At 40.3% G+C, this 53,417-nt stretch overlaps 1 protein-coding gene across 1 annotated transcript; it reads right to left on the minus strand.

Moving 5' to 3' along the window:
• Positions 1-5,621: 5,621 nt before the first annotated feature.
• LOC111146580 (family with sequence similarity 91 member A1) lies at positions 5,622-52,769 on the minus strand. Its single transcript, XM_022502192.1, has 24 exons — positions 52,679-52,769; positions 47,492-47,576; positions 46,299-46,450; positions 44,574-44,631; positions 43,812-43,879; positions 43,130-43,243; positions 41,518-41,608; positions 41,046-41,108; positions 36,038-36,144; positions 35,495-35,533; positions 34,876-34,988; positions 34,342-34,457; positions 33,437-33,549; positions 33,021-33,107; positions 30,417-30,549; positions 26,202-26,350; positions 24,102-24,236; positions 23,837-23,950; positions 19,853-19,925; positions 17,104-17,253; positions 15,040-15,144; positions 14,138-14,261; positions 12,754-12,823; positions 5,622-10,772 (listed from the first exon to the last, which is right to left on the minus strand). The coding sequence occupies exons 1-24, from the start codon at positions 52,748-52,750 to the stop codon at positions 10,590-10,592; spliced, it is 2,514 nt and encodes an 837-aa protein (XP_022357900.1). The 5' UTR covers positions 52,751-52,769; the 3' UTR covers positions 5,622-10,589.
• Between the last annotated feature and the right edge of the window lie 648 nt (positions 52,770-53,417).

Consider the following 53,417-nt stretch of genomic DNA (forward strand, 5'->3'; position numbering starts at 1 on the left):
TTAAACACTTTGAATCAGCAACCACCTCGTGGCACCTGCTCTCCTATATTCAGAACACGAGGGCCCAGGAGTCAAGGAGGGGAAATGGGCATGGCTCCCTTCACGACGACACTAATAAACCATTTGCACATTTCTGCTTTTCCTTCTGGAGATTTTAGGCTCCCCAGGGAGGAATGCTTCCTCTAGGGAGCACAGCAAAGCTTCCTTTGAACCTGTAGCTGAGACTGCCACCTGGCCACCTGGGAACTTCTTACGTCATTGAAAGAGCAGGTAATCAAGGCGGTCACTGAACCGGCCAGATAACTCTGGTTACTGAGGCGAAACGGAATTGCTACCACGCCACGGGCAGCGTTAGTCCAGTTTCCGCTTCTCTCCCTCAGCCGGAAGGTGCTCCTTCTTCAAATCTGAGTCCCAGCACCACAGGGGACCTCCTCCCAGAGCTCCCAGGGCAGCTCGGCAGCTCAGCTGTGCTGTCTCTTTCCTGGCCAGCTTCCAGCCTCTGGAGGTCTCCTCCTCCATGCTTCAAGGTTCTGGTCATGCTCACCTCCTTTGAGGTTTACTTCAGACCTCAGGGAGGTAGATTTCCTGCAGGTACTGACCCTGTGTGATCTCAGTTTTCCTTTTCCCCAAAAAACTGTTTCCCTATTTTACTTCTCTGTTAAAATAACTAATGGGGCTTCTATTTTCTACATAAACGCTGATAGACAAAAGAAGATCTTTGTAGCAGTGTTGCATAAATTCTTACAACCTCATTGCTAGGAACTTGAGGTTTTTGCCATTTAGTACCTTTCAAAATATTTAATTTTTGTTTATTCCTGGTGAATAGAGATGCATCTGAATTTTATTTACTTTTTTAAAGATTTTATTTATTTATTTGACACACAGAGAAAGATCACAAGTAGGCAGAGAGGCAGGCAGAGAGAGGAGGAAGCAGGCCCCCTTGCTGAGCAGAGGTTCCCGGCTCAGGACTCGATCCCAGCACCCTGAGATCATGACCTGATCCAAAGGCAGAGGCCTTACCCCACTGAGCCTAATAGTTTACCAGGTTAATTTGTTTTCTATATCAAGTTTCCTTATCTGTGGATCATGGCTATTCCTTTCATTGTTTCCAATCTTTTTTTTTTTTTTTTCACTTCACTGCTAGAACCTCCCACATATGATTTAATAAAAGTAGGAATTCTGGGTATGTTAATCTAGTTGCTGAATTCAAAGGGAGTTTTTCTAACACTTCCCCACTACATACATCTTACCAGGTTGAGAAAGCACCTTTCTTCTCTCAATTTGCTAAAAACATTGCCTTTTTTTCTTCTTGAAATCAGTACCTCACACATGGATTGTTGCACATACGCAAATTCCATGCTTGCCCCTTATTCTCAACATACCAGCCCCAGGGATCGGTAAAACGTCACACTGTATGCTTTTCCGCTCGAAACCTAGTGACTGCACACCTGAGTCCAAGTGCAGGACACCAAACCGTTGGCCCCCTCCCCTGCTACCAGGTCTGTCCAGCAACCCCCCAGCTCCCTTGACCCAGTCTCATCACATTTCTTGAAGGTCCTTGGACATGCCATGCATGCTTCTACCTGAGAGCCTTTGCCCAGATGGTTTTCTCTCCCTCAATGCTCTGCCCCGGATGTCTACATGGCTCACATTCTCATTAAGTCTTTGTTTAAATGTCTCCCTCCTCTTGAGGTCTTCTCTGACCAGTTACGGGTGAACTAGAATCCCAGGCCTTAGTGTTTCCCATCCTTCTCACCATGACTTTTCTTTTTTTCCCATAGAATTACCACCCTCTAATGTGCATGCTGTTTTGTTTACTGTCTGTCCCCACTAACTAGAATGTAAGCTCTATGACGTTCAGAATTTTTAATTCACCAATCCACCCTTACAAACTAGCACCCCATTTGCCATTTAGTAAATATAAGTGTTGGGTGTGCAAATCGAAGATTATTTACTCTAAAAAATATGAGTGGAGTGCTTTAACTCTATGTAAGACATCTGACTCACATGCCATTTAGTCCTATTTTCTTACTCTCCCATATTAAACATAGTTTTTATTTTTATCCAGAAAAAAATTTTAATCAACATTTTAATCAACATCTGTGTGCAGCATTCCCCATATTGCAGAAATTCCTTCTGGAGTAATTCTCCTTTATTTGAATTTTGAATGGTTTCTTAGGTGAGTCTAATGATAAACTTAGTAACTTATTTTTGAAAATATCTTTTTCACCTTTGTTGTTGAAAGTTTTGCTGGATTCATTATGTAGGCTAACATTTTCTCTAACTATTTTTGTGATGTGATTGAACTGTTTCTTAAATTCATTATTGATTTGCATTGGATTCCTGTACCTCTGGACTCCTTTCATCTGTTCTGGGCAATTCTCAAACATTTTCTCTTTGGAATTTACCTCACTTAATCTTTTTACTTTCTGATCCCACTGACTAAAAGGACAGTGAGGGAATACAGGCATTCTTTGGAGATAGTACAGGTCGGTTACAGACCACTGCAATGAAGTGAAAACGATCACATCAAATGAAGTTTTTTGTTTCCCAGTGCATATAAGTTATGTTTACATTATCCTGGAGATGATTTTTTTAATTTAAATTCAATTAGCCAACTTACAGCACATCAGTAGTTTCAGATGTAGTGTTCAATAATTTATCAGTTTCGTATAACACCCAATACTCATCACATCACATGCCCTCCACCAACCAATTACCCCATCCTCCCTGCCCATCTCCCTCCAGCAACTGTTTGTTTCCTATGGTGGTTTTTCTCCCTCTCTTATGACTTCCCATTCTGTTTTCCCTCCCTTCCCATAGGGTCCTCTGCCAGGTTTCTTCTATTCCACATGAGTGAACTATACAGTAATTGTCTTTCTCTGACTTGTTTCACTCTGCATAGTCCACATCAATGTAAATGGTAAGCATTCATCCCTTCTGATAGCTGAGTAATATTCCATTGTATAGAATATACCACATCTTCTTTACCCATTCATCTGTCAATGGCTATCTTGTCTCTTACCACAGTTTGGCTACTGTGGACATTGCTGCTATAAACATTGGGGTGCAGGTGACCCTTCAGATCACTTTATTTTTACCTTTGGGTAAATACCCAGTAGTGCAATTGCTGGGTTGTAGTGGAGACGATTAAGTGTGCAATAGCACTGTCTAAAAAAAACAATGTTGGGCGCCTGGGTGGCTCAGTAGGTTAAGCCTCTGCCTTCAGCTCAGGTCATGATCCCAGGGTCCTAGGATCGAGTCCCGCATCGGGCTCTCTGCTCAGCAGGGAGTCTGCTTCCCCCACCCCGCCGTCTGTCTCTCTGCCTGCCTGTGATCTCTCTGTCAAATAAAATCTTAAAAAAAAACCAAAGTATATACCTTACTTTAAAAAAGCTTTGTTGCTAAAAAATGCTAACCATCATCTGAGCTGTCAGTGAGTTGTAACCACTGATCACAGATCACCATCACAAATGTAACAGTGGAAAAGTTTGAAACACTGAATTACCAGAATATGACACAGAGACACAAAGCGGGCAAACACTGTTGGAAAAATGGTGCCAATAACCTTCTCAACCCAAAGTTGCCACAAACCTCCCATCTGTAAAAAATGTTAATTATCTGTGAAACAATAAAGTGGTGAGCAATAAAATGAGATATGCCTGTACTGCGTACAATAAATGCTCACAAACTCACACATAATTCACCATACTGAGTCTAAATAAAAATAAACCATTTAATCATCTCATTGAATACAATGAAAACAAAGACAAAATCCAACATCCATTCATGATAAAGAAAAGAAAAAAGGGGAACACCTCAGTATGTAGAAGGGAACTTCTTTAACCTAATGGTCACTTACTTAAAATTCTACAGCTAACATCACACTTAATAGCTAGAGACTGAATACTTTTCCCCTGAGATGGGGGAACAAGGCAAGGATGTCTGTTCTCATAACTCCTATTCAATATTATACTGGTAGTTTGGTCAGTGAAATAATGCAAGAAAAAGAACTAAAAGGCATGCAGATTAGAAAGAATAAAATGTCTTTATTCAGAGACCACATAATCATCTATGTTGAAAATCTCCAAGAATCAACTATAAATTTCACTAAGTGAGCTTAGCAAAACTGAAATGTACCAGTCATATTTCTATATATAAGCAATGAGTAACTTTAACTTGGAATCTTACAAAATTTCTAACAGCACAAAAAAATGAAGACTTATGAAGAAATCTAACAAAATATGTAGTTTATGTATGCTGAAACCTACAAAAGTACTCAGCCCCCTCCCCAAGTTATAAATAGGTATTTGTTAGGGTGTCAATTCTCCTGTTTATAGATTCAATAGAACTTTGATTTAAATCCCTGCAAAGCTTGTGTATAGATATTGACAAGCCAATTCTAAAATTTACGTGGAAAGGCAAAGGAACTAGAAGAGTTAAAATCAATTCATCGATTCTCAAAAAAAAAAAAAAAAAAAAAAAAAAGAACAAAGTGGGGAGGACTCCTGCTATCCAGTTTCAGCGTGGTATTCAAAGGACAGACACACTGATCAAAGGAACAGAAGAGCGGGCCCAGAAACACAACCCACACAAATGTCAACAGATTTTTTTTCAAATAACTTTATTGAAGGATAACTTACACATGATAAAATTGGCTTAAGTGTACAATCCAATTATTTTTTGGTGACATTTCCAGCACCCCAAAATGACGTATGCCCATTTGCACTCACTCCCCATCTCCACTTCAGGCAACCACCAGTCCACCTTCTGTCTACAGGTTTATCAACTGATTTTTGATAAAGGTGTAATGACAATGCAATAAGGAGAAGAGTCTTCTCATGAAATGGCATTCTATCAACCGGATGTCCACATGCATGAACATGCCTCGACATAAATCTCATCCCATATATTAAAATTAGTTCAACATGTGTCCAAGACCTACACATAAAACTATGAAACTTTCAGAGGAAAACAAAAAATCTGCATGACCTTGGGTCTGTGATGAGTTTTTTAGGTACCCGCATCAAAAGTACGGCCCATTAAAAAAAAATAAAGTAGATTTCCATCAAAATCAGAAACTTGAGGCACCTGGGTGGCTCAGTGGGTTAAAGCCTCTGCCTTTGGCTCAGGTCATGATCTCAGGGTCCTGGGATGGAGCCCCACATCAGGCTCTCTGCTCGGCAGGGAGCCTGCTTCCTCCTCTCTCTGCCTGCCTCTCTGCCTACTTGTGATCTCTGTCAAATAAATAAATAATTTAAAAAAAAAAAAGAAGAAGAAGAAGAAATCAGAAACTTTTGTTCCTTAGTAGAAATGTTAAGAGAGTGAAAAGACAAGTCAGTCTGGGAGAAAATATTTGGAAAACACGCATCTAACAAAGGAGCTGTGTTCAGAATAATTTACGGAACTCTTAAAACTCAGCAATAAAACCCAATTTTTATTTATTTACTTTCAAAATATTTTTATTTACTTATTGGACAGAGAGTGTAGATAGAGAGCGAGCACGAGTGGGGGCTGGGGTTGCAGAGGGAGGAGAAGCAGGTTCCCCACTTAGTGGAGCGGCTCACTGGGATCATGACCTGAACCAAAGGCAGAGGCTTAACAGACTGAGCCATCCGGGAGCCCCAGTAAAGCCCAACTTTTTAAAATATGGACAACAGATCTGAATAGGCACTTCAGCCAAAATATATGAATGGAAAATAAGCATATGAGAAGACTGATGCTCAACATCGTTTTTCATGAGGAAATGAACATTTCAGCCACAAAGTTACCACTATAACAGAAATTCTGCTTCACTGCTGGTGGGAAGCAAAATGGCAGTCATTTGAGAAGACAGTGTGGCAGTTTCTTACAAAGTTAAATATACACTTAGCAAATGAGTCACCAATCCCACAGCAAAACGAATTATGTTTATACTACAGACCTACACGTGACCATTAAAAGATAAACCTTGATACATCCATACAACGAAGTACTCAGCAACAGAAAGAATGAGCTGATTCATATAACACATATTTAAAATGCATTCTACATTGCAAAAAAGGCCAGATTTTAAAAAGCTACGAATTGTATAATCCCACCATTTATGACATTCCAGAAAAAGCAAAATTATAGGAATGGAAAAGAGGTAAGTGGTTGTGATGGTGGGGAGTAAGAGAGGAATTTTTAGGGTGATGGGACTATTCTATACAGTACTGTGACGGTGGGAACATACCATACATTTGTCAAAGGCCATACAGAGTGAATTTTACAGTATGAAAAACTCAACTGAGATGTAAGAGGCCCCAGATGGAAGGCACAGAGTGACAAGCCAATCTGTTTTCCAAATGTCTGACATAACCTTAATGAAGGAAGTGGGAAATAACAGGAGCTGAACTAAGTTGCCTTGGAAAATGGTGCTTGGAGTAGCTAGTATAAGACTCAGGACAAAACACTTACTTCAATACTGTACTCCAGTGGGGCCATTTTTCTCACAGGGGTAGAACTTGACTATTCCAAAACCACTTTAGAAATATTCCAAGGTTCAACAAATAAGCAAATAAATTATAAAGAAGCCAGGGTTCTCACTCTTAGAGAAAAAAGTTATAAACGAACACAGAGGCAAAACTAAAATGAATCCTGCAGTGCTGGTTCAGTGAGTATAACTGAATGTTTAATTCAACATATATACAGATATATCAAGAAATAATTATAGAGATGTGTACCATATACTGGGTAGTACGCATATAGTAACTCTTAGCACATTTCACCAAAAAACCGTAGAAGCAGTAGCAGTAAGCACACCCAACACCCAGATCTTGGTATCTAAATACCAGTCTTCGATAAAAGCAACCAGTGTTCCTTTGGAGAAACAGCTAATTCTAGGGCCTGCATCAAGATAATACTTGGCAGTGCTAGAAAGTAAAAATATGGTCTTTAAAGAAAAAAAAAAGGAAGGCACATCAAAAGAATTTAGGCATCAACCTCAAAGAGTGCTCAACAGCCCAAGTTGAAACAATTTACACAATAAATAACAGTATTAGATTTTAACCTAAGTATAAAATAAATAGCCATGATCACATTACTAATATAAACAAAGGATCAAATAAATAGGAAAGAGGAACAAATTTTAAGAAAAATTCTAAGTAATGTATATAGATACTACCCTCCTCCACTTTACTGTGGGCTAGACTTAGTAATTTACTTCCAAAGGCAAAAAGTACAGGAAGTGGGAAAATACTTTACAGTGGAAATTCCCAGCAGACACCAACTTAGCCAATGAAGGGCTATTACCAGTAATGCCTACAGACATCATGTACCCTACGATGTGAAACGGTGCAGAAGGGCACAGCACCTCTGTGTATCCTTCCTGATAAAGCATAACCTCAAATCTAATCACAAGAAAACATCAGACAAACCCATTTATTAAGGAACATTCTACATAATAACCAGCACTCTTCATAGTGTTGAGGTCATGAAAGACTGAGAAACTGTCACAGATTGGAAGAGACAAAGGAGGCATCGATGACGAAAGAAATGCAATGCAGTGTTCTAGATCGGATTCTGGAACAGCAGAAGGACATTAGCGGAAGACAGATAAATACCAAATTAAGTCCATAGTATAGTAAACAGTATTGTCTGAGTTTTCTGAGTTTTGACAGATATGCCATAGATTATACAGTGGTGACATTAGGGGAAGCTTGGGGAAGGGTGTAGAAAACATCTCTGGACTATCTTTGCAACCTTCCTATAAATCCGAAATGTCTTCTAAAGCTGAAATTAAAAGCTCATTAAAGAAAAGTAAAGAAAAGCCACAGCACTGAACGCACGGCTATATTTAATATTAAGAAAGAGACTTAGAGATTATATACACATTTTTGCAGTAATTTGATCAACACCACAGTTTATTTGTAAACATATTATATGTGTCAATAATCAAATTGACAACACTTTATACATTTTGTTGCAGAATATTAACATCATACCAGAAAACAAGCCACTGTACTCAGTTACAGAGTTGTGGTACTTTAAAATCTTTAAATACACATTGTATTTGAAACACTGAACATAAAAGAGAAACATGAATGGCAGAGAAGATTGACAACATCAAGTAAAAGAAACTGATATTCCCCCCAAAAATGAATACAAAATCATCTGATCACAGATTTAAAATGAAATAAAGGAATTGAGAAAATCAGGTATGGTTTTAAATGACACAAAGTCCCATTTCTGTAGACCCACCTGAGAGGTGAAACTGTACCACACCAAATTCTGTGTCCTTTGGGATATTTTTCTCTTGGTTTCTAGAGAATGTTTCCCGCGGTTTAAGTACGTTAAGGGGAGAAAAGAAAGGGGAGGTAGCACAAAGCCAAATGAAATTACTTTAAAATTCTTTCATAAGTCTTCTTTGGCAAATGAAGTCTACACTTAAAATCTAACGTTTTGTTGAATTGGATCAACACCTGTAGGATTAGGAGCTGCATCTTTCCACGAGTTAACACACGGATGAAACAAAGCCAAATTCATAAAGCAAAGCACAAAAGCAGCTTTCACATTTTACTAACAGCTCTAAAAAGCAGATTCTCCCTCCTTAAAAGTATGAGAGGTTTTTCAACTGAGACTCAGAACCTTTCCTCATTCATGGGAGTTGCCCACCTGTTTTGCCAGTACTTTTCCTAAAATTCATGATCACTATTAGGTTCCAATTCTTCCTCCATTATCTCTCAAAGGAAATACAGCAGCAAATCACTCCCATATTTTAAGTTTTCAACTTTCCACCCACTGGGTTCCCCGCCAACAACTACAGATTATTCGATTCTTTATTAGTGTACATGTCATTACTGTAGGCTTAGATTAACACAGGAATAAAATAACTACAGTTAATATAAACAAAGCAGATGAAAATGAGATTAAAGAGCCCTGATCAAGTGAAATACTTACAACTTTCTGTTGAAAAACTATAAAAGTTACATACATACCTAATAGCACTAGGAATGTACAATATCAATTATTGGAAAAATAAATGAGTGATTCACAGTCATAAGAAATTATTTTAATATTAGTATGTTTTTTTCCTTTTATAGACAAACATTTATAACATACACTTGATTTCTACCTCATATAAGACAAAGTAGAAAACGAAACGTTACTGCACTTACCCCAAAACACAGCACTGACTGTGTGTCACAGGTGACCTGCTCCGAGATATTCCATTCTATAGGTAGGCCATGGTATTGAATGCATGGTTATGTTAACAGTTTTAAGAAAGGCATATATTTCCAGAAGTATGTTAAGTACACAAATACCAGTTCTCTAAATAACAAAAATTATCAGCAAAAATGTTTAGGTTCTAACATTCCCGAATTTTCTAACGCTTTTAGTATTTTAGATATATATGTTGTCTGACCAGTTAGTTTGGTTACAGTTTTAAACGAGCAAACCATTATCCTATGAGAAGAGCTACACTAAACTATAACACTGCACAAACTTCCCAAGGAAAGTAACTTAGAAAATCTAGAAACTGATTCCAATTATTCTTATTACCATTTGATATCTAAAAGAACCAATGACCAAAGAAACATTTTGAAATTACTCAAATTTTTCTCAGTTCCTCCAAAACTAGTCACATAAATTTAAGATCCAGATTGCCTAAGAAAGTCTTCAAAGCAGGTTTATCACCAAAGTGTTTTTTATCAGAAGACATAGCCTTAATGCCTCTAATATGTAATTCTAACCTAAAATCACAATCCTTGGTTTCAAAACATCAAATTCGATTTCGTAACAATTCATTGGTAAAGCTACTAAACAAAGAATCAGTCTGGGTGAAAACGTGCAGCAGCCACAGTTACAAGAGTGGAAAATAAATTCTATTCTTCCATAAAGACTCTATGAAAATATAAAGCCCAGAGTGACAACGGAAGTCCACATATAAACATTGGTTTAAAAATAGAATGTTTTTCAAAGCTTCTCATGAGATGTCAATGTATAGTGATAGTCTGAGTTAAGACCTTATAAATCAAGGTTAAGTTATACATAACTATGCTGATTTACATACCTTCGACAACGTTCAACTCATACATAATTTACAGACATCCACAGAAATTCTTAATGCCCCATCGTATCACCTCTCAAAACTGGATGTTTATTGTTTTATAGTTTTGCTACTTTAAAGTACCAAGAAGCCTTTTTAGGGGAAGAGTTCCGCCTCTTCCCGTGATCCCCTAAAGAGTAGGTAACAAAATATAAAATTAAACAAGATTTATGTTTGATAAACATATAAAATTACCACTGCAGTATTCATAGTGACTGCTTATAAACGGTAACAGTCATCGTAAAGCCTATAAAGTACATATCCTCAGTTTTATAAAAGAGATGCAGATTGTCTCAAGGTAAAAAATACAGCGCAGGCTGCTAAAAAGCTCTGTGACGCGAGGAGGTGCCATAATGAGGGAAACTTCAGAAAACGCGAACCCGTTCCCCAACATCAGTTGAACATCAGTGAAGCGTGAACTGCGCTGCCGCAGCACGATGCCTTTTAAGGGCTGGCACTATAAAGCTAACGTTAAGAAAGAAAAAAGGCAGAAGTGTGAGCAACGAAGGGTGGAACCAAATTATTGCGAATGGACATTAGCAATGAGAAGCGAGGAAGGTGACCGTCCACTCCACTCTGACAAGACGCCATCTTTAAATATTAAGTTCTTTGCCGGAAGTGGAACGCCCGACTCGGCGCAGGGCTGCGAGAGCACGCTGGAAAAGCCGGCCTCGGCGGGAACGTCCAGGGTTGAAGCACCTTCCTGAGAGACAAAGAAAGGAGAAAAATCCTCTAACCAACATTTTACCAAACTACTTCATACAGCCCATAATAAATACAGACTTTGCTGACCCAAGAAATGTTTCTGGAACGCAAAACACTGCGGGAGACGCAGATCTCTACCTCACAGACCCCGAGATAACCAGCGACAGGTATCACCGCAATGCGATAATGGCTAGTACAAGTCAGACTGTGGTAAGTGCTTAGAAATAAATAGAAATAATGGGCTATGAGACTGTAAGAGAAGACAAAGGTTCAATCTTAGATAATCTCTAAAAACCCCTCACATAGCATTAAGCACCAGAACATTCCCTGCGCTCCCAGGGCTCTCAGATTCACGTATTTAGGGCAGACCTTTCCCCAGGACTCCAGGCTCACACCCTCACATCGGCTCTTGGGTGTTTCGCCATCCATTCCACACCTACCAGGTCCATAACCTTCACCCTCCAAGCTCTTCCCCTGCCCTCCCTACTCCACACACCAAGCTAGTCCAGAAACTGGAGAATCATGCCTGACTCCTCCCTTCCTTTCACTGTCGATCTTTTCCTCACCCTGAATTAACTGCCAGCTTCCAGCAATCTGCCTCCAACACTTTATTCATTCACCACAGCCCAGCACCACAGTCTAGGCCAGTGGTCTCCAAAATGGGGTATGGGACTACAAAAATTTTAGAAATCCTGTATCAACTACTGCATCCTTGCAGAATTTCTATTTTTGTGTTATGTTTTATAAATATACATAATTTACTGATATAACAGTACACATGGGTAATAAACTTTTATTATGGATACATGCAGAATTTGGGGGTATTTTTAATTCAAGAGGGTGCTCAGCTACCAAAAACTCTCACATGGTCTCTGAACAAGCTTGTCCCTTTCTAATCTGCTCTCCAAATAGTAACTAATCTTTTAAAAAAGTTGATCAGAAATAATGTCATTCCTGTTTAAAAGTCTTTAATAATTTCTCTTTGCACTCGAGCATAAAATACAAATTGCTTACTATCCTCTAGAAGGCCCTGCCTCCCCTCCTCTTCCACCTCACCTCTTGCCAATGCCCCACCTCCCCAACCACTTTCATGAGGCTTCGGCCACACCAGCCTTCTTTCATTCCCTTTCATTCCCTTGGACACAGAGTGTTTTCCTGATACAGGACCTTTGCTCCTACTAAGCTCTGCACAACATACTCTTTTCCATCCCTTAGGAAGTTTCAGCTTATGTATCATCTCTGTCCATTTAAACTAGGTCTCCCTTTGGCTTCCATCAGATCCCAAGGAATCTGGCTCCTTTCAAAGTGCTTACTGAAATCCGTAATTACTTACATATTTCAATGTTCACTCCACTATCTTCTGTCTCTCAAACATCATTATAAATTCTACTAGTGTCCTGGACAGCATTGCTTCCCCAGCACCTAGTAAAGGGTCTGGCAGCCTCAAGTAGTTATTGAAAAAAATAAATGAAACAGAACTCCAAAATACTGATTTTGTAACATTGGATCAGATATTCTGAACAGAAATATTTCTGTCCAAAAGTTTATCCACAAATCAAATCTACGGGGTACCCTTTCTTTCCCTGGGGGAGGGGAAGACAAAAGGTCTACAGCACTGGCCTGAACTACAAAACAACCGCCTCAGCCCCAACCGAGAACTACTGCAGTTAACAGAGGCAGATCATACCCAGCAACCAGCACCTAGTGTGTGGTTACGCAGTTAAGCAGCACGGGAGCCACGTAACACGTTTCTGTTGAACGATGCCCTGGCACAGAACAGAGTCCCAGCTTTAGACCTTCTCCACCCAGCCAGTAAATCATGTGCAAGAAAATGAACTTCCTAAATCTCAGCATCTTTATTTATCAATGAAAATTAATGCTTATTTCATTACTGTGGAGACCCAAGACAAACATGGAAGTATTCTGCATCCTATCCTCTAAAGCTCTATGCAAATACCATATTTTTAAAATTTTGTTACCTGGAATGAGTGAACAAAATTAAGGACCTGTAGAGAGAGTTTTCTACTGGAATGTAAGAGGTTCTGAAGGCTGAAAAACAGGGGCAAAGGTTTAAAACAAATTTAATGAGAAGAACGAATATCTCGCAAGAGTTTAATTTCGGCAACTTAAATGCATTTATGTATGTAAATATATTCCAATTAATCACATAAATTTTTTTTAAACATTTCAACGGTTCTCATCAATGAAACTGTCCTGGGGGCAATGAAAATTGCCATGGTTCTCATCAATCTAATAATATTAAAACTGGGAGTTAATAATGCCTAAAAAAACCATTTTGAAATAAAAAATCACGTATAAAACCAAAACTGAGAAGTTACCGTTAGCAAAAGCTTAAACTATTAGCAGCAAATGCAAATGTTAAATGAAATAGAACTTTTCAAGTAGGAATGACAAGTATGATACCAACTTCAAATACCCAAATTTATTTTAAAATACATCCTGATAAAAGGTCTGACAGAATAACTATATATCAACCCACCAAAATCAAGTATTTTTCAAATATGGAAACCGGTAACAATTATGGTGGCAATCTTTAAAGCTGTATCGTATTTCTACTTTTTTATTCATGTAGATGACTTTTGGAGAATTACTGAAATTTGTGTCGACTGAGTACTTTTAATCTTCTGATAAAATATTATTAAGTCAACTGAATGAATTATTATCCAACTTTGTTTTCTTAAATGAAGAAGTCAAGGAGACTTGTGGACATCCATTCTCCCAGACACCCTTGCCACGACAGTCAGATTCAAGGACATTCCTCCCTGCTCAACAGTCGTAAAACTTTTCCAACACTGCCTCTTAGCAACGGCTCCCAATGAATGGATCAGAGTCAGCATGCAAGACAAACCTCCACGTCATCTCTGATAAGTAATACATGCTCACTTTAGAAAATGCGAAACGGAAGAAAATTTAGAAATTCAGCTATAATTCCAACGAAAGAATCACTATTTACAAGACATAACTTGAGTGTGTTTGCTCAGAGGGACAGAAGTACACAAGGGAAACATTCTACAGAGACATACATATTACAAACACTAGGCACGATCTCACATAAGCATGCTAATTTATATCACACTCTAACCAAATCCGGGTAACTAAGTTAACATAATTAAAATTAACCAAAATATGTGCCCCCAGTGTTTGCACGTGTCAAAGTTTTGAGATGCTAAAGTTTAATTTTGAAAAATATAGTAAAACCCTTAAACTAGCAATCTTTATACAATCAACAAATAGACACAAGGCTATTACTATGCTCATGTTTGAAATAAAGGAAAATAAGATGTGGCAACTGACAGGCTAAGCATCACGGATGAAAAGATGACAGTGAACATAAACCCTTACCTCTCTTTTCTGCAAAGGCCATGTGTAGCAATTTTTCTACAAACTTTCCGGTTTAATTCTGAACTAAACAATGGAATTCCAAAGCACAGTTCGAGAGGAACCCAATCTGCTTCTGTTGTGGCAACTACAAGACAATTTATAGTTATTGATCATATACGTATTTACAAATTTTTAACTGACCAGGGTTTCTTAACAGACATCCAGAAATTTTCAGATTCCTCCTACCCCTGGGGTCCACCAATGGGCTTCACAGGGGAGAGGACTTAGGGTGGGTCAGTGATCTCTGCAACAGGAAAGAATCTTTACTGAGTAAGTACATGCTTCTAGGGGGAAGGCACAGAGTTTTCACCAGATGCCCAAAATGGCCTTTTACCAAAAAAAAAAAAAAAGAGAGAGAGAGAGAGACACTGTAAGACATCAACAAGATGAAAGAATTTAACACAGGAAAAATGAAACTAAAGTCGTCGTTCTCAGGTCCTATTTTTGTAACATTTTCATTGTTATTCTAAATACATAAACTTGTTTCCTAGTGAATACTTACTAAAATAAAATACTTACTAAAATAAAAGGCCCACTATGGATAATCAGAGCAGACAAATGACATCCAAATGATTTAACAGAAGAGTTAAATCTCTGAAGCTAGTCTGAAGCTAGTCTAAAACTGCAAATAATTCTTTTTTTTTTTTTTTTAAGATTTTATTTATTTGACACAGAGAGAGAGATCACAAGTAGGCAGAGAGGCAGGCGGGGAGTGAGGGGAAGCAGGCTCCCTTCTGAGCAGAGGGCCCAATGCGGGGCTCAATCCCAGGACCCAGAGATCATGACCTGAGCTGAAGGCACAGGCCTAACCCACTGAGCCACCCAGGTGCCCCTAAAACTGCAAATAATTCTTAAAGCCGTACCAGAGTTTTGTTTTGCTGACGAGTCTATAGCTGCTTCCTCAATGACCATTTCAAATGACTCTGTACTCCCATTTACATCCGAGCCAGAAGCCAAATCAGGTTCTCCTTGCAATGAAAAGACATACACAACGTTAGGATTCTCGTAGTTGGCGCAAGTCGTCCATCAGCCCTAAAGGGAGAGAAGACTTCCAGCAACAGGAATGACAATGGAGAACAACGAAGGGTTGTCAGCCTATAGCAGCTGTTCCCAAATAGGGGGCAATCCTGCCCCCCAGAAGACATCTGACAATGTCTGGAGACCGATGCAGCTGTCATGCATGGGGACAGGGACGCTACTGATATCCAGGGAGCTAAACATACTTCAACGAACGGGACAGGCCCCACAACACGGAACTGTCCAGCTCAGAACGTACGTGGCGCCGAAGTGGGGAAACCCGGGCCCCAGGAAACGAGGACTCTAAAGTCAGAACACAAGTTCAGACTTCTACCTAGATCATTACCAAAGTCGCTTCTATCCCCATGGAAACATGCAGTCAGATTATGTCACTCCTCTTCAAAATTCGGAGGCCTCCTATCTTTTAGCACATGAGATCCTCCAAGATCTCCTGACCTTACCTACTTCTCTACTCTCATTTTCTACTACTTTCCAACAAATTCTTTCTTTTGGCCCAGAAGAGCTATTCTTCTGCCTGGTTCCCTCTGCCTGAAAGGCTGCTACTGTCCAAATAAACAAACATCTTTTATGTACCCAAAGCCTCACTTTTCAAAACTGAGTTCAAACTTTACCTTCTCTAAGAAGCCTCCTCTGATAGCTCAGATGGGCCAAGATGCACCTTCTCTGTCCTACGGCAGCCCATTAAGCCATTGCCAAGCTCTATCGCAGCCTCTTAACACTACAAGGCAGGCTGGTTCACTGGCTTGTCTCCCTTCCTTAGGTCTTAGTAATTTCAATCCTTTCAGCACCTAAGTGGGTACTCCATAAATGTTTGAGCGGTGAAAGAAATAAAAATGACTGTAGCAGACATGCTTTGAAATGACTGCCTTACCCATACCCGTTTGGAAAATGCCCTGTGATATGTGGCGGCCAACTGTTAAGATTTACTCAGATCTCCGGCCAAAGGTAAAGGACCAAGGCTGGATATGTAACTCAAAGGGAGCCAAGCCAATCCACTGGACATCGAGCAATGGACCATATTTACTCAGGATTCCACGCTAAGAGGCTTAGAGAAGCAACATCTATCAACAGCAGATGTTTGAACTGAAAGGTTTTCTAGAGTCACAGACCAGAGCTGGTACCAAAGCCACATACAAGACAAAATTCTTCCAGAACAGAAACAATCAGTAAGCAGAAGGTGATGGGAAAATACATTTTTTAATTAAAAGGAAAATCAGCTGTTGTCTGATTTTCTAGCATGAAGGCTAGAGTGGAGACAGAGGAAGGAGAATGAGGCCAGGAAGGCTAACGAGCAGGACAAGGCTCCAACAGCTCATGGTCAGATGACTGAGACGCAAACCAGCGTGACCTTCACGGCGAATGTAAAACGGAGAAGGGAAGACAGGATATGAGAGACATTTTTAAAGACTGATTCACAGAATGTGGAAACTAAACGGCCATCATGGCAAAAGAAGGAAGAGACAAAGATTAAGATTACAGGCCTGGGTCACTGAGACAGTCATGCCTTTGACAGAAAGAGAAAGCTTCAATGGGAAAAACTGTTCATTCTACTTGAGAAACAGTTTTACACAGAGACTGAAGTCTTGAAGCCATCACCCCACAAAAGGACTTAAATTAAAACCTACAGAGATGACAGGGCTAACACCCCACACCCATTCTATACTCCAACCCCAGGCTAGCACCCCTTTAGCTGGGCGCGTAGTGTTTTCTCCATCCCAACAACTGGTTTGTCCAAATAATGTCACAGAATACTCCGCCATCTTAGTGAAAAAACACCAAGCATAAAATAATTCAACATCCCCACGGAAGTTTCCCTGCTTCTTAAGTATTAACACTGTGATCAACTCCACAAAATGATCTTAATTCAAAGAACCCAACTGTTGGCTGACCTCGTTCATCAGAAGCATCACTGAGTTTTCGGTGCGCAAGCTGGCTAGAAGCATTCAACATGGTAACATAGCCACAAAAATGCTGCAAGTCCACTTTGGTCCTTAATAGTTGCAAGGCTTTATGAACACCCATATTGATACGAGTAAACTCTGAGGACAAAGATTGACAGCACATTTTAAGTAAACAGTTTTATAACATGACATCAAAAATGTAACTATACTTCTATTAATCAATTCTTTTTTTTTTTAAAGATTTTATTTATTTATTTGACAGACAGAGATCCAAAGTAGGCAGAGAGGCAGGCAGAGAGACAGGGGAAGGGAAATGGGCTCCCTGCCGAGCAGAGAGCCCGATGCAGGGCTCGATCCCAGGACCCTGGGATCATGACCTGAGCCGAAGGCAGAGGCTTTAACCCACTGAGCCACCCAGGCGCCCCCTATTAATCAACTCTTAGAACTTTAATCTATCAACACTGATTCTAACAAAGAACTACCCATGAACATGAAAGGCCGGCGTACACATATTATTTACAGCCTCCAGGAGGCATTTACTGTATCAAAACAAATTACCTAAGTAAGCAAACAGGACCAGTCAGGGGCAAATTCTCAAGGCTTCTCTTTGTGGTTCTATTCTGCCTCAAATGCTTACTTGTTGGGCTTCTGCCAAGAAATGTATTAAATACACACCATGTTTTTGAAAAATTTTTAAAAGTAAAATTATTCCTACTGAAACTAAAGTGCACTTGAAACTATATCCTTAATAAATTATTCAAATATTAGTGCAATTCCTCATAACTCGGTGAACTTATAAACAAAAAGATGCTCCATACTCAAATACAAAGATTCCTTTCTTATATTATTCACACAATCCTCTCCCAAGGCAAGAGAGCTATTAATCAGTCTTTAAGATTTTACACATTTGAAGATCCTGTTGTCACTAGCCTGTATCTTCAGGTGAACAAATATTTTTCCCACAGAATTTATTAAGTGTCAAAGGATTAAGTAGCAGACTTTAATTGCAGAGAAGTACTTATTTCTGAGAAAGGGGCTGTTTTTTGGAAGAGAAAACTCTTCTCCAAATTTCACGCACATTTATTCACAACAGGCAAAAGAGAACTGAACTTCAAACGCAAGGCTTCTGCAGTCTGGCTATGTGAAGAGGAAAAAAATATTTTTAAAACCTTCCTTTTCCCTACTTTGGGGAAGTAAGGGAAAGTGGTGACTACTATCATTCTGGAAGAACATTAAGTTCTTATATAAATTAACCTAAGTTTACTTGAACCACTCACTGCTCTCTAAAAATTCAAGCATCATGGCTCTAAGAACCAGAAATATACAGAAAAAACATATGAAACCAGAAACATAACCATAACATAAGGTTACAGAACAGCAGTTTTACATGGAGTGGGAAATGTAAGTGCTTTATGAATATATGGCAGTTTAAATCAGATAATGTTTTTCTTTTGAATATATATACCTTTTTAACATTCAAAAGAGAGAGAGTTATCTCCTATAACAGAAGGAAGAATAAATTTACTTTTAACAGAAATTCTGTGAGCACCTTTCACCAAATGCACTTGTAGCTTGCATCCAATTCTAGAAAGAGATAACTTTAAACAGGGCTTTCCCCCGTTGATTCTAACTAGCTTAATTTAGCTCAACCTCTAACTCACATCCTCTCTAATAGCAAAAATAATATTTAATGGCAAACTCAAATGCCGAAAGAGGGAATCCATACAAGTACTCCGTACACTGTAAAGTACACACATGTTGATTGACACCTGGGTCTAAATTACCTTAAAAAGCCCCCGTGAGGGGGCACCTGGGTGGCTCAGTGGGTTAAGCCTCTGCCTTCAGCTCAGGTCATGATCCCAGGGTCCTGGGATCGAGCCCCGCATCGGGCTCTCTGCTCAGCAGGGAGCCTGCTTCCCTTCCTCTCTCTCTACCTGCCTCTCGGCCTACTTGTGATCTCTCTCTGTCAAATAAATAAATAAAATTAAAAAAAAAAAAAAAAAAAGCCCCCGTGAGGTAGGAGGGACAGTATGTAACATTGGGGGGAAAAAATCAACTAAGCATGAAATATTCCCAACGAAGTGTCTTCTCCCCCAGCCTCCAAATAAACAACACAAGGAAAGTGAAAGGCTAAACAGAGAGAAAGCCTATTCTTCCAGCAGGCAGGGACCCACCGATAAACTCTTCATCTCCAAGGCAGACTAGCATTCCTTCAAAGGTCCTGAGTCTTATTCTACTAGTTCTTTGTGGGAAAAGGCACATGACAGAAAACTATCTTTGCCTCTTTTTCTTTCTTCCTTTCTTCCTTTCCTTCTTTCTTTCTTCCTTTCTGCCTTTCTTTCTTTCTGCCTTCCTTCCTTCCTTTCTTTCTTCCTTTCTTTCTTTGAGATTTATTTATCTATGAGCACAGGAACATGAGTGGGCCAGGAGGGCTCGGAGAGTCAGGGGAAGCAGAAGGAGAGAGAGAATCTCAAGCAAACTCCTCGATGAGTGTGAAGCCCAACATGGGGCTTGATCTCCTGACCCTGAGATCATGACCTGAGCCAAAATCACGAGTCAGACGCTTAACCAACAACCCACCCAGGTGCCCCCATATTCGCTAACAGTCTTTAAAAGCAGCATAAGCACCTAGGACTGAAAAATTTTAAGAATTCACTTCCTGCTACGTTTTCTACCAAACTGCTGACAAAGATTAATGATAAAGAAGTTAAACAGATATAATTCAAAAGTAAGATACCTCCTTGTAGTTCTGTTTCATCAAATGGAAATGGTATGTGGACAGTTTCTCCTATCCCATGCAAACCATGTCCCTAAAGGTGAAGAAACACAGTTGAAAGGTATACAAGAAACCTGTATTTCCAAGAACAAACAGATCATCAAACCATAAATAAGACTATGCCATGTGATGGTATACCCTACATTAATATTCCATTAAAAAACTTTCAACAATTTTTTAAATTTTTCTCCACCAAGCAAAGACCATCTTGAGGGCATATTATAATTTACAAGGCCATGTGTCTCCAATGGAGTGGATGGCTAATGAAAAACAAAGAGGCCAATTTAACAGGTCCATGAGGTGAGGCAGCGGAGACTAAAATCGAGCACGCTCGCACAAGGGTTAGCTATAGTTCTGATGAAAGAATCCCACTGTCAACTGCCTGGCTGATCATGAGCTGGGAATGCGAAACTCAAAAACCTGCATTCACTGACATATATTCAAGATTGTATAATTATAAAAGCCCCTCTACAGGGGTTCAGTAAATTAATGGATGTATTTTCAAGGCAGCAGCGAGGCGGGGAGAAAAAAGCAAGCTCCCTGCGAACTGAAATGGAAAGGTCTCCACTTGCTAAGTGAAAATCGCAGGGGGATAGCACTGTGCATTGGCTCACACAGGCAAAGAAATCCTAGACAACAATAGCAAAAACTAATAAATGTATCTGATCTGGAGGAGAAATGGGGAGAAGGGAGCAGACAATATAAGAAGTACGGAAACACTTTTCTCTGTGCATCTTTTCATAGTGTTTTATTTCTGAATTATGTGAAGATTCTATTAATTCAAAAATTAAGAAAAATCTTGAGTCTAACCACCCCACTCCCATGCTATGCATAATTTAGTTTTAGCTATTGCATTCAATTAATGTTCATCTGAATTCTGTTAGTTTTAAAGGATTTTTTGCATTTAAATCCCCAAATGTTTTGATGTAAAAATAATAAACATGAAGAATCTAATGTTTACATGCATTTAGTGGTGTTATAATAGAAAATTTAAGTTGACACTGGCGATCTATACGTTTTTCCCTTTCAAAAAAATCTATACATTATTGAAGTCAAAGTACTATATGCTATAAAAGAAAAAAACATTTCAGAGAAAAATAGCACTCATTAAGATGGTTCATACAACAATGTAAACACGTTTCTTCAGACAGCTCTTTTCAACTTCATTGGTACAGTTACGATTTAAACCCTAATCAAGACTGTTGTAACAAAAGTGTGGTTTTAATCAAAATCTTGATTTTGTTATGAATTCCACCAAGGTGTATTTCTTCCATATCACTTAATAAAGAAGGCATCTTGCTGAGCAAAAACAAAACTCTGTAACCAACACTTTGAAACTCCTGTCTGCTTCTCCTACCACTGCCACCTCACACTGAACATCTCGGGAGACCTTCCTGTGTGCTACGTGTAGCACTCTACCCGTTTTGTGCAGATTATGCAACTCGGTCATCAGCTTCAACAACCTTATAAAGACAGAACCTATTATTATCTCCAGTTTGCAGGCGAAGGAATTCAAGATTATCAAACTCACCCGAGAGTCCTCATAAGTGGTAGAATCAAGATCTGCATCTAGACAGACTGACTGGAGCCCACACCTAACCCATTCCATTATGCCATTTCCCACCATGAAACCCTGCCTCGTGTTCCTCCTTCCTGGCTAACACTTCGTCCCTTATGGTTTCAACTACCTCCTCATGCTGATGCAGACACTCAAGTCAGTGTCTCCTGTTTAACTCTCACTTGGATATCAAAATATTCTCAATTACCGATTAGATAGCACCACCATCCACATGTCCCATGGGCACCTTATACTCAACATGCTCCAAACGCAGCACATCCTCTGACCCCCAGCAACTGGCTCTTCCTCCTCTGTTCTGTCAGGCAGGGATAGCACCGTTCTTCCACTTTCACAAGTCAACACCCCAGGAATCATTCTCTTCCTCTTCTCATATCCTTCTCAGACATCTGATCAATTCTATTCATCTTAATTTGTAATAATTCTTGAACCCATTTTCGCTTTCAATTCTTATTACCACTTCCCTGATCTAGGCTGCCTTCACCTCTTACCGGGACTCGTACACTAAATCCTAACCGGATTTCTTGCTTTAGGTCTCTTACCCTGCTGGGTTGGGGGTAGCATACCTGGGTGGCATCCTCTCCAAGCTGATCTTCCCAAAACACACTGACCATAAAAATCCCCTGCTCAGTACCCTTTACAGGCTGCCATCAATCTAGAGGGTATAGTGTAAGCTCTGTAGCAAAACGGTCAAGGTACACTCCAGTCCAGAGCTTGCCTGGAGTGTACATCAAAACACTCAGGAGAAACTACTCTGAGCCAGGTGCTGTTCTAAGTACTAGGGAAGCAGCAGCGGGGAAAAAGAAAAAAAAAATCTCTGCCCAGAGATTTATTCCTGCTAACCCCTGTGTCCTGGCCGGGCTCTCTTCTGTATCGTCCTTCTATACTCAGCCTGAGTCTCACAGTCTCCGATGAGTGTCCCCCAAGCCCTTCTCCTTGCCTCAAGGCTGAATTGGGTACTACTCTAATGCGTGCACCCTATTCAATATAATCCTATTCAGCACTCAGGAAAGAACCGAAATGGACTGCTTAGGCAACATTTCCCACCAGACTTAAATCCCTTGAACTCAGGGACTATGTCTTATTTGTGTATCCACATTAACTGGCACAGAATATGGCACATACGATTGTTAGTTGAATAAATTGATGAAATCTTTATTGAGAACCTACTATGAAGCAGAAAGTGTGCTGCACACTTCACACACAGTCCTATTTAATTCAATAATCCTAGGGCTATAAATTGCTTATCCCCTCATTAGCTGCTACTATTACTTTTCATTGTTACACAGTAAATACTGTCATGGCCATTCTACAGGTGGGAAACTAAGTATAAGAGAAGTATCTTCAAAACGTCACACAGCTCATTAGCACAAGAAAAGAGGCTCACCATTGTTAGGCATCAGGAAAATACAAATCAAAACCACAGTGAGATACCGCTTCATACCCTAGGAGGGTTATAATAAAACCAGTCAGATAATACCGAGTGCTGGTGGGAATGTAAAATGGTGCAGCCACTCTGGAAAACAGTCTGGAAGATCCTTAAACAGCTGCACACAGAATTACCATATGACCCAGCATTTCCACTCCTAGACACACACCAAAGAGAAATGACCACATGGCCACACAAAAACCTATAAATGACCATGTGTAGCAGTGATTACCATTATTCGTAACAGCCGAAAGGTGGAAACCCAAATGTCCATCAGCAATAGGCGGAAAAACAAAATGCTATTCACACAAGGGACTCTTCTGTGGCCATAAAAAGGAATGTAGTACTGACTCATGATGGACTGATACACGCTATGTGATGAACCTCAAAAGAATTCTGTGAAGTAAAAGAGGTCAGTGACAAAATACCACATATTACGTGACTCCATGTATGTGAAATGCCCAGAATAAGCATTCTAGAGAGATAGTAAGGTGCTGTTTAGGGCTGGGGAATAAGGAAGGGAGAACTAAGCATTCAGGAGTTCTTTCCTGAGGTGATGCAAATGTTCTAAAATGAGCATGGGGAAGGCTGTGGACACGTGTGCCTACAACTAAAAACCACAGAGTTGTACGATGTTAATCGGTGGGTTGTACGCTATGTGAATTCTAGCTCAACACAACTACTGTAAATACAGCCACATGGACAGCAAAAGACGAAGCTGGAATTCAAAGCTGGGTCTCACTCCAAAGTCCATGTCGTTTCTGCGATTCCCACACTGCCAGACGAAGGCCAGCACGAAAACCCACATCTGATCCCTTACATTTCAGCTTTACAAATCTCAAATTACTGACATCCAACTGCGGATCGGCAGAAAGCTAGACAACTTATAATCTTCCAAGTCAAAATCCAAAATTGGTTGTTTCAAATAAAGCAACGGTACCTGGATCAAAACTGCCGAATGAGTCAAGGCGTCATTCAACATTGTGAGCACATTTGACGTAGGAACTACCCCAGGATCATGGCCCCAAGATGTTATGAGTAATCGATCATAACCCTATGGGGAAAAAAAAATGAATAAAAGATGAATAAAATGGTGTTCAGAAATGGAAAAAAAAAATTCAGAAGGTCATTAAAATACTGCTTACCAAATTCTACCCTCCTCACAAATAAAGAAAAAAAAAAGAGACACACTTCGCACAACGTACCTGGAATATATCTGGCAGTTTTCGAAGTCTTGTACCTTTGGACAGCAGAAGAGATGGTGGTCCTTGCCCAGTGATGTAGTAAATGTACAGTTTAAACCAGACAGAACTGACTTCTGGGATAGCTGGTCCAATATGCTGGAATCACAAAACAGGGAAGATAAAGTTGTAATACTTGATGAAAGCAGACACATCTCACAAGGGACCAAGGATGAAGTCTTGCAAATAGGTAATGCCTCACATAGATGTTAACTGCTATTATCCCTATGAAAATAAACTTCAAATGCTCCATTCAAACAGTTTCAATCTTATCCTAGAACTGAGAAAGCACATCTTACACAATGGACTCTGGAGCAGAACACCAAGGTTTGAATCTTGGCTTTGTCCCCTAAGCTATATCATCTTAAGAAGCTCACTATAATTCTCTATACCTCACTTTGCTCTTTTTTTTTTTTTAAAAGATTTATTTTTTATTTATTTGACAGAGAGAGAGATCAGAAGTAGGCAGAGAGGCAGGCAGAGAGAGAGAGAGAGAGAGGCGGAAGCAGGCTCCCCGCCGAGCAGAAAGCCTGATGCGGGGCTCGATCCCAGGACCCTGAGATCATGACCCGAGCTGAAAGCAGAGGCTTAACCCACTGAGCCACTCAGGCGCCCCCACTTTGCTCTTCTGTAATGCAACGATAAAATATCTACTTTGTAAAGACACTGTAAGATTGTTCCAAAAGGTTTAAAACAGCACCTGCCATCTAATAAGCTCTATTTCAAAGTGCCAGTTACTGTCATTAATCACATGTATTTTTCACAAAAGGAACTAGCGAACCTTCCATCCATCTTATCATTTGTTCAGTTCATGGATTCCTACTAGGCCTAGAAGTCATGTCACAGAATGGAAGAAAGTGTGTATAAAGAGTTGCAGGGGGAGCACACAAAGAATTATTTTTTTAAAAGTTGGTAAATGCTAACCTATAACTGCTCCTACTGGATAGAGGACAAATTTGGGGGTGCGCAAGGTATGCTCACTAAGGCAGCTAGAAGAGCATATAAATATCAACCTTGTACAAGGATCCCTTCCCTTCTTCTACACCATTAACCTCGCACATCTAGGGGACCAGGCAGGATGTAGCACTAAGAACAGCAACATGATCCCCGCTCTCTGAAAACGGTACAGGCCACAATGTCCTTGCTAAGCATACAAATACACAACTGATTTATGCTTAAAAAGAGAGCAGTAATGTTCATAAGTCAATTGTGAGATACCCAGAGTTCTAGCTTTCAAGCAGTCTTTCCTTTCCGGTTTATTTAGCAATCGTAACTCCACTTCTAAGACACTTTATTTTTCCTAATTAAATTGACTTTATCCCTGCAGGCAATCCAGGCTTCCTTCATAGAGCATCCAGAACATTCCCTTTAAAATACTGCAGTCATCAACATGGCGCCTGAGTGGCTCCATTGGTTGAGCGTCTGACTCTTGGTTTTGGCTCGGGTCAGGATCTCAGGATCTGAGATTGAGCCCCGTGTTGAGCTCTATATTCAGTGCAGAGTCTGCTGGAGATTCTCTCTCTCCTCCTGCCCATTTCCCCACTCATACTCATGCTCTCTCAAATAAATAAATAAAATCTTTAAAAAACAGTCATGAGGGGTGCCTGCATGGCTCAGTGGGTTAAAGGCTCGGCCTTCGGCTCAGGTCATGATCCCAGGGTCCTGGGATTGAGCCCCGCATCAGGCTCTCTACTCAGCAGGGAGCCTGCTTCCTCCTCTTTCTCTGCCTGCTTCTCTGCCTACTTGTGATCTCTCTCTCTCTGTCAAATAAATAAAATCTTAAAAAAAAAAAACAGTAATAAAGTAAAACACTGCCTTCATCAAGAAAACGTCAATGTGTCCCAAGTCACTAGATGAAACATGAATAAAACATACCAACTCTATCTCATAAACTGAACATTTTACAACAGCATAAAATATAAAACTGCCTTCTGAGTTACTGATGTTAGCATGTGGCATCTGCAAATTGAGAAATAACATGATCAAACCGGTAAACCTCTTCTTCGAGTCACTACAGGGAAGGGTGAAAGGACAGCACTCGCCATGCTCCAACTGGCTCTTTACCTGAGGGGTACAGCTGCTCACAGGCCGGATTTCATTGGTGAGAGGAGCCATGGACACGAGCAGTGTGTAATTTTTGTTTAGAACTCGGCTGCACGTTGCAGGGTCCAAACCAAGAAGGCTCTCACAGCGTAAGAGATCCAGAGGAAAACCTGGATGATGAGCAAGCGTACAGGGAGGATGAAAGACCGACAGGGTGGAACAGCAATGTCTAAGACAAAATACCGCTAACCGTCCTGGTGGTTAAACATCTCTCCAACAGACAGAGTATCTCTATTAATAGTGCCAAATTCCCTCAGAAACCACGAAGACCCTTTAAGATTTAAAGCTAACGGTCTTTATTCCCTGATCTAGAAAGATAACCGTCTCCTGGGGTTTTGTGAGGCCACTCCCTTTTGTGTTAGAAATACGCATTTGCTCTACCTCATTTCCTATCCATCTCCAGCCGTTCCCAGGAGGTGGCATATTATGAAGACATACAGGCCACAAAAAAGCTGTGGCCTGGCATCCCCCAATTTCCAATTTCTGCAAAGAGTTTCACAGCCAAGTTCTGAATTTGGTATAGGAACGAGAGTTCTCATTAACAATACGGGCCCAAGACTGCTGGTCCATAAAGCAAGAAGTCCCTCGGCATGTAACAGATTTTCAGTGTTCCCATTCTAGAACCCTTTCAGAAAATTCCAGTCCTATTCATTCTCTTAAAAAGATAGATAAGGCTGAAAGAAACGCCAGGAGACAAAGTTAGCTCATCTCCCCCTCAAGCAAGAATGAACCAAAAAACATATGGCCTGCTGGAAGGGCCTAGAAGCACTTGGCACAACTAGTACCAGGACTTCGCTCTTGAATACCATGTTCTAATAAAAGAAACCTGGCTCCTGGGAGAAAAGGTTGATTCCAAGACTGGGACAGAAGTACAAGAGAAGACTGTTTTGCCAGAAAGTAAAGAACTGCCTCAAATGTAAGAATTCTTTTAAAAGATGGAGGCATGGCACAAGGAAACTGGAGGCAGCTTGAAAGGAATCCTACTGGCAAAACTGGAGACAACCATAGCACACAAGTAATTGAGAGAGAACAGTGACTAATTATAAGCCATTGAAAAAAACAGGAATTCATCAATCCATACTGAGAATATAAAAAAAATGCTCAGTCCCAACTGTTACCGGAAGAACTGGAGTTGGAAAAAAAATGATCAATTTACAACCATCACAGACAAGAATGGTTCAGGCAGGACCAACACTGGACTCTCCCTCCGGGAGAGGTACTGACGAGCAGCAGGTGATGTACACGGTCTCAGAGTACCTGTCCACAGACTACTGAGTCGCTGCGCGAGGGGAGAATACTTAACTATGTAGTAGAATAATCAAAAACACATTAACTGGGTGATCAAAACTAGTATCACAACGGGAGCGGACGGGAATCCCATGCCTCCAGATGTCATACCCTTAGAAGAACATGACATTACTTAGGTAATACTCTGGACTTGAGTGCATGACCTGAACCTAATCACAACAAAACATCCCACACACCCAACATGAGGAACTTTCTAGTAAAACTAACAAAAAGAGACTATATTCTTAAAAAAATAAGAATTTCGTAAAGGACAAAAAAAGGTTACAGACTTGTTCCAGAATAAAGGAGATAAAGGAGACATGACAATTTAATGTAGTATTGGATCCTGCATTTGAGGGGGAAAAATGTTATTAAGGACATTACTGGGTCAACTGATAAACTGGAATATGAATGGCAGGTACTGTAGCAATTAACCTTCTGAAGATGATGTCAGGGACTAGCCCTATTCTTAAGAAACGGCCCCCGAATAATTTTGTGGACAAAGATCACAGTACGCAACTTACTCCCAAATTCTGGGTTCGAAGTAATTATACTATTCTTAAATTCTTAAAACTTTTTTGTAAATTTGAGGTATTTTCAAATAAAATGTTGCTAATGGAGGAGAGCAAGTCATAGACATCAGGAAGAGCATCTGTTGCACACAGCCAGCAAACAAGGTGGGAGAGTGAGGGGGAGAAGATAGATCTGGCTGGAGCCAGATGGGAGGTTCATTTTAAAGGAAAAGAGAGCTAAGCAGGTGGCTTAGGAAAAGGAGAGAAGGGGCAAAGTTCTATAAAGACTAGAGAAAGGGCCCCTGGGCGGCTCAGATGGTTAAGTGTCTGCCTTCGGCTCAGGTCATGATCCCAGAGTCCTGGGCTCAAGCCCTGCATCGGGCTCTTTGCTCAGTGGGGAGTCTGCTTCTCCCTCTGCCCCTCCTCCCACTTGGCTCTTGCTCTTTCTCTTTCTCAAATAAATAAATAAAACCTTAAAAAAAATACTAAAGAAATTATGCTTGACTACATACAAGAAATCAAGAACAAATTTAATAAAACTGATAAATCAGTTATGAGTGAAAAAATGTCAGATAAAAAAATCTTAGTGAGGAAAGACTAAACAATGAAAGCTCTACCTAGTACCAAAAACAGTCCACTATCAAACCAACCTCATGAGTTACAATAATATTTAACTACTTTCATACAGATAAGGTTTAGGTTTTTCGTTCAATTTAACTTTCTGGTACATAGACCATTCATGGTGAAAAACAAAGTTTAGTCCAGACTACTAAGCAACAGATTGTTTAGGAATAAATCAACAAATAGTTTAATGTTCAAGAGAAGATAATAAACAGGATAGAGCAAAAAAAAATTTTTTTTTTGAAGAAACATGGACTTAAATCCCATGTCTTCCACCAACTAACCCATACTGGACAAATGGGCAGAAGATTTGACCAAAACAAGCTAATTTCTCTCCCCATAAAATGAGTTACATTTGACTGGTCACCAGCACTAACATTCCTGGACACTATGATGCGCAGGAAAGGATGGTATATTTCAAGATGGCTATGACAGAGTATTTCAAATACTCTAATCCATTACCTCCCTAAGTCCCTAAAAAGTCCTAGTAATTTCAGGATTTTTACATACAAAGACATCTTCAAGATTGTGCTGCTCGTTGCTTAGGTCACATGATCTACCTGGTAGCCAAAAAATGGTTACCATTAACGAATGCCTATGAATAAGTACTTTGGCCTCTTGGCACTTGGTGACTTAATATTCAGTCGCAACTATTTATGAACAATCTCAGAAAGAACCCCAGCATGAAATCAGTCCTGATTGTGCTAAAGCAGAACTCTGAGCCTGACATACTACAGCTGCAGAAGCCAGTCACCAGGATCTGAGTGTGTCCGGCTTCACTCAGCTCAACTACCCAGCATCTCTGTCCTCATCTCCATGACCACTTTTGTAAAGTGACAACTGATTCTGTTCTTAAATGCTCAAATTGAGCTGAAAAGAAAGTCAGGTGCTGGTGAAAGAAGTAGAATGTAACTGGGCATGACTCAGAAACCACTGGTTCCCGGCCAGAAAAACGGAACTTAAATTTTAAGTAAATGAAAGAAACGAGCGAAATTCAATGTTCTCATGGTGCTAAGAATTCACGGAGTTCTGAGACGCAGCTCCTGTGAATGAGCAAGGACGGGATCTGAATACTCTTCCCTGGTGCCCAAGCCGTGCCATCTTTTTAAAAACCTGCATTCCTGGGTGGCAATGCCCTCCTTAGGACCTATTATCCATTCAACCACAGTCTGGGAACCCCCCCCCCCACCTATCCCACACCCAAGAGTGCAGACCAGGGCAAGAGCCACGTCAGGGTTCATCACAGATTAGAACTGCCACTGCCTTCTTTCTTTTACTCTTTAACAAGGTTTTCTGTTCTCTTTTTTAATTTTTTAAGTAAAATACTTCAGAAGGTATTACAACAGCACTTCAACCGGAAACTCCTGCTTATTCCTTTCCTACAATGGGATCCTTCCTTCAGGAAATAGTATGCTTCCTAAATCACTACATTTTGGCTTTGTTCACCCCTCAACCCGAGGCCTGTTCTACATGCCATCCAGCCACTTAAACAAGTTAACGCTCCAACCGTTTTTGTAGGTACTAAGCACACTGAGATCCTACAAATGTCGGTGGCACAGGAGAAAGGAGAAAAGGTAAAATAAGAAAGAGCTGACAAGCAAAGGAAGTCACAAAACAAGCCTCTAGTTGCAAATTCAACATGCCGTCTACACTAAATGCATTAAGCGATGATTAAATAAGTGAGCGTGACCGGTTTAATTTCTTAGAAAGAAGTTCCATGGGGTCATGTGTTCAAAATCAAGTACATTTATCATACCATAATTCGGTTGCTCTGGCTGTGCAGTTTGCGCAACTAGGTCTTTATTATGACGCAGAAACAATATTGTGTTTCTCAGGGTGAGTGCATGATCGAAGTATCTCTGTGCTTCTCCTTCACCAGTGCTCTGAACCTAAACCGAGAAAATAAATTTTGCAGTATCACTCTCAAACCACTCATCCTAATATACAATAACCATATAGTACAGACATTAAAACACTATTAAGACTCAGTAAACCAAAAATTAGCCCAGGCAATACTGAGACAAATCTTAACCTAAATCTCGGCTGAGTTTCCATTTGAATGTATCTTTGAAGATGACAGAAATTATCCTAGCAAGTAAAACTAACAATTTGAAGCAACCAATTAATGCTAAATTATTCTATTATATATGTTTTATCTCCCACATAGGATTCAAATAGGGTGCTTAAAAAAAAAAAAAAAAAGAAAGAAAAAAAGCTAAGATCTATTTTCTGCTTTATCCAGAAAAGTATTCCAATCCATGGTCACCAATTATGCTTCTAATTCTTGTCACTATGCCCCCCCGTTCTGCATCACTGGCTGCAAGGGACAATGGAGTATGAGATTCAACATCACTGTTTCCACACTACTGAGTATACAGCTTAAATTCATTCGAAAAGGATTCACCGAGTGCCTGTGATGTGCTAGGTATGATCCGTCTAGGATGTGGGGACAGAATAGCAGACAAAACCCTGTGCTCACTGGCCTTACGTTTTAACGCATGCTCTTCTGACACTGAGTCAGGTGCTTCTTTAACATGTAAAAATACACACATCCCAGAAACAACACAGGAAATGAAAGGACAGGTCTACAAGAGGAATGACTAAATTAGATTGGCATTTAAAAATAAGATCAACCAGGGCACCTGGGTGGCTCAGTTAGGTGTTGGCCTTCGGCTCAGGTCATGGCCCCAGGGTTCTGGGATCGAGTCCTGAGTCAGGCTCCCTGCTTTGAGGGAAGCCTGCTTCTCCCTCTCCCTCTGCCCCTCCCCCTGCTCATGTTCTCTCTCTCTCTCACTCACTCAATCTCAAATAAATAAAATCTTAAAAAAAAATTAACCAACTAAGCTTAATTAGGACGAGGCTTCTTTAAAAATAGCTAAGAAACTTTTTTTTTTTTTAAGAAACTATTTTTAATGACTAAACTTCAGACTAAAAGGCCTTCCCAAGAATGGCTAGGTGGCATAAAACGAAATAGATATATAAAAAATAAAGTGATCTTCTAATTGTTACACGTGCTAAAAGACTAGTTGAGGTGAGAAAAATAAAAATCAGGAAAAGAGAACTTAAAACGTCTTGGAAAACAGGGGCACCTGGGTGGCTCAGTGGGTTCAGCCCCTGCCTTCGGCTCGGGTCATGATCTCAGGGTCCTGGGATCCAGACCCGCTCTGCTCAGCAGGGAGCCTGCTTCCCCCTCTCTCTCTGCCTGCTGCTCTGCCTACTTGTTATCTCTCTCTGTCAAATAAATAAAATCTTTTAAAAAAAAGTATCTTAGAAAATAAAAAATTTATTGGCAAAAATGATATACATACATTAGAAACGGGATTAACACGATACTAAAAGCATTGAGGGAATAATGGATGTATAAAGGTAAAAATGAAAGACCAATTAATTGCAAAGGATTATCTCAAATATAATTCTGCACTATCAAGTTAAAATCATATGGAGAAGGAAGAGTGAAAAAAATGTCATTTTTTATTAAAGAAACTAATGGAATCATCAAAAATCCTCTAAGTAAAACATTTAATATACAGAGTTCATCACTGAAGCGCAAAAGGTACCAAAATTACTAGTCAAGGAGGAGACTCAGCACACAAACTATTAGCATAAACAGAAAACAAAAAAAACAAACAAAAAAGACAAAAATAAAAAACCCAGGGAATGGAAAAACCGTGAAAGGGCAATCGAGATTTAGAGCTTAGGACAAATCGGGCTATTTTCATGTAGGGGAAGAGGTGCCTAAGAGCAGCTACGGCTGAAGTCTTCAAGATGCTAACAGGGCTAGTGAGAGTGGACATAAATATGGTACCTGTGGACGCTGCTCCAGATTTAAGACAAGGGGAACAAAAACTTTAAATAAAACTGCTGAAGAGGAGATCTTAGACAGTCATATCAAAGGAAAAAAAAAAACAAAAACAAAAACAAAGGCTATTTTAGAAAAATGTAATTTAACAACTTACATTGACTAATTATTTCTAAGATTTTATTTGACAGAGAGCTAGCGAGAGAGAGCACAAGTTGGGGGGCGGCAGGTAGGGGCAGAAAGCAAGGAGCCCGATGCGGGGCTCAATCCCAGGTCCCCAGGATTATGACCTGAACCAAAGGCAGATGCTTAACTGACTGAGCCGCCCAGGGGCTCCCCTATACCACATGTCATAAAACCAAATCATGCTAAGTGAGAGGTAAGGTCCAAAAACCACTTTGAAAATCACAAAATCCATTCATCCACTCAGTATTTTAAGTGTAAGTGACTGTTAGAGTAAAGGTGGGGAATGAGGCAGACACCAAAAATCGACACAATCGGTATCAAGCAAGGAACAGCACCAAACAACCTGAGATCCCGTAACGAGCAATCCAGACTTACCTTTTCTAGTTCTATAAGAAAGCTGTCCAGAGACTCATCTGAGAGTTTACCAACTTCGAACATGGTGACCGCATGGCTTTTCAAGTTCTGGCATAGAGAAACAAAAATAAAAAAACTAAAATGGATCTTAAAACCTTATACAAGTCTATTATGAATAAGTTCTAATTTTCTCTTTTTAAAATGAAACAGAACATCTCATATTTCTATTATGCTTTCCAATATAACCAAAGGTGAGGAGGTGCGAGGCTAACCATCACTAAAAAGTTACGACGCTCCTCCAGGGATCATAAAACAAGACGAGTGGCATTTTGTGTTTTCAGGAATAAATCCAGTACTTTAAAAAAAGATTTCAAAGCATGAACTATTTTACATCTAATCTTTAAACACTGTCACATTTAAACAAGAACTGGACTTACCGGTGAAAGATTTCCCATCATTAAAAAGGCAGTAAGAGTTGAGTCAAACAGAAAAGCAATGCGCTTTGTATATCCTGTAGATAAACTCAAACTGCTTACACTGGCTGTATCCGCTGGAACAAAAAAAAAAAAATCATGATTTAAAATCGAGTGATTTAAAATTATTATTTGCCTACCATTTGGAATGAGAAAGAACTGCAATTCAACTTGATTTAAAAACTCAAAAATATGTAACTAACTATAAGTAATTTTGTAGTCAGTCCTAAGTGGCCCAATCCTATCCATCTCCAACCAGAGAATGTTTAAAAAAAAACAAAAAAACTTTTAAGTACTCACTTTCGTGGTGTTTCCTGAAAACCAGTAATAAACCAAGACTTGATAACTGTCAGAACACTTAAGACTAGCTAGCCTGACCTCTTCAGACAAGTCACCTGGCTCGGGTAAGAACCTAGGGTAAGAACAGAGCTACGCTGTGCTCCTCTCCCCCCGCCCCAACATAAAACCACGAGCAGCCCCTCACGCACTACGCTTTCTTTGCCTCCCTTTGTGCTTAGCCCATGCTGAGACCTTCCCTCACTCACCAGCTGGCAAGCTCTTATTCGTTCTTAGCCCAGTTATCATCTCCTCCACGAAGGCTTCCCAAATCTCTAGTCAAGAAAGCTCTTTCTCTTTGCTCCCCACAAGCACCAAAACACTTCTCACACTGTTGTGGTTTTTGTGATTACAACTGCCTTCTCTCTCCCTAGACTTATTCTCAGAAGCAAGGTACCATATTCAATGCCCAGCATACCGCTGAGGACTCGAAGACTGCACATCAAATGAACGGTATCAAGAACAAAGCCTAGCTCGCTCTGTGCGTGTCGGCATAGACGCCTGGCATCTCTATACCCTGGGGGACTGCTAACCCGGATCTTCTTGACTGTTGGTGTCCATGTCAGCGGCTGATGAGACTTCCTGCGCGGGCCTCCTGCTTTCCCCACCGTCCCACGACAGCAGCATCTTCTGCGGGTCTAAGGTACTCCTGTGAATGAAGAATCCAGCCGTGTTTTACATCATGTACATCTTAGCTTATATAAAAACAGCTACTGAAGTCAGCACTCAAATTATGAATACCCACCCAGTCCCGTCTTAGGTTCAAGCCCCAAACGGAGACATAGCCCCAAAATGCTCTGCCCTCATACAGCAATGGTTCTTAACCAAGACCCACGGGCAGGCTCCAGGGAATGTGAGAACTCTTCACAGCTGTTTGTAAAATACCCTATGTACTTTGCTCTGGGGAAAGTGTTCTTGTTCTCATCAGATTCTAAACACCATTCATCACACAAAAGATTAAAAACCACTAACAGGCAGTGTTCACCTCAATAGTAAAATTTCTGTACATAGAGCAATGTTTTTTTCAAAAGGAAACTCTAATATCTCAGACTGAATAAATGAATTACTTTAATCTGTTTACAGATGGAACATTCCTCCACGATGAATGAAGCTGATCCAAATTTATTACTTGTCCCTTCTTATGGGCAAAGCCCAATCGGCAATACATTGAAACAGCATTCTGAAAGAATATAAAGAAGTTAGCATTTAAAATAGACCAGACATCAGACTATTTGTAGAGCTAAAGTACTGTCATCGACTCTGGCACAGTGATCCCCAAACACTTTTATGCCACCAGAAAAAACATTTTTCAGTAGGCCTGCTCCTCCCCTAAGTTGTTCACAGAGGTGGAAGAGAGAGTACTTCCAATTCTCTGGCCTGGCGCTCTTTAGGACGCAGCAGCAGAAGAGGGTGCTTTCAGTGACCTCGTCACGAGACACTGATCGGGCAGCTTCCTGCACACGCAGGAGCGTGAGTGCGGGCTTTCACTCCCCAGCGTGGAATACTGCTTCAGCGCCCTTACCTTGGTCTTTTCCATCTTTGCAGGTACCCCCTTTACTGTCCTCACTCCCCTGCACAGCCAATAAGAATCTCACTGTGTCTATTTCTCAGTAGCTTATCAAGACAAAAGTTTCTAATAAAAGCCATTCAGTATTTATAAATAAGAAGAGTATAAAAATTATATACCTTAACCAAGGATAAGTCTATTTCAAGGACATTTGCAAGCTAGAAAATAAAAACAAAAAATTATTTATACTCCTAGAATTATCAATATTACACAGTTGTAATAAACAAGTGAACCATAATCAGCAAAATTTTAAATTATTAATAATTAAAAGACTCAATATATTAATTCTGAAATCAGAACTTTCTTCTTTCCTTATGTCTAAGTAGCACGAATCCAGATAGTGACCATAACGATGGAAGGTTCTTTCCTCTTTAGTTTCTTTTAAAATAAGAAAATGCTTATATCAATCAATAGTCTGCAATCCTTTTACCAAGAATTATATTAAGTTATTTACCAAATTATATTATTTACTAAAGTTATTATGTATATACAGAAAGTAACTTAAGAATTGTAACTTAAGTATATTAATGGTCTATGACCTACCCATGCATATTGACTCTGAAAACATTTTAACCTTATCATTAAATAACTTTATCTACTTTACACAAATGTATTTTATAATCTTGAGGTTAAGTTCGTTCATAAGACATTGTCATACTTACCTCTGCAACATTAGTATGCTCATCTATGGAAACAAATATCTTATAGAGTAGAGTTTCAAAATAATCCCCTTGTACCCGATTCATTACAAAACCTTCAAGAGGAGGAACTAAAACAAAATAGACTTTTATCAGTGATTCAATTTTTTAAAACAAGAAAGCATATGCAAATACCCATTCAAAAAGGGAAACCTCTACCTTAGGGACTAAATTCAGTTTTTGATTTAGTTTATCTACTCCACAGCAAGTTTTCTAAAACCCCCAAAGTTAAGGCCATCTACAACCCCATCTACACAGAGGACTCTGATAGTAGAGCACAAATCCTACAAAGAGTAACCCCAGGGAACTGTCAGCATTACTGAGGCAGAGGAAGTGCTGGAGGACATGAACTGGGTAGAAAGGCAAGGGGACTGGGGCTGCTTCGGAATGGGGAAGGCTTCAATGGGTGTGTTTTAATGTCTTACAGATAGCAGGGGTGACTGGGCTAAAGCAGAAAAGCAGGAGACCAGGGGCACCTGGGTGGCTCAGGGTTAAAGCCTCTGCCTTCGGCTCAGGTCATGATCCCAGGGTCCTGGGATCGAGCCGCGCATCAGGCTCTCTGCTCAGCAGGGAGCCTGCTTCCCTTCCTCTCTCTCTGCCTGCCTCTCTGCCTACTTGTGATCTCTGTCTGTCAAATAAATAAATAAAATCTTTAAAAAAAGAAAAAAAAAGAAAAGCAGGAGACCAGGTGTGCTATACAAAGACCAGGTGAACGGAGAGTACTGACTGCCTTTCTCCCATCATTCCTGCTCCATCCTGAGAAGAAAGGAAATTTATCTGCAGGACCACCACTTTTACCAGCAATCACTAGTCTGTGTCCTCCTCAGTGGCCTCAGTGGGAAGAAAAGCAAGACCTTCTTCAGCACAGGAGGCAGCCCGGTGGCGGCTGTCTACCCAAAGGTGTACTCACGCTCATTTCTCTCCATCTCTTTGGTCCAGACACTCTAATCCAATATACTAGGGCACTCTGCCCAGCTGATAATGAAGAGGTACTATGCCTTCCTTTACCATTCCCTAAAATGCACCCTAAAAGTGCACCCTGGGAAGGAAGAGTGCCTAGGCCAACAAAGGGTCTGAGTATCCCTGTGTCCCCTGACCCTAATACCATCTAACTGCACCCAAAACCTAAGTTATTCCTAACAAAGAGAAACCAGACAAAATTTAAGTGGTCAAAATAAAGGCACTGCGAAAAAAATCACACTGTACATTACAGGCCAGATTATTCACTTTCCAGACCTGGCTCATGTCACTTTCTAATCTAGTGTTACCTATGGTTCCCATCATCCAAGTACTTTTAAGGATCACAAGTTTCTCTTTGGAAGTATTTTAGAAACCTCATATTCATATCATTCATTCTTTTCCTACACTATCAATTGTGTGAATAACAACAAACGTTAATTGAGTGCATGTTAAATGCCAGACTATAGTACACAATTTCATCTAATCCTCTTAACCTCCTACGACATTCGACGCTATACCCCTGTAGTGTAGAGAAGAAAAATCAAGACACTTAAGAGGTTAAAAATATACAATTTACATCTAGACAAAAAGAACAATGTAACTCTACATGACGAGATACTGCAGAGTCTCCCAATACATACTAAGTTAAAAAAACAGAGTACGAACTACAACACACCATCTGGGTAAAACTAAAGCCATAGAAAAAGGACATATACATACATGTCCATGTGCTGAGCACACTTTTGGGAAGATAAACAAGAAACTTAACAGTGACCCCTGAGAGAGAAACTGGGTGGCCAGACACAGGGGTCAGAGGTATATGTTTTTATATTCTTTTATAAATTTAGAATTTCGTATCTTAACTACCACCTACTCAAAAATATGTTGGTAGGGGAGGACAAGCTCACATATACAGGGACCAAGACTGATGGTTGCCAGAAGTGGGGGGAGGGATGTAAAAGGAGTAAAAAGGTACAAACTTTGAATTATAAACTAAGTAAGTCCTAGGGATGTAACTTATAGCATAGCAGCTAGTTAATAATGCCCCACTGCATATCTAAAAATGGTTAAAGAGTAGATCTTGGGGTGCCTGGGTGGCTCAGTGGGTTTAGCCTCCGCCTTCAGCTCAGGTCACGATCTCAGGGTCCTGGGATGGAGCCCCCCATCAGGCTCTCTGCTCAGCAGGGAGCCTGCTTCCCCCTCTTTCTGCCTATCTGCCTACTTACGATCTCTCTCTCTCTCTCTCTCTCTGTCAAATAAAAAAATAAAACCTTTAAAAAAAAAAAAAAAGTAGGGGCACCTGGGTGGCTCAGTGGGTTAAAGCCTCTGCCTTCGGCTCAGGTCATGATCCCAGAGTCCTGGGATCGAGTCCCGCATCAGGCTCTCTGCTCAGGGGGGAGCCTGCTCCCCCCCTCTCTCTCTGCCTGCCTCTCTGCCTACTTGTGATCTCTCTCTGTTAAATAAATAAATAAAATCTTTAAAAAAAAGAGTAGCTCTTAAAAGTTCTCATCACAAGAGAAAAATTTTCTGGTAATTCTGTGTGGTGATGGATGTTATTAACTAGACTTGTGGTGCTCAATTCCCAAAACATTCAAAATCATCAACACTACAGTTTATACCTGAAACTAACATGGCAGATGTCAATTATAACTCAATAAAAAATAACAAAATAAAAATTTTAAACACGTTAATAAAAATAAATAAATATAAAGAAAAAAATGCCTGGAAATAGCCAAGAAAAAAAGTTATTAAAAAAAAACAAAATAAAACAAAACTCACAAGGAAGGCCCAGCCATAACTAATGTTAAAGGTTACTTTAAGTCACTGTAGTGAAACAATACAGTATAAAAATAAAAATAAATAAGTGAAGAAAAAAGGATATCAGAATTAGATCCAATGCAGAGGGGAATTCAATGTATGACAAAAGTTATGTTTCCATTCAGTGGTCATGGAAAACCGTCCTAGCATTTATCCAAATGTTACTGGTTTTCCAAATAGAAGAAAACCAACTTGGGCCCTTATTTCACATCAAATACAAAAATAAGTTCCAGGGGTGCCTGGGTGCCTCAGTGAGTTAAAGCCTCTGCCTTCGGCTCAGGTAATGATCCCAGCATCCGGGGATCAAGCCCCACATCGGGCTTTCTGCGCAGCAAGAAGCCTGCTTCCCTTCCTCTCTCTCTGCCTACTTGTGATCTCTGTCAAATAAATAAATAAAATCTTAAAAAAAAAAAAAAGTTCCAGCTACAGGTTTGGATTTGTATGACAAAGGTTTTTAAGAATTTTTAGACTATTTCTATATGTATCTTAAAAGTATTCTATTCAAGCTTAACAGAAATCTAGAAAGCTGTAAATGAAAGGGGAGCTATAAACCAAGCAAGTATACGGTCTGACAATGGACTAAATACGTTTTAACAACAAACCCCTTCGTGACTATTCTCTTTATTTATCCAGTTTATTTGTTCCACCATCATACTGCTTGTTTTGTTGAAACAGAGATGAAATGCTTTCTCTGAAATCAACTTCGGTGTCTCGTGCTAAATTCGATGGCCTCCATCTTGTCAAACTGCTTTCCTTTCACAGGTTATTCCAAATTAGGGAACATCCCATGTTCCATGGCGACAAGGAGGATATATTCAGCACTTGTAAGAGCATGAGTCTGTCTGTACCACCAGAACTTGCTAGATCCTAAGAAAAGCCTGGCAGAACACATCTCTGCAACGGCGCAGCCATCCACTTGGCCCTTCTCGGACCACACCTTGCAGATGCACTTAGTGGTAATGTGAGTCAGTGTTCAAACAGTCAGTCAACAGGGACTGAAATGAACTAATCAAAAACCAATCTTTTTAGGAGATTCTCAAATGAGTCAACATTAGTTTACTGATGAGAGTAAAGACTAGAATAACGCATAATGCATTCCTATTTTCTCACAGTGACAGGAAACCACTATCAGCCCCGTCCTCCAGAAATCATTTCCTTGTCAAAACCTTTCGAACTGTAAAACTAGTATTTTATTTGTTATAGCAGCAATTCTACAAAGCAGAATTAGTATGTCATTGCTTTTTGGCTGTCCTTCCAAACTGAAAATAGAATTCATGTTTGCACATGGTTCAAAATCCACTCTTAAAGAACCACTGACGCATGCGAACACAAATAAAGGTCAGGACACACAACAGCATGATAACCTGTCCGGATTCAACATGGATAGGAGGGAGTATTCTTGTCATAAGCCCCTATCGTCGCTCAATAGTTAGTAGCAAAGTCATTCCCTGGCAATTTTTGACATTTTATATTTGATTACACAAACATTAAATATCTTAGTATGAGGAAAGATACCAACAAACCAGAACAACAGCTGAAAGATGTGCTGGAAAACATACCTTAACATATGACCTAAATACAGTGTAAGAAATCTAACCTAGAGGAGAAAAGCTCCACTGTGTTCAAGGATGTTAACCACATCACTACCATAGCAAGAAAAGTGTAAGTAACCTCAATAACCAGCAACAGGTTAATACACTGATACATCCACCAGAAAATACACAAGGGCTTTAATAGCGGTTTAACTTGGGAATGGGTGAAGGAGAAAGGGAGGAGTAGATAAAGACGAGAAAGACAATAGTGACACAAAAAAATAAGACAGGCACACAGAGTAAAACTACCAGATGACAGGACTGAACATCTATAAAACCAGTTATGCACTGAACAAAGACTAAAAGGACATCAATCTGTAAAATCATTGAGTTGATTTGGGATGTGAGAAATTTATTTCAGATTTCCATTATTTTAACATTACATGTACAACAATGTGAAGATAAAAATAAGGAATTTAAGTAAAACACACTGCAATGCGTTACCATGTAACAAAGGAGAAATGTCTTCCTCTGAGAAATTCTATTATTGCAGATCTCAGAATGGTATGTGTCTAATCTGTTAGGGTGATAGATGTGATGTACACAATGCCCAGGACCTAGTAACCATTGAAAAATAGCGGAAAACACAAGCACATACTTACCTGCTATACAACTGTCATCAGATATTGGGACATCCAGATAAATAAATCCTTTGTTATATAAGCCTACGGAAGCAAAAGTATTTGTTTTAGGTGGAACACTAAACCACAATAAATTTAAAACAAAACAAAACAGATTCCTGATTTTCTATAAAGATCCTTACAACTGAATGCTAGGTGAAGGAGAAAAAAAGTAAACAGAAGAGGAAAAGAACTGAAGTTTTCAAATCTGTTTTCTTCATATGCTCAGAACTACAGAAATATCCTTACAACTCATCTGTATAAATTTCTAGTGTATGTGAATAACTGAATGAAAGCCACACAGGGAAACAATGGACCAAAGTCACAGCTCAAACAACAACAAGACTTAGTAAATAGTACCATGTGTATCTAACTGATAAAAATTTCTATTAATTATTGATGGTTTAGAACAAGTTTTTATGTTGACAAAAGACCGCTTCTACTAACCACTTACTATGTACTACATTGTAATCAAGTGATCCAGAGAGCTGAGGGCCCGCGTCGATGATCTTATCAATAGCGCATTTCTCAGGCAATGTGCATATCTTTAAGAAGAGCAAAATATTTTCAATTAAGTTCGATCCAAAGTAATTCGGAAGTCTCCTGAAATCATGTTTAAATCGAATGATTATTACGATTATGATTATTATATATGATTATATATTATTACATTTTATGTATTATACGTGATTATGATTATTATGTATCATTAGCTAAATGTACCACATACTTTTTCTTTTATCACTCTAGAATTCAAAGGAAAAAGCTATGTACATAACCGTCAATTAAGGCGCCATAATATGCTACCAACAGAATGGAGGACAAAGTAATTATAAGTACCAATATTTGCTGTTAAGTATTAAGTGTTACCTAACAAATACCAATATTTAATCATCATCTCTGAATGGGATTTGGTTCCATTTGCTGACTCTGAACCGCTCAGATCAGAAGTTTATTCAGACTCCACATGCATTTATCAGTGACAGGAAGTTCACTATCTTATGACAGTCTGAGAGCTGTTAGGAAGTTCTCACACTGTTCCGCTCATGAGATTTAATCCATCTTCTGAAGTAAAATAAAATGCAAACTAAAAAAAAAAACCCCACACTCACTTTTACTCCTTCAACCACAGAAAGGCGTGACCTGGTCTCTAGGCCCTCTGGTCCGTGGCCCTGCCCCTTTTCCTCCAAATCATCATTTCTTCTACCAGGCACAGGCTCATCTGCAACGTGGTCTGACACTGGGAACATCACTGCCCTTGATCTAGGCCCTCCCCGCCCCGCACCAAAGCACCTCCCTCTTCCAGAGGACACTTCAGCAGAGCCACGAGAAGCACCACTCCCACAGCAAAGTGGCTGAGGTAAAATCCTGCACCTTCACCCCCATGGTGACTTGAACCATTACTTCATGCCTCTGTGCTCACTTTCCCCATACATGAAATGGCGTACAAGGAAGACGCACCCGGGGGGCTGTTAAGAGCATCTGAGACAATACAAAAGGTGCTGGGAAGAGAGCCCCACGCCTCTAGCACACAGCAAGTGCTCGGGAAGTGCCGGCCGCTATCGTGGCAGCTAGCTGCAGCATCACGTCACTTGAGATGAAGCTTCTGTCTAATCCGAGTCCCCAGATTACTGAACACGAACCAAGTCAAGTCTCCCTCATTATTGGATTTTTAAAAATGTACTGACTTGAGAGAGAGAGAACATGCATGCATGCACATTAAGCAGGGAGGGGGCAGAGGGAGAGAGGATCTCAAGCAGGCTCTGTGCATAGCGTGGAGCCTGATGTGGGGCTCGATCGCACGACCCTGAGATCACGACCTGAGCAGAAATCAAGAGCTGGACGCTTTACCGATGGAGCCACCCAGGTGCACCCCCCTCATTACTAAAGAGTGTCTTTGAAAACCACCAGTATTCTACCCTACCACAGTCATTTACAACTTTGAACTTACACTTAATTTTCTTCAGGAAAACCAAATAGTGTTACTTTTTAAAAAAATTAGAGCTATGATTAAAAGTTATAATTTAAAGAATAAAAATCCAACGTTTAATTCCCAAGGGATCTACCTTTATGTCATCTTCTGTGATATATCCGGCCTGCACCACCCACCACGCCTCTATGGCGATCTCCACTGGCTTCACTGGTAGAAGATCACGAGCCGTTTTCCTTCTGAAAAATTTCTTCAATGGTACAAACGTGAGAATTTGCAGTCAGCCTGAAATCCATACTTTCTTTTTTACTGATCATAGTATAAGACTGTTTCTCACAGTCTAATAAACAAATCTTTTTAAACCCTCCTGCTTTAAAATCTGAAGAATTTTAGATATACTGGAGAGAAATATACTATAGAGAAAGTCATTCTTCAATTATTTCAAACTGAATTACTTCAAAACACTAATCACCAAGTCTGGATCTAAATCCAGAAACTCAAAGGAAATCCAGGAGGTAAAAATGAATTTGGAGAACGTGTCCTTACTTCACCCATCATGCTGGGAGAGGAATGAGCAAGTAAAAAGACTAGCAGAGCAAAAATTAAATTTTAAAAATAAATATTTTATTCCTTAAACATTTTAATTCAATAATCGCATAAGCATAACCTAGAAAATATGGAGGAGTTGTTTTGGTATTTTATCTGAAGCATATTTTCTTGATCAAAGAAATTTCAATTCAGTATTTCTACTACTTAAAACAATCAGAATGTGTGATAACAGGGATGAAAAAAGAAAGGGAAGGAAACAACTAACTTACTTTTGACGACCGACACTGATTCATCAGATCAATGTACTGATTTCTTCCTATGCCAAGAAGCCTTAGACCTGAAATTAAGAGCCTTTATTTTAAAAACACTTAATGTATCTTAAAATATCAGTACACCCAGGTCTTTTAGGAAAAAACCCTTAGCTTTTGTTCATCTCTGATGACTGATTAACAATCAACATCAAATTAAAATAAATTCTTCAAACAAAATACAAAAGAAAACCAAACTGGGAAAGATGAACTCGAGCTGACACCTCTGGCCATGTCACATGGAAAATCTTTAAAAAGCAGAAACCCTTCCAAGACCGGGAAGTCAAAGTGTACTTCTCAGCAAAAGTTTCTCCTTACACAAGAGAACGGTGTCACATGTCAAATATATACTTCCTTAAAATAAGCATAATAAAGCAAATTATATTAGTAACAACTAGGTATCATGCTGCGAAACTATCATGTACAAATTTTAAATTTTCTTCCCTCATGTGGAACACAACACAGCCCAAGTATCAGAAAGAATTCATTTTCTAGAAATACAGACTTCTTCTCATTTTACCCTCTAACATATTTCTCCCTTAGACATTTAGACTAAACCTTATACTTGACTTGCCTCACCTGATAAAAATTCCTACCAACACTGTTGCTTGCTGTTCCCATGCTTCAGATGTCTCAGATTAAAAACACACATGACGACACACACAACAGCACGCATGCACAACGACAGACTAATCGTTACCTTCAGCGTCATTTCATACTTACAGTCAGCAGCAGTAAAATTGGGCAATGAATCATAACTCTTCTCACTGTTCATAATGTCCTTTCAAAAAGAAAACAATTAAAAATTCTAAATGCAAAATATCCTTAGATAAAAAGTGTGAGTAAATACACATTAAGAGAGCCAAACAGGATAATCAGAATTGTTGCCCGAAGCACTGAGATGAGAGTGTGCGACCTAAAGCATGCAGGCAGCCCTGTGCTACTGGCCACCTGGGCCCAACCGAGTCACCGAAGATCAGCCCTTCCGGTCTGGGTTTCCCACAGCGCTCCTGAATCCCAAACATCTGCCCTGCAACTTGCGCTCTGTGGAAGCTAACGCAGGGAACACCGCTTTCAGAGCTCCCGGTTCCTGCCTCTCCATGCCTCACACCTCATCCCAGATTCGTGCCCCGAGAGAGGGCCCCTGATGTGTCACGCTTCCATCAACACACATCTGAGATGCGCACCACCAACAGAGACTGTGACCACTCAGTCATCTTTGCTCCTACGAGACCCAACCAGCAGCACAGTTTACCTCAGCATCCAGCTTCTTCCAATGCCCATCTGTTACTCCAATAATAAACCAAGTGTCTACCGTGGGGATAGGGCCTATTTTCAACCTAGGACCTACACCCAATGGTATAAGAACAGAAAGCAGAGAGCAGCAAGTGCCTGAACACAACTGAAAGTTGGTAAAGGGGAGAAAAAACCCTCCCCCTATTATCTCTCCTGAACCTCGTGGTCAGTGCCAGCAAAACAAAGAGGCAGTCCAAATTATTCTACGTACTGATTACCTGCCACCTTCATTCTGCCGCCCTGGCTCCAGGAAAGGGGATCGACAGAAACCAGGGCTGTCAGGCCTCAAGCTTTACGCTAATATTTCCTCCCAAACAGGGGCACAGAGACATGGGAGACGCAGGACGGCCTAAGTGCTTGTGAAGAAGGGGCTCAGGGAGAAAAGCAAAGGGAGCTCTCGCAGAGGAAGCCACATCGGAACGTGACCTCACTGTTCCTGCACGTTCCCAGCTCCTTCAGTTCAAGGCCTCCCCCTGCTCTGGAGGCGGCTAGTGGGCCCAAAACAGCGGCACTCAGATAAAATTAAGTAGCCACTGAATACTAGACAAACATTGCCAATCTTTACACACAGCTCACTTAAAAACAGTATATTTAAAGTTCCTTGACAAAGGTCTAAATACTGACTTTGGAAAAAAGCTAACATCCAAAAATTAATAAAAATGGCAAGACATTAGCAGCCAGAACTACAAATACCTTTCTTTTTCTAACATGTGTATTGCATGTTGGGTTTATAATCACTTATTCTTTCTCTAGTCAGAGAATCGTTAAACGCATTAAGTTTCTCTGAACTCAATGCTCAGTTCTGTCACCCACATTTTCAACCTTAATCACGTGTTCAAAGCAGTCGGTTTTATAGAGACTCTGCTAACATAAATGAATGACTAATGCTACAACAGCACAGAGGGTCAACAATGCCCTCAAAAACACGGCACAAAAACAGGTACCTTTCCACTACGAGAGCCTGGACAACAACTCCTTGTACAGTGTGGATGACACAGTTAACTCGTAACCAACTCTCTTTTTTTTCCACTGTAAACTCAGAAACAATGCCCACTAGGGCTGAGAAGGGGACAGCCAGTCACTACTGGCATCGCTGTTGACGACACCGAGTCCCGTCCCATTCCTAATGCCCCACGTACACCGTGAACTCACCTCCATGATCCCAGTATAGTATGAAAACGGTGTTATCCTCAGGCCCTTTACCATTATATCTGACAGATGGTAAGGGTACAGCATGAGATGATCACGACTGTACTTTAGCAGCTCCTCGTAGTATTTGCGTTCATCTTTCTTGACATGTTTAACTGGGGAAAGCGAGAAATTTTCAATTTTCAGGTGTCTTACAGTTATCTATAATTATAAATGCAATAAGAACTACTTTACAAACCAACATTAACTAAAAATAAAAGCACAGTAGTTGGAAGAGAACAAACGAAACTAAGTTGGAACAAAGAAACAAGCCACAAAGAAACAGACTTCAGAGTACACAAGCGGAATCTGCAACAGGACAGATAAATAGAGAAAGAATTCTTACCAAGTCAGAAAGCCAAGAAAGCAATCATGGAATGTTCTCTCTAAAAGATGCAAAACGCAAGCTAGAATTCATCAAATCCCTTACTATACCACAAGAGAGCCAAACTGAATAGTAGTTTTCAACGCATCAAGTCAATTTCAAAAAATTATTTAATAATTTTTGTTCTTTAAATGGAAAAAGACCCCTGACTCCCATGAAATACATTTAAATAAAACAAAACTATCTCTGAACTACAGTGCTTAATCTGAGAGTAAATCCATGCACAGGAAGACTAGCAGGGCAATAGAACAGACTAATGAGTCATCTGACAAAAACCAAACATTTAAAGAAAAAGTTAAAACACACACACACACACACACACACACACACACACACACACAATCAACTATGCTTAAAATTTGTTCCAATTATTACAGAGATTTCATTAAATTTATATTTTGAAAATTTATGGGAAAAAAACCCACAAAATACAAAATCAGAAACTATTAAGAATGAACGTACGTCTCTTCTGGCTTATTTTTTCACCTAAAGTGAAAAAAGCACATCTGAATTGAGATTAATATTCTATAGGTAAAATGAATCTACAAATGATACTCTTTAAAAAAAATAATTTGAATCTGATTTAGAAGGAAAAATTTACTTGCTCTTACAAATTGTTGTTAGGTGGGATGGGTCAGTACAGAGCTTCTTAAATGTCTACATGGAGTAATTTCAGTATTATAAAACATGCATGGGAAAGACAGGATAGATTAATGAAAATGGTAAATAGCAACAGGTGTTTCCACCGTGATATAAAAATGTCTCTACTTACCTAAGTTGTTTCTATATCGTAATTGATTGCGGATACTGTAAAGAACAACCTGCTTTTCATATTCTCTCTGTGAATTTCCAAGACTCTAAAAAAAAAAAAAAATCAGATAGTTTTAAAAATAGCTTCTGAACTAAACAACAATACTTTTTCCTCACAGTTTCAAAACCATGCTCCTTAATTTTATCCTACTACCTCTAATTTCCAGGACAAAGAATATTTTCTTAAATGCTATTATACTAATTTTCATTCTATAATATTAAACAAAAATTCGATGTGTTTATTTTCAGTTTGCCTTTCTAAAAGGACTTACTGAAATTACCTAAAGTATTTAATATCAAATAACAGTCCAAGAGCATAACTTTATTAAACTAACAAAAAACTAACCTCTACTTAAAAAGATTTCTTTCTTGGGGCGCCTGGGTGGCTCAGTGGGTTAAGCCGCTGCCTTCGGCTCGGGTCATGATCTCAGAGTCCTGGGATCGAGCCCCGCATCGGGCTCTCTGCTCTCTAGGGGAGCCTGCTTCCTCCTCTCTCTCTGCCTGCCTCTCTGCCTGCTTGTGATCTCTGTCAAATAAATAAATAAAATCTTAAAAAAAAAAAAAAAAAAAGATTTCTTTCTTGACTGTTCCTAATTTGTGTGTGTTGAATAAGTGGACAGATGGATAGATGGATGAATGGATGGTTTCTTGCACCTACTTATCTTTTTAATTTAAGAGTGGCAACTAAAAACAGATCCCTGTCTGATAATTATTTACATTTGAGTGCTATGATTATTAAAAATTAATGTCTCTGGAGAATGTACATTTCAAATGTACCTCTAAATGATAAGATGACTTCTTTCCTCTTTTCTTTCTAAGATTTACTTATTTGAGAGAGAGAGAGAGCAGGCGCACACATGCAAGTGTGGGGAGGAGTGGAGGGAGAGGGAGAAAAAGAATCTCAAGTGGGCTGCCCACTCAGCACGGAGCCAGATGCAGGGGTTCAACCTCAGGACACTGAGATCATGACATGAGTGGACATCAAGAGTCCAGTGCTTACCCGACTGAGCCACCCAGGTGCCCCAATAAGATGACTTCTAAAAAAACACCTTCTCCTTACGGATTTGTTAAAAATAAATTTTAGACAATTTTAGAATTCTGATACACTTTTTAATAGGCAAAAACCTTTCTGGCTGTGCTTTGGTGTTTTAAGTTCAAAATTGGGCTTTCATGAAAACAAGGAACAAGTATGTCTGATTACAGTCAACATTACATTCAATGTGCAACCACAAACTCAATTTAACATGACTGCTCTCCCTCTTTTTAATTACTAGGTATGATCTTTCCAACACGCTGTAATATAAAATCAGACATCTTAGAAACTAATGGCAGAAAGATCAGAGGATTCAGTTATTATACTTCCTACCCACAGGTCTGAAAGCCAAGGTAAATGTTTCTACACATACCTTCACCGAAGGCCATCTTCACAAGACAGGTTAAGACATAGAATAAACTGGCCCATAACTGGACCACTGGTGGGATGTACTTTAACAAAAAAGTGACATGTGAGAAAACGGAAATCTTTCTTCCTGAACCTATGTTAATTAGTTTTCACCGGCTAAACAGTGACCCGTACTACTGACAGAATATACGTGCTTTTATTTTTTTCATCCGTCTTAACATTTGCAGAGGTTAGGAGCAAAGGTCATCACAGAGAAACTACTCCACATCCTCTATGCAGCACCAAAACCTGGGTAATAAAGATGTTGAGGGGAATTCAAATGCTGGGTTTGCTACAAAACTTGTAAAGGGTTTTCTCTAGCTTTGTTGCCAGAGAAGTAAGCCTCTTTCCCAAAGAACACAAAACACAGACGCACACAGCACACGATTTTGGTAGAACCTGGAGCATCTTCTGCACTTGAGGTTTGCTCTTCTGTTTTAAAATAAATCTCTTAATTTATCTCAACTTACAACCAGGTTCCGCCTTTCTAACTTCATTCCTGGGAACGCCAGAACAAAAAGTGTAATCAAGCCACTCATACAAAACATAAGGGCCTGTTAATTATAAGCCAGTTAGAGGATGCAACGTTTCAACATCTAAGCCTTCGTGCCAGGAATTAAGTAACAACTGACCCTGATCAAGCAATACATATGTGGGCCCACAAACACCTAAAAACTCTATTAGAAGTTGATTTTGTTCTTCACTACCCAGATACATAAAATAAAACTGCTCTGTTCACAAAGATTCCTTGGCTTCTCTCCACTCCTCCCCCAAATTTCCCACCATTCACATTCTGAAACACTGTTACCACCACAGGAAGCAAACTAAAAGAAGGGTCATTTTACTCTGAGACCCACTGACCCTGCAGAAATAAGGACCAGGTCTGACAGATGAAGTACAGCGGCACATAAAAGGCACCGTAACAGACTCAGAGAGACGTAGCCACTGGCTATCAGACAACCACTGCACATCAGATTATGCTAATAGCAGAAGGAATTTTTTTCTAAAGACTTTGCTCCCACAAACCCCAATCACGGCCCCCCACAATAAAGATACGCACAATTTTTTAATTGACTTTCTTAGATGATACAGAACATCGTCATAAGACTTTCCTTAAAATAACTACAAATTGTTTTTGAATAATGAATACAAGAAACTAATAAGCTACAAAAAACCTTGAAATAATGGCCTTATCTACAACTTTTAATGTATTTTTTAAAGTCCTGCACAGCCCATTATCAAATAAAAACATTCATCCCATCCATATAAAAGCTTTATGTACAGTTCGTAAAAATCTGGAATCCCCTTACCACTAGACATGCGCTTTTAAGAAAAATCTGAAATCACCTTCTCACAGCTTTCAGGAGTGGTAAATGAGTCATTTCTAAATTAAAGTCATCAAAGCTTACTGGAAACTCTATCAAAGTATTTAGTAATGGCAATACTAAATAATGGCAAAAAAAACAACAAATTCTTTCCGTACAAGGACCATTTCCCACTTTTAAAGTGACTGAGCTTTAGTCCTGGAAAAATACTTCTGACTAATACCATCACTCACTTGCTCCAAAAATATTTACTAAAAGCCAACCATGTGATAGGTGCCCAAAATACAAAAGCAAAACAGGTAATGTAAGCAGCAAATGCAACACAGTGGGGTTGAGTGGTATGGATGAGAAACAGTGCCAGGGAGGGTCAACTTCTCTAGATGTAGGTCAGGGAAATCCTTCCTGGAGGAGTTCTGACATTCAAGAAGTTACAAGTAATCTACAGGAGACAGGCAGTACAGGACTGAATGGGCCTTTTAGAAATCTCACCCCAGTGTAGTATGAGGAATGAATGTGAGGGAGTCCTTCAGTGAAGAAGAAAGACCAGACAGAAAGCTGATGTAGCAATCCAAGGTGGAGCGTGACCTAGATGAACAGTAGTAAGGCTAGATAAAGTCCAAGGAAGTAACTAGTACAGATGGATTTTCCAACACCTTCTCCAAGTGGAAGTTTACCCTAAGCTAAGCAACTATTTTTTAAGTGATCTTATCAAAATTTTAATTTAATGTCACATTTCTACCTAATGATAATACTGATTTGTGATTATTTTTAATAGTCCTAAGTATTAGATATGCTTTTGCCAATACTAATTGAGATCCATTATTCATGCTAAACGTAACTGAATCATCCATCTTTCTTCCATTATGCTACATTTATATTCGTGAAACGAGAAGTAAAGATGGAAACAAAGAAAAGCACTCTTGGTTCTTCCATCTGTCTCCGGATACGCCCCAAAACCCCAAAGAACAAAACTACCAAAGCCCTCATTCGAGCTTAACAAGAGAAACACTCTTTCAAGCTTAGAGCTTTGTTCTTCCAAGTCAAGATAAATGCCACATGGGCAGCCACAGAAAACCAAAAAATCTTAGTTCCTTTATCTTGCTACTTTCTTGTTGGGTATCTTCCGTTGAAAGCACTTTCCCCGTCACGTGATGCATTGCCAGGACCTTAAATTATTTGTTTCCCAGTACTACGCCCCCATGCTGAGTGAGGAAGCAAACTAATAATCCTATACCATCACCACCACCATCCCAAACGTTCCAAATATAACTGCCCAGCGCCAGTGGAAAACAGAATTTCACTCTGAACCAAGCAGAAAGGGAGGAACTTGAAGCTCAATCCATGGCCAGAGAAACAGCACCTTATATGCAGCATCTATCACTATCTTCCTAAGATTCAACACCACCTGCCATGTTCGGTACTTCTTCATTTAGTTGTTTACTGTCTTTCTTTACTAAGATGTAAGCTCCATGAAGGCAGGGTCTCTATCTTGTTGACGGGGCAAACTACCCACACCCGGAACAAGGCATAGCAATCAGGTGTTCAGTTAACATTTGCTGAGCAACTGGTAAAAATGTCATTCAAGCAATTGAGAATTAACCCTCAAAAAAAACCAAAAAAACCTCCTGGCACTCTCTTGTTCAAACATCGCTAGTAAGCCTTTCCTGTCTAGGGGATACAGTCCAACAATCAGAGTAGGAAAGCCCCTTCAAAATCTGGCCCTGCCTGCTTTTCCAGCCTTATCTGCTACCAACCAACCTCCACTCACTCACAAACTCCCACCTCCAAACACCAGTATACCCACATCTCCACCTCCCTGGATACTAAGTTGCTAGCTACTCTCAACACGCTCTTTCACTCGTCCAAGTTCTTCAAATAACTTTCCGTCTCCCCGGAAAATCTTACTCCCTCTTATCTTTCATTCGTCCTTTAAGGCCCAATTTCAGTGCCTCCTCCACACGGGCTCCAGACACTCCCTGGACAATTTCTTACTCCTCCGTGTGCCCACATACACTACAATGCAAGGATGTGTGCGCGGCTATCCTCCTGTAACGCAGTCATTTGTTTCTCGTCTATTCCTCACCATCCTGAAGTTCTAGAGGTCAAGGGTCGCAAGCGCCTGACCCAGCGCCTGACCCAGCGCCTGGTTTAAACGAGACTACAGGCAAAGGGGCCAAACGAGTCCATCCCATTTACCAACCGCCCCATCCTGCCCCTGTGGCCCCACAGCCGTCCCCTCCGAACCCCTAACCTGCGGGACTACTGCCCCGAGACCGCGGCGGGAGAAGGGCGGGGAGTCAGCCGCGAGGGGCAGCCCCGGCCCAGGGGGCAAGGTGAGCAGGTGACGGCAGGGCGGGGCCCCGACCCCAGATTCCGGCCGTACCTGCCTCACGTTGGCCGGCAACTTGCTCCAGGGGTAGTTGTGCCGGATGTGAAACTCCACGTCTATGTTCATGATGCCGGGAGCCCGGCCGACAGCGGCCGTGACCGCAGCTGGAACGACGCCTCCCGCTTGCCCGCCCTCGGCCTATCGGGGAGCCCGCGGGAGGCCCCGCGCCTCACACTGCGGAGGGCCGGGGCTGCCCCATGGCCAGGGATCCCGACAGCTTCGCGCTGCCGGGCCACGGGGCACAGGAGGAACAGAGACCCTGCCAGGAGCGCCTAGGCAGCTCCAAGTTTCTTCCTAGTTTCGGCCCGCCGGAAATGGCTTTGGGCTTGCGTCACTTCCGCCCTCTGGCGCGAGGCTTGAGGGGCGGGGCACTGACTGGCCTCCTGCCCCGCCCCCAGACCGTAGGGGGCGGGGCAAGGAGGTGGTGAGGCCGAGTCCAGTTTAACCGCCCCCTGCCCACGTGTTTGGCTCCACCTGTCAGTGTCTGGATGAATAAAGAGAAATTCTTGGGTGTGCATTGTCATTGCCGGATGTCCCACTTTTCTCCAGTTTCAGGCACTGGAGTAAGTTGTCTAAGAATGTCTAAGAATTCCTCCTTGGGGAGGAAGTCATAGCTGGCTTTATTTATTTTTTTTTTTTAAGATTTTATTTATTTATTTGTCAGAGAGAGAGAGAGAGAGGGCGAGAGTGAGCACAGGCAGAGGCAGAGGGAGAAGCAGGCTCCCCGCTGAGC

This window comes from Enhydra lutris, unplaced genomic scaffold (genome assembly GCF_002288905.1).
Source record: "Enhydra lutris kenyoni isolate GAN:26980312 unplaced genomic scaffold, ASM228890v2 scaffoldscaffold14, whole genome shotgun sequence".
NCBI classification, from domain to species: domain Eukaryota; kingdom Metazoa; phylum Chordata; class Mammalia; order Carnivora; family Mustelidae; genus Enhydra; species Enhydra lutris.

Bases quoted from the DNA above. Each gene is read 5' to 3' on its own strand.
- LOC111146580 (XM_022502192.1), bottom strand. From the start codon at position 52,750: ATGAACATAGACGTGGAGTTTCACATCCGGCACAACTACCCCTGGAGC. The intron at 30,550-33,020 runs GTAAGTCTGGAT...TTCTCGGTTTAG, and splicing joins TTCTTATAGAACTAGAAAAG to GTTCAGAGCACTGGTGAAGG. The intron at 17,254-19,852 runs GTATCTTACTTT...CTTTGTCCTCAG, and splicing joins TGAAACAGAACTACAAGGAG to AGTTTACTCGTATCAATATG.